The sequence below is a fragment of the Pogona vitticeps genome, chromosome 1 (genome assembly GCF_051106095.1).
Source record: "Pogona vitticeps strain Pit_001003342236 chromosome 1, PviZW2.1, whole genome shotgun sequence".
NCBI classification, from domain to species: Eukaryota; Metazoa; Chordata; class Lepidosauria; order Squamata; family Agamidae; genus Pogona; species Pogona vitticeps.
In genome coordinates, this window is record NC_135783.1 from 162,017,300 (window position 1) to 162,089,388 (window position 72,089).

The 72,089-nt window shown below is 40.6% G+C and overlaps 1 long non-coding RNA gene across 1 annotated transcript; it reads left to right on the forward strand.

Annotated features, from left to right (window-relative positions):
- The first annotated feature begins 20,897 nt into the window (after nucleotides 1–20,897).
- Nucleotides 20,898–50,050, forward strand: LOC144583623 (uncharacterized). The gene is made up of 2 exons (XR_013537527.1): nucleotides 20,898–42,597; nucleotides 45,265–50,050. It is a non-coding gene; the product is annotated as an uncharacterized LOC144583623 (long non-coding RNA).
- The last annotated feature ends 22,039 nt before the right edge of the window (nucleotides 50,051–72,089 follow it).

Genomic DNA, 72,089 nt, shown 5'->3' on the forward strand with positions numbered 1-72,089 from the left:
GGAGAACTTTTTTTAAAAAAAGGAACTGAAATATTTGATATTTTGTCCCCAATTCCTTGGTGTGCTGACATACTACACCAGAATCAAAACAGCCTCACGAAACAAGCAGATTTGTCCTGCAATCAGAGCCACACTGATTAAATCTGCCAACCCCAAAGATGATTATCTGTCCTACCGGCCAGGAATGGCCCTTGGTGCCAAAATTGGCTTTGTTTACTGCTCTGTACTTCACTCTACTTCTGATAACATCTCCCTAATCTTTTGATTCAGGTTATACTACATAGCTACAATGGCTAAGTCCATACGTGCTCCATAAAATCGAATAAGGTGAACAGCTTTTAAGTGCTTGACAGTATATTCATAGTTGCCTAGTCCACTGCAGGTAGGCTCCACTTTTCTGTCAGCCCTGGCAACAGACAGGAATAGAGGGAGAAAAGTGTTCATTGTTTCTGGGTAAAGTTTGCAGGGTTTCAGAATGAATGCCCAGTCCACAGCGAGAGAAAAGCCTCTGGTGAGGCTTCTCCTTAGAGATGTGAAGATGTCATTCATAGCTGGGGAGACTTGCAAGTTCCCATAATCCTCACCTATCAAGGACAGCTCTATGTAACCGAGGATGAGAGACCCCACTAAGCCCTCTCCTCAGACTCTAAGCGATAAGTGATGCATTAAGTACACCACCTTGCATCCCCTTATAGGAAGAAAAGGTGGCCTGTAAAATCACGCACTGCCGTGGTGTTCCAGCAACCTCTGTGGCCTTTCAGACCCAGGAGGCCTAAGGGCATGTTGAGGCACACCCTAAGGCCCTCCCATTTCTAGTCATGCCCTGCCAACCTCTCCCCATTGGCCTACAGGACCACTGGGCTGGCACTGCCCTTCGGGAGCCAATCCTCAGACACTGCTGAGGTCACAGGGGATCCCTACCTCTAGGAAAGCCCCCTATAGATCCACGGTGACTTCAAACAGCCCTTACCTCACCCCCTCAACCCACCCCTTCCAGGGGGGAAGCAGCCTGGGTAAATTCTTGCCCTGCATGTCCCGCCCCGTCCCCCGGAAGGGGCCTGGATCGACCCTTGACCCGTAAGGCCCACCTTAAAGGGTGGGGCACCTGTCAAAATGGCGGTTTGATGAAGGCTACCCTATTCTACTACTACTAATCACCTTAACAAAAGAAAATGAGGATGTATTTCCTCATGGTCTTTCCAAATGATACAAGGCATTATAACAAGTATGAATGTTATATTCTTATTAAGACCATTCCAGAGACTTGTAATGCTGTATTGCAATAACCGGATCAATTTGGGGTGTCTGTATTTCAGAAATCTGTTACACTTTCAGGAAAAGGCAGTTAGACAAGTGTTGTAAAGGAAGAGAGAATGGTCTAAAATATTTATGGTGTTCCAACAGTGTTTCTTATTGGGACCAAACTAGACACAGGAATGAAAGGGGGTTTGTTATCATTTTAACAAGTACACGTTTTAATTATTCCATTTTCATACTTATGTAAATCATAGGGCCATGCACTGCTGCACTGATTTGATCTGCATCTAAACAAAGGTGAACAGATAGAAGACCTACAGTAATTCCTGAACCCTTTTAGGTGTACTCCTAGCTGATCTGTGTCTGTGCTGTTATATGTGTGTTACCATATCTCCAAATTGTAGCCAAATCTTCTGACTGAAGTTAGTTACAAGGGTAGGGTTTTCCTCACTTTTATTCCTTTGAATACATTTATTTGGTGGGATTAGAAGTCATGTTTGGATTTAAAAGCAATAAGAGCTGCTCATGTGTCACCCTGCTGCTCCACAATTTTTCCTTTCAACTTTTACAAGTAAGAAAAAGATTTTGCAAGGGCTGAAGCTATTAATTGAATGAATTGGTACATTTGTAAATTGCACATTAAAAGCATGGATTTTTAATTGGATTCTAATTGGAGCCATTTCCCTTGAAAAAGTTCTTAATGCTGAGGGCATCAGAATGATCACTGTATGCCTCTTGATTGAGGCATTGCATTTGAGATATTTGCTGGTTTTCAGATACATTACATGACAATATAATTATTTTAGAAGCTGGTGATCACGTTCAGGATTCTGGCCTGTTAATTCCAGAGGGGTAGCTGCTGTAGTCTATTGCAGCACAGAAGTCTTGTGGCATTCTTATGGACTAATGGGTTCATTGGGGCATAAATCTCTGTGGCCTGCAGCCCAGTTCATCAGATGCACCAAATACATATACTATGAATACTGAGGAAAATATAGTCCATTTTCAGATAATATCCACTGGTAGCCAAGCAGTATAGGAAGATCAATTACCGTATGTAAACAGTAAAAATTTAAAAGGGTTACTGGTGAATTGACTAGCAAATTTAATGCTGGATTGAGATCCCAACAAATACAAAGGGCCCTGTGGGAATAGAAGAGCAGTTTCTGCTTTCGAACAGTAACTTTATTCCAAAACTATATACAAATGGCTCCTATACCTTCAAGTGTTTTTTTCACTTCATACCCTTAGTCTCCCCTCATTCCATGCATCCAGCCAAGGTGGTTCTCTTTCAGCCCTTGCCTCTTGCATTCTCCCTTCCTGGAAGGTTCGCTTCAATATGCATACTTCAGTTCTTTAATCAGGTGGTTTCCCAGTATGGCCAGTTACAGGCTCCTCAGTTCCTGGACTCTTCCATTGATCCTCCTTAACCCTGTGGACTTTGCTTCAGATAGTGGAGCCACTTGAATTGTTGTTTCCCCATCAACGGGGTAGTTATTGGAGCAGGGTTGGACACCATGTCCCCATGTTGGCTAAACAGTCATGCCCCAGATGTGGGAGGAGGGCACAGATAATCAAGCTCAGTGTGGGGGAAAAAACTCAAAGGTACCTCTGGATGCCAAGGATTCATGGCCCAGTCCTGGGTATCACTCCATTCTTCCCCCACATGCTCATCCTCGGTAATCCCTATCTCCTTCCCCATGGGCTCTGACCCTCCCTCTTTTATTCTCCTCTGTCCCAATCACTGAAGGTTCACCCATCTTCTTTCCTTCCTGCACTACTTCTGCTCTCAACATAGTTGACTCTGTCATTGTTGCCCCACTTGGGAGCTCAGCCAGTCTAGAGTAGAGCCCTGACAAACAGGGTCACAGATCCGCTCCCCTCTTTTGGCACTGGAATCCCGGGGGCCCAGGGGATATGCAAAAATCTGAAATTGACCTTAGCTCTGGTCTGATGTCCACCTGCTCATGGGCATATAGAACTCTTGTGCATCGTTGGCCACTTGTTGTCCATCCTCTCCCTGCTCCTTCTCTTCCTTCAGTATTATCTTAGAATCATAGAATCATGAAGCTGGAAGGGGCCTACAAGGCCATCGAGTCCAACCCCCTGCTCAATGCAGGTATACAAATCAAAGGATATTGGCCAGGTGGTTGTCTAAATTTCTCTTGAATGCCTTGGTCCCAGAACAGCACTGGAGTTCATTATTAAGTTCCTAGAATCTTCAAACCATTGAAGCATGCCTGAATGGGAGATTCCGGGAGTTTTAAGACAAAGCAAAGCAAAACAAAAGCAAAAACAAAACAAAACAAAACAAAAAAACCACCAAAACTTTTCCATGGTCTTGTTTTTGTCCCATCATTTAAAAAAAAAAGTTGATTCCAGAACTGAAAGCTACATAAATAACCCTTTAATACTCCAAAGGAAGAAAGGGAAGGGTTAAGCAAGGAAACTGGATAGGTAAAGAAGGAAATGTTCACTTTTTTCTTAGATGTGTGATGTCTACATGTTCCAGTTTGGGCATATGATGACTTAATTAAAACAATGGAATATTCATTGACCATAACATTTTTTTTAAAAAGATGTCATATAATTTGATTTTAAGCTGAATATCCCTTTGGGCTATCCTTTCTTCAACTTGGTAGCTTGCACTGCTCAGCTGCAAATCAGTCAGCAAGTCACATCATCTTAATGGCACATTTTCTATTCTGTATGCAAAAGATATCCATGAGTATTAACTAAGTTTGCAAGAGGAATTAGGATCAGTAATAAATGCTTTCACACAAAGAGGCTTTGGGGAATAAAAATGTGTCTTTAGGCAAAATTCTCAGAAACCAGACATCATCTTTGATTTACTGTTTATACTGTTTTCTCCACTGTATCCAATATCTTCACCTTTTGCACAGGGTATCATGATTGACTACTGGTGTAGAAGGGCAGATTCACAGGCTTCAGCTACTATAAGTCAAAAGAATTGTGAACTTTAGGAATATAAATGGGTAAGATGAGTATCTGAAAGTTCAGTTAGGGACGGAAGAGAATGTTATTGAACCACAAGATACACCCACAATGCATGTACCTCATTTCGACAACTCACATTCTTTAAAAGCTCAAAGTGCATTTTGAAGAAATAAGGTAGGCACAATGCTAAGTACCTTTTTGAAATATGAACATCTAACTCATACAATTTTTAACACACACAAAGATTCTTTAGTTGATGGCAAAAATTCTGTTGCTTAGCATAGTAATACACTACAGTAGGTGCATTGAATCAGTGGGGGCTTGGAGAGTCAGCTTATGAGTCCATACGTTCCATTGATTCAAATGAGCCTACTCTAGTTGTGATTTACTATGCATGTGTCACAACTAGAGTAGGCCTATTTGAATCAACTGAATTTACAGATGCGTTAACTAGCCCAATCACCACTGAATTAATGGGCCTACTCTAGCACAAATTACTGTGCTCCACTACAGGATTTCAGCCAATGCATATACTAAGTAAAACATGTAAATCCACATTTCAGGAAATATGACAAATGTACACACATTTCAGTGCAGAAAGAAATAAAAAAGCTTCAGAATCTTGTAACATGCAAGAATATAATGTGGCTGATATTTGAAGAAACAAAATGAAATTGAGGTTGAAAGAGTTGAGATACCTCTAGCTTAAGTCACAGTCAGAAATTTCCATAGGGCCTATCTCAACAGGCAAAATCCACTAAGAGATATTGTTTGATATTGTTAACTGTAGCTCAGTAGAAGCAGTCTGTTACGATATCTTGTTATAAATAAGTTGAGGCTGAAATCTTGTTGCCTGGCATAGTAAGTTGCCACTGGAAAAGACCCACTGAATCAATGAGGATTTGGTCATCCGTCTCCTCCATATGTTCCATTGATTCAAATGACCCTTCTCTAGTTGTCACATACTACGCAAAGCAACAGGGTTTCAGCCACTGAGTCATCATTACAATAGAGTCTTATTTATTAGTTTCATTTATATCTGAGCTTTCTCCCAAAACTGAGACTCAAGGCAGCCCACAAGCACTATAAATGAAAAGCACTATCAATGAAAATATGATTTAAAATTTATTTTTATTTATTTATTTATTTATTTATTTATTTATTTATTTATTTATTTATTTATTTATTTATTTATTGTATTTATACCCCACCTATCTAGTCATTTCGACCACTCTAGGCGGTTTACAACAAATGATAACAAGTTCTAAAAAATTTATAACAATTAATTAATTAGATGATTCTATAAGATGGGAAAAATACACAATTAAATTCATTATCTTACTGAGACACAGTCAAATTCAAAGCAAATTAGAAATGCATCAATAAAATGTAGGCCACCCCACTATAAACTCATTCCTTAGCAAGTGGTGAGCTGCCAAGCTGCAACCTGAATAATCTGGAAACGGTGAGGAAGTTCTCTCATATTTGTACCAAAGAATGTAGGGTGTGGGTGGACTAATTTCTTCTAATAATATAATTAATATATATAGTAAAGCCTCTTCAGTATTTGACTCATTCTCACCAGAATTGCACAGCCATTGTTATATATATTTTGTTATATATATTACCTGGAATTACTTTGCTTAGGCCAGGGAAAGAAGCCAGCAGGAAAGCAGCTTTGAAGATACTCTGCTAGTGAACCAAAATGCAGGTTTGTCAACCTAAGTCAACAAGGTCACAGCACCCAATTTGCTGTCCCTGCCAAGTGCTACTGAAGTGCCAAAGAAACCCTCATTGTCTGTTTATCCTTCTCCTGCTTGAGTCTTGGAAGTTTATTACAGCACCTCCTTCTAAAATGCAGGCTATACACAGTACTGCTTATGCTGGCCTTTTGTGACACGTTATCATCCTTCTTTGGTAAAACAGTGCACAGAAATAGCAGACATCAATTTTTCTGCAATCCTTCACACATTTAGACCACTTAAAAGTTAAATCTATTAAGGTTAACTCAAAAAAACTACAAAATCTTGTAGGATTGGAAACTTTGCCTGTATGACAACAGTAAGTAGACTTTTTGTTTATCTTCATTTCTTTCTCAGAGTAAATTGCAATGCATTTTAACAAGCATCAGGGGTTTGACTTGGGTCTTTGAATCATAAATCCAATGTTTATCTCAACACAGTGGTTCTTAAGTATTTCTCACAGCAGCAATAAACCAATTTCTATCCCAATGGATCTCAGAGCACTGTGCTAATGCTATAGAAAGGGAGGTGCTAAGGAATGCAGAAGCAGAGATTAAAATATTACTGCCACCATAAATGATGTTGTCATCATCATCCCTTTTTTAAAATATGATGTCCCAGAAATACATGACTTCACATAGTCACACAGCTCTTACCAGTGTACATTTATTTTAGGGAACATTATAGAGATGGTATCGAGATACAAATTTACTGGTTCTTGCTGCAAAGCTGATAGGAATAAAACCCCTTACAGCAGACATTCACTACCACCTAATGCTGAGAAACAGAAAGACAGTGCTGTACTTAAAAAAAAAAAGGAAAAATGAAAATAGACATGGGAAAAGAGCTAGCAGAAGTTTTTGGTTTTCTTTTAGCTTTAGGCACAGCATTCCCCTCCCCCTTACAGAGTTTGTCCATCTGTAGATTCAGTGCTTATAACAATGTTTGTAATAATCAATTTTTCCCCACTGTAGGGCTTGCTGGAAATTTTGTATTCAATGGAATATCATTTCTCATATTGATCCATGATCTCCCTACATCACCTGTTACGAATGGTATCCAGTGCAAAAATGAAACTAGATTTTCAAACATTTATTTATTACTTTCTGTCTTTGGCACCTTGGATTTCAGGATTTCTGCTTTCAAGGAAGCATCCACACCACACCATCTTGTTTGCCGAGAAGCCCTGTCATGTCTGCTGAGGCTTTTTGTGAATGTTCAGGGTGGACGTCAACTGAAAGACAGTACTTTTTGAGATACTTAATTGCTCTGGGTCAGCTGAGAGTATGCTCAAGAACATGGCTGATTCTGTAATAAGAACAGGGAATATTAGATACAGTACTTTTGAATTTGGCCTTCTCTCTTTCAGAAATGGGAAGAACATCCCTAATATTTTCTTTGAGGAACACCTAAAAAAAATTTAAAGAACCTCAGCTTCATTTGAATTACAATTTTAATATTATGAGAGGGGAAAATGTTTTGTTTTATCTCTTCTCCTCAATTCATTCCTTAGTTTCCTAATATATAATGTTTTCACCCAGTCACCAGATCTTTCAATGAACTATTTTAAGCAGAAAGCACAACTTAATGCATTTCGAACGGAGTGTAAGACCTTCTTTCCAAGAGTTACTGTTAGATGAGAAGTGTACCAGCTTTTCAGGATGTGGTCTTATGATATTACTAAAACATCACAAAAAGGTAAGCCAGAACAAAGGTTCATGATCAGAAAATTTGAATTATAGACTGTCTGTGTGAAGACTTTGTCATATGTATTCATATTAACACAGTCCTTGAAGAATACAGTCCTGAGAATCAATATATGCTTAAATACAAATACTGTAGTAGCATTAGATATCCTACATTAAATATGCTACAAAAAAAACCCACCACTCAGTCTTCTGGAAAGCTTTTACAAAAGTCCCTTGGAATATTTAGGCAATGTTTACCATTAATATTCAAATGCTCTAAAAGGGCGCCTTTGCCATTTGGACTTCTCTCATTGGAATCAGAATAAAGATAAATATGAAAAAGCCACTGCACCATAACACTGTTTTTAAAATACTATGTACTTTACTGTGTGCGTTAGAAACAGCTGTGTACTGCAGTTTAAATTCAAGGGAATTGTTCAGCCCAAGTGAAGCAGTGTACATTTAATACTCGCTGTGCTTAAGGCTATAATCCTATACATGTGTACCTGGGAGAAAGTATTTCTGAATAAATGTGCATAGAATCAGAACCTCCACATCTCACACTCTGATAATACTTAAAAGTGCTTTAAGTTTGGCTAGGCTGTATTCTGTTTGCTGTCACAATGAGAAGATTTGCACTGTTTCATCATGCCCATGTTGGGATACACACAAACACACCCACCCATACACCCATCTGTCTGTCTCCAGCAATGTCATTTGCACAATAGAACAAATGGCTCAATGTTCTCTCACTTTGAATCAGCTGCAGAAACACATGCCACTTGCTTTCTTGTTCCTTATTGTTCTCTGCTGAACCTCAGTGGCCCAAGCGGCAGGAGCGAGGGGACACATGTTGTAACTCTCACCTCTTCGCCCACAAAACACCCTTATTCTCCCAATTTCTTTTTTGAGGTCACACACAAATTCAGACACTCAATGGCAGTGCATCCTGCTACTCAGCTTTGATTTATTTACATTCCAGTCCCATATAAGACTGTTTGCCTGGCTTTCTGATAAATGCTTCTGGGCTGCTCTAATAGTACCTCGGCGGCACATCCTGACACTACAGCACCACAACACATACATCCACTGTTAACTGATAAATGAGCTGTCATGTGTAATAAGAAAAGCTTAAAATTGGGGGTGGGGTGGGGGAACCAATTCACATACTTAGTGAGAGGCTGCATGTGGGTCTCTCAGTTTAGGGCTGCAGTTTACTTATTTGCTTTCCAACACAGAGCTGCCGATGCCACTAATAATTCTAAAGCAGAACCAAGTAGGTTACACCATATGGTAACTTCTTCCATTACCAAATATCTGCTTTGATCATGTCCTCAGGGGAAGGAGAAGCCATGCAGCCCCCTTCCCGAAGGCATAGGTCGATCTGCTATTCCTAGTTTCAACTAGAGATTAGACCACTTGAATCAACTGCTGAATGGTAAGTCAACAGTTACGTAATTCCCATTGAGTCAATGCATCTACACTACTTGGGACTGGCATTGAGATTCTGCTCATAATGTTTTGCTCTTCTTCGTTACCCTGAATAACAGGATGTTTCAAAGGATAAACTTTTACAGGGTCAGTTTTTTTACGAAGTCACTGCATCAGAGGCTACTCTGATTAAATGGTTTTAGGCTGTCCCAAAGTGAAACGATCAGAGCAGCTGCCATTAAGGAAGATAATGCATCATAGTCAAAATCACGTGCAAAGAGTACAGACCAACTTTAAATGTTTAGGGCAAAATGGTAGTACAACAGATAAAAAATTCATGCAGTTAATTGAAATTGCCTATTAAAAGTCCAGGCAATGACCAGGGAACCAAAAATGTATTTGTCCTGGCACCAGACTGCAGATTGCGTAAAAAGTGTCATCTGTGGAGGACAGGTTTAAATAGTAGGAATCCCAAGCTATTCAGGTGTTTATAGACTTTAAATTGTGTTTAGAACTCAACTGGCAGCTGCTGTGCTGGGAAAATATCACTTTCTCCTGTGATACCCCTGTGCACAGTATATCTATCTCCCACTCACTACAAACCCTATCTGCATACAGTGATTACATGAGAAAAGAATTTAAAATCCTTCCTGAATCCTGTATGCTCCTCTCCCACAAATCAGCTCCCCATCCATATGAGGCAATGGTTCCCCTTGGTAGCACGAGACTTTTCTCAAACCAAACTGCAGGGGTGGGAGTCTGAAAGGAGAAGGTGAAGGTGGTACAGTTCTGCCGTGTGAGCAGAAATCCATCCATTGCATTAGCCTTCAGTGCAAATTATTATTATTATTATTATTATTATTATTATTATTATTATTATTATTATTATTATTATTATTATTATTATTATTATTATTATTATTATTATTATTATTATTATTATTAATTTATTTATTTATTTATTTATTTATTTATTTATTTATTTATACCCCGCCTATCTAGTCATTTTGACCACTCTAGGCGGCTTACAACATAAAACATAACAAGTTCAAGAAAAATTTATAACAATTAATTAATTAAATGATTTTGCAATAGGAAAAATACAAAATAAATCAAATAAAGAGAACAAAAAGGAAAGAGGACAGGAATTAACTGGAAGGGAAGGCCTGCCTATACATCCACATTTTTAGTTGGTTCTTAAAAGTACCCAGCGAGGGTGCAGCGCGAATCTCCGGAGGTAGGTTATTCCAGAGGCGAGGAGCCACCGCCGAGAAGGCCCGGTTTCTAGTTCTTTCCTTCCGGGCCTCCCTCGGCATTAGGCTCCTCAGCCTCACCTCCTGGCTCGCACGGGTGACACCGGTAGAGCTAGTTGGGAGTAAGCGTTCCGCCAAGTATCGAGGTCCTAAACCGTTTAGGGCTTTATATGTAAGCATTAACACTTTGAAGTCAATGCTTCAAAGTCAGATTACCTGTGACTTAGAATTATGATAGTTTTAGATTAGCTTTTACCTCCCATATTATGTTCTTATTCATTTTTGTATTCAAAATAATGTTTATGAAATTCTAGCTTTGTTGCTATGCTAAGCTAAGTTTCAAGTGATTAAATAACTAAGTCCTGGAATAAATCCATGTGCAAGATAGTGCAATGCCCTGATTACAAAGAATCCTTCGTTACTGATTTGGTGTAATTCAGCACATTGTAGCGATTCAACAGAAAATACAAAACCCAACAAAGACAAACTAATTATGGTGATCGACATAACAGCAGTTGACTTTAACAGTATATTGGTAAATGTAGAGGATTTTACTACATGGGGCAAATAAAATGGCAAAGACCCAAAAGGCAGAAAAAACAAAGAAAACCCCTTCCCTCATGTGGGTTCCAACAATTTTCCCAACCAATCGCACATAAACTTTAAAAAGGCATAAGAAAAAATGTCATTTTAACATCTAATGACCTCTGGTGGATGAATCTAATTGATTCAGAATACACCATAGAATATCTAAATATTTTGATTCAACTGTTCTACGATTGGATCCTTTGACCAAAAACAAAGCCATCTCTAAAACTTCTTTCCAGTCTTATTCAGCCCAGTTTCTTAGTATTTTTAACAGCAAATTTTATTTTATTTCCTTAAAATATGTATACCCTGCCTTTGAGTCTTAATAACCAAAGCAGCTTACAACATTGTTGGGAATAAACTTGATAATATCTAATATACAATGAAACAAAATGATCAGGCACCAAAAATAAACAAAGAAGCAAGGAGGAAGATGGGCTAAACCAGCAAGGATTTAATGTACAAAATGGCAAAGGTGAAGATAAATACAGCATGTTTTTTTTTAAATGGTAAATAAATGCTGGCAAAAAAATGCCAGCAACAAATGGCAAGGAGTATTATGTGCCCCTGAGAGCCCTATCTTTAGCTGGCCTCTGAAAGCCATCAAAGAGGTCACAAGATAAATGGAGAACAAGAGAAACTTCCACAAGCTCCACATGCCATGATCAAGAAGACTTTGTCACATGTTGCCCCCCACACACACACATTTCCTGTTTTTGCTGGGTTTCTACAAACCACTAACCTAAATCCTGAAAAGGTACTTTTTGGACATTACTAAGCAATATTGTTCCAAAATCTAGTTGGGTGTCATTATGCTTTAAAAAAAAACCTGTTCTTTACTTTCTCCATTTCTCAAAAGTAACTAAGACACATACTTTTTTTAGTGTTTGGAGTTGTTTTTACAAAACCCAAATGCTACAGGCAGCTGGCCTCTTTGCCACGTAGACACCCACATCAGAGCATGAGGGAGCAGCACAAACTCTTGAGCTATGTAATATTCCTCCTCCACTATGTAGTGAGGCTAACCCCATGATTATAAAAGCATTTAAAAGTTGTAGTGACACTGCAAAAGAAGTAAGATTTCCCCTAATTAAATTTCAGTCGTAATGCAATGTACCACACCACATGTTTTGCTTCTCCCACACCGCATGTTGTGCTTCCTTCCCCAATGCTCAGTGACAAAAACACTTTTATGGAAACAAGGGTGAGAAATACTTCTAGAAGCTGAACTGCAACTCTTATATTTCCCCCACCATTGGCTATGCTGGCTGGGAATGATGGGAGTTATGGTCCTGGTTCATCTGAAGGACCACACAATCCCTGGTTCTCAGCTACATAAGTGCTCCTGTATGTGAATTGTATGGGAACAAGAAGAATGCAGCCTGTAAAATAACTGAAGTTTTAAGAAGAAAGGAACATGTCTTAAAGTTCAATGAATGACATGAGGAAATCCTGCTATTCACCACAACTGAATATGTGCTGGTTCAATTTGCACACATACATTTCTATAGAATTCTAATAAGTGTAATGACATGGTAGTTGGAGAGAAGAAAAACCTATGTTTCCCAAGAACAAAAATGTTACCATTTATGTGGAAAATATGATAACTCCATAAGATAAGTGCTGCCTGCAGGAAATACATCTGGATTGCTGTACCATAAATAGTAACAGCTGCACATTTACCCCATCCCTCTCATGTGATCATCTAGAGAGGTCCAATATTTCTCCAGTCGCCAGATGAATATTTGTTTAGGAACATGCTGCTCCTCCCTAGCCCCACAGAACATATGAGAGCAAAGCTGACATCTATGTTGAAGCATCCTTCCTAGGAGCCAAGAAAAATGCAATAATACCATGGAATATTTCCTCCTCCAGACTTACCTAATAACATGGCAATAACCAGAAGTGATCTTTCATCGGTCCTGTCCATTTCCTGCTTCTACCATCCAATGACATGTCTAGGTGGTGCCACAACCACCACATAGTTCTTTTTTTTTTTTCTCCTGGGTGGTCACAGGTTTTCCCGGATTCCTGTCCATTCTGAACTTTAATAAACTAAAATCACTTCTCTGGAAACCACTTTTCTTCCACAGATCTTTGAAATCCTAAATACAGATCCATTTCCCTACTGTGGTAATTAAAACTTCCAGTCTGTAGTTTGCAGCTCAGTGCATTTCTTCCATTTCCTCCTAAAAGCAGCAAGACTGAGGTGTCAAGAGTAGCAATGTGAAATAGCCAGGCCTCCCCCAACCCAATGCCCTCCAAATGTATTGGACAACACCACCCATCATTAGCAGGAAGCATTGCCAATGGTCATTAGGGAGGTGTGTGGCAAAAATGTTCATATTTGCCTTGTTTCAGGGTTGTTGTTTTTTTAAGGGTTGCACCTTTCATTTTTGTGTTGTTCATGCACCATTCCTCTGTTAGTGCATGACAAGGGAAAAGATTCTTTCAGATAATTTTGTTTCATGCTTTCCCATTCATGTTTTCTAGCACTCCCAAAGTTATGAAGGACCCATAAAAACTGCCTGCAAAAAGAGGCAAAGCAACAAAGAATCTTATCCATTCCAACAGTACAGGAGGAAGAAAAATCACCAGCAGAACTAGGCAGGCACTAGCCTATATACATTAACAGCAACAGTCCAGAAACAACCACCCATCAGATCAGGCCATCTGAGCTTGGGGAGCACAATAGAAAAAAGGCAAGGAAGCAGCCAGCCAGCTACATGATCCTCACTGGTCTGCACTCAAAGCAGGCTTTTTAAAAAAACAGATTTAAAATTTCTGCTCTATCAGGACATTCTGATTGGCAGCACTCCTTGTGACTCTATTGGATGAAAAATATCTTGAGCAGTTTAACAATCAAATGGTGAAATAAAGGTTAAATGAAAGAGTGAAACACGAAAAAAAAATCCCTGAAGTTTCAGTTGTCCAGGAGCTTCTTTAATATCAGTCGTTTGTGTTGAAGAGGCTCTTATTCGGTAAGCAATGAAAGAATACAAAAATGAAAAAGAGTGCATTCTTTCATATTTTCCCCTTTCTTTTAAGCACGAAAGGTCCAGCCCTACTTGGACTGCTCTCTGGTTTCCTTCTAGCTGTGGCCCAACCCCTCTAGAGGGCAAGAGAGAAGAGCAAAGTGATGTATTTTGCAGGGTGGCGGGGCTGAAACTTCGTTGTTTCAAGATACCTCTGCTTGTGTGAAATGTGGAGGTTTTTTTGGGTGTGTGTGTGCAACCAAGAATTTTATTTATGTTTGCTGAAGTGGGCTGATGGAGTGGAATGGGATGCCTGTTCCCTCTGAGATGCGTGTGCTTGCTCACAGGCATGTGGCTCTGGCCCCCTCTGCGCAGGACTCCTCCTCCTCTGTGCACCCACAGGGATAGTTTTCATCCCCTTTAATTCCAGTCACAATGGAACCCCAGACAGGGAGGTGGAGGTGTGTGTGCATGAAGTTGTGCACACGAGGGGCAGAGCCCTGCCCAGCAGGGCTGAAAATGTAGAAGGAACACTGTCTGTAATATATGACCAAAATGTTTTGAAGTCTCCTGCTTCATTAGAAACAACTAAGGCATTCTTGCACTTGTGATGAATGCAAGAATGCCTTCCTGCCAACAACTGAAAGACAATAAGAAGAGGATCATGAAAGGCTCAAGGACTGTGTAGTTCTTCTCCCTTTTTCCCATCATAGTTTTATCCTGCTCCTTGCTTAATTCCAGATGTTTTTCTGAACATCAGTGGCATGTCAAGTAGTTTTCTTATGTCCTCCTTATTGTACCAAACATCACAAAAGCATGGGATAGTATGTCTGACCATCTTCTGGATGTTGTACCATAAAGGCCAAAGGGCTGTGCTCAAGTGTCCCATTTAGGTTTGTGTCAATTTCAGGACCAAAATTGCAGGGGTGGGTCATTGTGATGACACAGAGGCCAAGGCCTTTCTGATGTCACGAGAGATGATTTCTTGAGTAGCAATCATATAATAGTACACATGTAGATGTCTCTTTGTACAACAGAAAACACACGAGTCATGGCAATAGTGTCCCACACCCTGCCTTAGTCTAAAGGGCACAAATGGCCCAAGTGTAAGCACCCACCAGTTATCTTTCCAGTCCCCTCCTGCACTCTTGGCTTTTTAGTGCACCCATGTTTTGTTCATACAACAAACATGCAAATACCTTCTAAGTAAATACAGTGGCACCTTGACTTACAAACTTAATCCATTTTGGAATGGCAAGCGCCCAGCCAGCTGACTGCTGCCTCCAATCGCGGTGGTGGGGGACCCCTGGGAGGTCTCCAATGGCAGCAGGGAAGCTCCCAGGCTGTCTCCACTGCCACCAGAGATCTCCCGGGGGTCCCCGCCACTGTGATCAGTGCCTTCGGAGGTCTCAAAGGGCTTTGCCCCGGATATCGGAGGAAGCTGTTTGAGACCTCAGTAGGCACAAAGGCAGGGAGAAAGGGCTGGAAATTTGAATTTCCTGCCCTTTCTCCCTGCCTTTTTGCCTTCGGAGGTCTCAAATTGCTTCCTCCAATGTTGGGGGGAAAGCCCTTTGAGACCTCTGAAGGTGCCGATCGCTCTGTTCGCAAAAAATGGCACTGCCTTGCGAATGGAACCTTGACCTCGTTCATAGGTCGAGGCTCCATTCGCAAGTCGATGCCCATTTTTGTGAATGGAACTGTTCGTAAATCGAAAAGTGCATATGTAGGGACGTTCGTAAGTTGAAGTCCCACTGTATGTGAGTTTTGGTTCTATCTGAGAATAGACAGAGGTGGGTTCTCAACCTACAAAACCATCTCATCAACAAATCGAGCAGTGCTCGCCCTGATATCATTCTGCCCTGCTGCATACAGTTCTGTGAGACTTCTGGTAATCCTAGTCCTGTATTTTCATTATATAATTTTCTCTCTGGCAGTTTGTAGCTGCTCCAACTTCCACACTTCAGTTAAAGCCTCTAGGGGAAGGCATCATGAGGTAACTCCTCCCACAGCACTTAGGGAAAGTACACAGCCAGAGACACTGCAGAGCACTGGGAAGAAGTATAACTAAAAGAAAGAAAAAAACAGCCACTTTAGCCACCTCCCATAAGTCTCAAAAACACAACAGAAAGAAATCCAAAATCAATCAGGGAATGACACAGAAAAAGTAGCTCCTCTTCAGATGGGGAAGAAAACTAGACTGATAGTGGAGAACAGCACAACACTATCCTATTATTCTCAATTCAATTGTTCAAGAAACAAAATAAGCGGTGAGCTGATGAAAAAAAGGAGTTTCCCTTGTGTGGTTTCACTTTATAAATGATAGTGGTGTTAGGGGCACTCCTATTCAGCACCTTGACCATTAGCCTGTGGAGTGTCTCAGGGTTCCTTGATAACCTGCACTATTTCAGATATACATGAAAAACTTTAAAGGGCCTGCCCAGACTTCTATGGTCTAGTACCATGAGATATTATGGCACCACAATAGTGGTGGCATATATTTTGTGAAAGGACAGTAAACAGGATTATACAACCAAAATCAAAAGATGGGGTGGTTGTTTTCCAAACAAACAAAAAAATTAACTATGAAACTTGACCTCAGATCAGCACCAAATTTGGCGCAGATGTAATAGAATGTCTGCTCTTGTTCTGTGCCACATTTTGGGATGTTTGTGTAAAGAGCTTTCAGGTTTTGAAGTTTTTTTTTTTAAAAAAATAACACTTTTACCCTGTGCAGAACCATGCGACTATTTTGGGACAAAAACTTGCATTTTAACCTACATCCGCAGGAATTTGGTCATCTAAGCCAGACCCTTTAATTACTGCTTTTTAACCCCTAAAACTTCTCAAATCACTCCTTTTTTCATAACTTCTGAGAATTTTGAAGGAGTTATTTGCAGATCCTAGAGTTCTGGCCAATCAGAATGTGACTCCAGTCAGCCCACAGGGCCATTCTAAGTGAACATTTGACCTTGCCGTGGCCTTCAATGGGAAAGAAAACAGAGAGGTGTTCCAAGGTAGACTGCCTCTTAACCTTGATGTTCTGTTGAAAAAGGTTGTACCTACTCACACCTTTGCTTCTACATTTCATTAAGTTGAAAACAGCCCTTTAAAATATTTTGGCACAGAGGAACCACAACCACATCTAAGCAGTTCTTGCTTCTGTCTTCTCCCAGTAATCATAGTACAGATCATATGTTCATCTTATGGAATCCTCTTCCACTGGATAGTTCAATGTGAGTAAAATTTTTGATTTAATTTGTGAGTATCATATATATGCTACTATCTAGTTGTTGCGTGTGCTCCCAGAGGCATCTGGTGGGGCCACTGTGAGGTATAGGCAGCTGGACTAGATGGGCCCTTGGCCTGATCCAGTAGGGCTCTTCTTATGTTCTTATGCCTACTGTAGTGTGACTTAATACACCAAACAGCAGGATGTCAGCCACTGAGTCAAGGTGTCAAGAATTGTGCAACTATGTTAGGTGGTTGCTGCAAAACAGTATTCTAGATCTTAACCATAGAATCACAACCGATATATGGAAATCCCTTGCAGATTTGTGTCAAGATGAAATAATTTTAGTAATAGTTTTTCAGAAATGTTAATGAGTCATGGACACATTATGAACACATAATGAGCACATTACAAAACACTGGAGGAGCATCATAATAGACCCTATATGCTACTATGGGAATGCTGATTCAGGCCACCACCATGAGCATAGGTCTTTAGTCTGCAGGGCCTGATTGTCCTTGGCCAAGTTCAACACAGTATACTGACTGGAAAAAGTCTTGTCCTCTTCCAAGTCACAAGACTTTGATGGAGTGCTGAAGGGGGAAGGGGGAGGGGGAGGCATCCAGGAAAATTATGCCAATGTTTTATTTTGCAGACTTCCTTCCTGTACAAAAAATGAGCCCAGGGCAACCTCTCATTTTCCAGTGGGAAGAACACCTGCAAGGCTGAGTCTGTCATCCTGCCAACTCCTCCCATGTTGGATTGTGACTGAGATATGGCACCTCTGTATTAGTTTCTAGGCATACCTGCAAGGAAACAAGAGGGATGTTTGCCAGGTAAGATCTGGTGGGTTGTTGTTGTTGTTTAGTCATTTAGTCATGTCCGACTAAACAAGCATGCCAGGCCCTCCTGTCTTCCACTGCCTCCCGGAGTTGGGTCAAATTCATGTTGGTAGCTTCAATGACACTGCCATCCATCTTGTCCTCTGTCGTCCCCTTCTCCTCCTGCCTTCACACTTTCACACTTCCACCCACTGGTGGGTGGTAGAGGTTGGTAAAAATCAGGGCTTGAGCTACATATAAGACACAATTCAACATTCCTGTCCCAGCGTCTTGTGCATGTTCAGGTGCTCACATCTTTATTATGGAAATGGTCAGTTCATTTGAACAAATGAAACCCTTTCTCTGCAATACAGTCAACCCTCGACTTACAAATGGCTCGAGTTACAAACATTTCGACTTACAAACCACTCTGATAGAAAAATATTGACTCGACTTGCACACTTAGATTCGAGTTACAAACAAAAAAAAAGTGTTTGAGGTGGGGAAAGCATGAAGTTTGAACTTTCAGTTAACCGTTGGCCAGTGAAGAGGGTGCTTATCTGCTTCCTCGCTCTTCCCAGTGTTTTCAGAGTGGATTTGGAGACAGTCTTCAGACTGCCTGGTACTGCCTGGTACTGCTAGTATTGCCTGGTACAGTGCGGTACGGACTGTATTTTTATTTTTTGGCGCTTTTTTAATTTTTGATTTTTGGATTTTTAAAAGGTGTTCCCTCCCTCCTTTGCTGCCCCCCTTTCCCCAAAAGGTGCTTGTATTGGCTTGTCTTGATTGAAAAGGTGCTTTTCAAGGTGATCTGTTGTCTGAAAGGTGCTTGGTTTTTCCCAGAAGGTGCTTGTCTTGGCTGAAAATGTGCTTTTCAGGGTGTTCTGTTGAAAAGGTGTCTGTTCCCTCCTTCTCTCCCTCTTTTCTTTCCTTGTTTTAAAACCCAAGTCATCTTAGGTTAAAAGGAAAAAAAGAAAAAATTCTGCCCCTAGTGGTAGGAGCGGATTAACCGGCTTTGCATTAGTTCCTATGGGAAATGCCCCTCAACCTAAGAACCAAAAACAGCTGGAACAGATTAATTGGTTTTCAGTGCATTCCTATGGGAAATGCTGATTCGACTTACAAACTTTTCGACTTACAAACTGCCTTCCAATACGGATTAAGTTTGTAAGTCGAGACCCCACTGTACTCAATAAGATATTCTGGAGACTTATATTAAATAAGGATCTTTGATTTTATTTTGTTTGCTTTCTTGAATTTTTTTTTTTTAGAAGAAAAGCAGGGTACAAACTAAATAAATCAAACAAAGGCAGTATCCTGATTACAAAAAATTATCTTGTATGAAAATTGTTTGTGTTTAGGGTTTTTTTTTTCTTTGTTTGTTTTGGATATATAAATCCTGAGTGACAAGAAAACTAAATGGTTTAATTCCTGCATGTCATTTTTTTATTTAAAACTAGCTAGATTTTGGAAACTTGTTTGAAAGAAATAAAACTTCTGTCAATGTTCAGAATATGCAAATAGTTATGTAGAGAAAAGTCAAGCTAGAGCTGTAACATTTTGTTATGCTTTTAGTACCAAATTACAAAATCCATTAAATTATTTCTCCTACAGGCGGGCACTGCACATTATGTACAACTGAATATCTTATGAAATCTATGCATGCATTTCCACTGCTGTGATATAAACAGCTTCTTAATTTCATTAGCCTCATATATTTTTTTGCAAAAAAAATTAGAGTTAATTTTTGCATGCAACTCCATTTAAAAATTATCTTCATTACTATGTATCTTTTACCCAATGGGTAGAATATCTGAAATGTACAATTATATAACAATCAAACACATATTCTCATTTGCCTGCATAGAAATGGCCTGGATGGTAATGATATACACAGCTCTATCTGAAAAAGTAGAAGCTGTTGAAAAAGTATTTTTCTTTTTTCCTTTTCTTATTTTCTTTGTAAGGAAAAGCAAAATCCAAATGAGTCATACCTTTTGCCTATTTTTTTCTAATATGTGGGCTTTGGCATAAGCTATAATTCAAACTACTGAATCGTAAAATTAATGTTTTTCCATGAACTAATATTTTAATGCTTCTATGCCCCAACTATTGGAAATCGCTTGACTAGGCTTTAAGGCAGGTCCAGAGATAGCCAGTAACATACCAGAAAAATGTTTTTCTTTTATTTTTGTTCTTCTAGAAGAGACAAAACTATCACTGCAAACAACTGAAATTCATGCATGTGTGGAATTCTATGGCAGATTACACAGGATTTATGTCAAAATATGAATATTCTATTTCAGAAATTAATTCCTTATAGTGAAGAGGGTAAGATCTGTTCCTCCTCGTGTGGCAGTTTACGGCACTCCACAATTAGCAAAACAAAAAGCTAGTTAATATTACATATCTCGTACAACATAGATAACATTAACAAACATAATGTATGCGAAAATAGGAGGACCAGACTTGCTTAGTCATCTTTCAGCTTCAAATGAATGAGTGATAGGATAGGAAAACCCAATGCATGAGTTTCCTTATGACTGTCAGTGTGAACCACCATTTATCATGTCCCCACGCAGACACCAAAAGTTAGGCTATATCTATCTATCTATCTATCTATCTATCTATCTATCTATCTATCTATCTATCTATCTATCTATCTATCTATCTATCTATCTATCTATCTATCTATCTATCTATCTATCTGTCTGTCTGTCTGTCTGTCTGTCTGTCTGTCTGTCTGTCTGTCTGTCTGTCTAGCTATCTAGCTATCTAGCTATCTAGCTATCTATCAATGCCATATTTCTCAATAAAAAGTAACCAGTGAAATACACAATATCAGTGAAATAACGCAATATATAACCTGAATATCTAAAGCCATTATAGTCACCTGCCTCATCCAGTATAAGTTTGCTGAGGAGTAAATTCATTTATGTACACTAGGATATGACATGAAGAAAATAACAGCCTATATGTTTTATAGGAGGCTTTACCTCCATATTTTAATTCATTGTAATTCAGTCACAGGAGTTCATATTTGACTGAAGCAGTGTTTGAAGTTGTGATGGGGTAGGGAGTGCTTATTGCATTCTCCATGTGCCATTTTCTCACCTAAACACCCTCCTTTGATACTGGATCCTAGAGCAAATCAATCCTGAATTTTTTTCTTGAAGCAAAACAAAGCAAAGCAAAACAAAAACTCTCTGGCTGTCGTACTTTGGGCACATCATGAGAATACAAGACTCACTGGGAAAAAAAACGGCAATACTAGGAAAAAATGAAGGCAGCTGAAAAAGAAGAAGACCAAATATGAGATGGTCTGACCCCATAAAGAAACAACAGCCTTGAGTTTGCAAGGCTACTGAGTACAGGACATTCTGGAAGATTGCTCATTCATAGGGTTGCCATAAGATGGAGGTGACCTGATGGAAATACTGCTGCCATCCTTGTGTGGGAACAATACTCAAAGTATGATTTTAATCAGGAAAACCATGTGGAAAACATGGTGTTTTTTCCCCCAAAAATCAAGAACTTAATTTGCTGATATAGGTAAATTCCAAGAAAATATTGAAATGTATGGATGGTATTCCTTCAAAATTGCCCAAGTGGTCAAATCATCTGCCAGAGTATGCTTTGGGTTCTTACTCTGAAATATAGCAGTAAAGTTGTTGCAGCTGTGTAATAAAAATTGGAATATTTCAGAACAGGTTATCTCAATCTCTGTTGAATTTGTAGTGTGCTCCAAATATAAGTGCCATCCTTTTTTTTTCATTATACAGGTCCTATTACTTGGTTTTCAGAAGTGCTTGAAAGCAAGAATGCAGAAAGTATTTGCATTATTGTTGTAAAATGTCAAAAATCATATAATTTTATTTGAAAGAGAAATGGACATCATCTAGCCCACTTTTTCTGAACACATGGTCTACAAAGCATGGTATAGCTGCTATTAGTGACAATTTTAATAGATTGGGGAAGGACAGATTATATCTCTCAATTATTAAAAAATTGTACACTTATTTATGGGCTAAATTATATGGACTAAGTTGATTGTTACTCTCAGTTGGAGTACACCCACTGAATTGATGACACTTGCATTACTATAGACTTAACAAGTTTCATTCATTCAATGGGTCTACTTTAGCTGGGGTTGACAATTTGATTTAGCCCTATATATTTGATACCACTGGTCTAAATGATGAAACAATTTAAAATCATGTATTTACTATAATTGTTTATAAGATATATACTACCATTGTTTCCACAAAGCCAAAGTTTAGCTATTTTCATTCAAGGGAATAGTTGGGCATGAAAGATAACATCACTTCTCTTTCAAGGGTTTTAAAAAACATCCTGCAACAGATCTTAGCTTTTTTTTTCCTTCCATGCAAAGGGTTAACCAGGCAAAATGTTGAAAGGAGCAGGGGGTAGAGAAGGAGTAGAATAAAAGGTTAGTGTTTTCTGTCCATTAAAGAAAGCTTTCTTTGCTGAAACCCAATTGGTCATGCATTCCTGCTGTGTTTCCTGGCTGAGAGAAGCCTAGCTAAAGCACCTGCCCTACCCTATTGTGAGGAGAACTTGGGCCACCAATGTGACCTAGGCGTTCCTTTCATGATTAGTTGGAGTCTGTAATTTATTACACAGTTTGCTCATAGGCCCAAAGATGTGGAGAAGCTGAGGGGGATGTGTTTCTTTAGCCCCATAGGAAATTTTCCTTTTAGCATAACTGAAAAGGATTGTTTCAGTCTCTTTGACCAAGAATCTAGTCAGTTTCTCCAAAGTCTTACAGTTCGTCCAGACAGCAGCTCGACTCCCCTACACATCCTCTCTGGTAGCTTTGCAGGACTTCTACCAGCTTTGCACAGTGCTGTAACTGCTGTGAATTATATGTCCATACCTGGCAGATAGTGTGAGGTGAACTCTGGCGGTGAGAGATTTCAAAAGAAGCAAAAGAAACTAAGGCAGCTCAGCAAACATACTTTCATGACCAAATATTAGCTGGACCAGAAGTGTATGGTTTATTTGTTTTCAAATTTATGCTAAGTTTGGCCCCGGTTAGGGGAAAAAAACGCTTAGAAGACTGCTAAGTCTTCACTCATTACTTGGCTGTTAATGTGAAGTCAGAACTCAGAAGGCAGTCTACAGAGCACATTTTTTTTAAAAAAATATGAAATAATTTTACAGTCCTGACCCACAGCACTGATACCTTCAGGAAAGATCTGGTTGTCAGACAATATCATATATTCATTTGGGTGGATGTATATCTTAGTAATTTGCCTTTACTCTACTTCAGGTTGCAAATGTTTGTGCTATAAATTATAGTGTGTACTGACAAATCTTCACCTCAAATCACCTCAAAAAACTCTTATCTCAGAATCTTCTATGGCAAAAAAAGTCCATAACCAGTTGTGCTCCAGGCATCCTGCAGTATGTTTGTGTGACAAGGTCAGCATTGCCTATCCTCCAGTGTAAGGATCTCTCTCCACGTAAAGACATGTAGTTAGGCTTTGTGAGATCATATTCCATAATTTAAGGAATAGCCATTGCAGATGGATACTACTAGATTCCCCCCCTGAAGTCACCTCACTTCTTACAGAATGAAACTGAGAATGCACGGGGTGAATTTCCCAAGAGTTGCTGTTATAAGCCAATATTATAATGAGTTTGTGCCCATAGGACAATGTGCACAAACATTTGTTGTTGTGCAAATGATTTCAACAAAATGCACCATTTGCTTGTTCAGTGGCAATCCTTGCAGAAGCTGCATGATCCTGCAATAACTATGCTGGTGACAGTTTTTACTCAACAAGATTCCAGAACAGAAAGCTAAATAATTTTTGAACTGGTGCTTAGAGCTTCGTCAAAGCTAAGAAAAATTCCCTCCCTCAACAAACATGAATGAAATACAGTAGTTGTTTTCATCACCTTTTGATAGACATATCTGATAGAATTATCCCTAACTTGGGAATCTGGATCTAAAAATCTAAAACTTGAATTCAGCATGAGTTCATGGTTTCTCACTTATAATTTTAACATTGTAACTGCATCAACATTTATCAGATTGCTTTGCAGTTTGGTACTAAGCAGACCCACAGTGGATCCACCAAGTAGATCCTGGTGACCAGTTTTGAAGTGATTAGTTCAACAGGTATGATTTTTCAAAAAGGCTAGAAACCTGAAACTTATAATGATATATATTCTCTCTCCCTCCCTCCCTCCCTCTCTCACTCTCCCTGTGTGTGTGTGTGAGTGAGAGAGAGAAAGAGACAGAGACAGAGAGAGAGACAGAGAGAGAGACAGAGATAGAGCGAGAGCTCTAAAATCCTTAAATACTCAAGGTCCGTTGATTAAAATATACATTTTGAATTAGAAATCCCTCATCATTCAAAAATAAAGTTCTTTAGTTTTATTGATAAAAATCTTAACTGTTTTGATTTTGGAAGGCAGCCCCAGTAAAATGCCATAAACCATGAACTGTGAAATACAATCAAATCAAACTAAACACCATTACATTATGTTCCCAGTGCTACCAGTTAGTAAATATATCACCAACAGGAAGATACCAAATGTTGCTACACATGAGGTTTCAAATATGGCCAAACAATAAATACAGCTACATAGCAAATATTTTAAATTGCAAAATAATATTACATGTTACCTAATGAATACTATTGAATACAATACTATCAAACATTGAAGACAGGAGGGCGTGCTCTGGTCCATAGGGTCACGAAGAGTCGGACAGGACTAAACGACTAAACAACAACAATTGAACACTATCAAATATGACTGACCAAGTATCAAATACAGAACTCATATCCCAGATTCATATGTTAGAATACTTGATGAAAACAAATACTTGATTTTTCATAGAGTATCTGAAAATGCTTTAAAATCAGAATTACAAAGAGGAATGAAGAATGCAAATAAATCACAGCTGTAAATAGTCGTTAACAGCTTGAACATCACAAACCATGTTTGGAAGACACAAATGTAATTTGTAAGGGTGATACCTTTTATTGGACCACTAAGCGATCAAACAACATTGCAAGCTTTCATGGAGGTGATTCTACTTCATCACCACTTCATGGATTGTCCAGAAAAAAAATGTAAACAAGAGTCTAAAACTGATGGTAGATGTCTGTGCCAATCCTGTTTGGGGTGGAGTTCCTTAGAGGTTTGATGGACTGTCTTGTCTCACAACCAGCTGGGCATTATTTGTGAAACTCCTCATGCAACTGGCTGCATGCAGGATTACCGATCAAATGGGGGAGCCACTTGTGCAAGTGCTGTTGCATGTGTTCCCCCCCCCCCAACAATCTTCTGGCCATTGCCACGTAGGCAAAAAAATAAAAATAAAAGTAAATGATTTGGCACTTGATTATTTCCAAGAATATACAGTATTTCAAATCTTTGTATACCTCATGATCAGATACAGATGCATTCTGGGGGAGGGGGGGATGCGCCTAGATTCTCATTACTATTTAAATCACATCACAAGAAGTGTGTGTTTGTGTGTATTTCACACCATGCTTGCCACTCAGTGCTCTCCCTCTCAATATGAATAATACTGAATAAGGACAACATTGACACTGTACATTGGAATTTCCCTAAAGGGTCTCATCTTTGACTGAAGTGCAAACACACACATAATACCAACTCAATCAACACGGTGTGGCATCCAAAAACTCACCTTCGCAGTTCTGTTTACTTACTTCCTGATTCTGATAGAAAGGATAGCAAATTATCATTTCCATTGAGGCTCAAGTTATTATGTTGGCCTTTCCACTGATGAAATCCAGTTGTTTCAATATGTGTGTGGCTTACTAGTATACACCCCTGGCTATCTGTTTGATTAATGAAACGTGTTCTTTGTCACTGAGTCTTCTTTTCTTTTGGTAGGGGAGGGAAGGACGGCATATATACAGCATCTTATAGCAATGGTACTAATCCTTAAATATCTCAACCATTGCATTTCAAATTGATTGCTATAAACAGATGGTAATGGTAAGAAGAACAATAGGAGGAATGTATTTAATATGGAAAATATTCAGATATTAACAGTGTGGTTATTATTTTAAACACTCAAAATACCAGTTTGCATTTGTTGAAATGCTGGGCCTTAATGGATGGAGAGAGAGAGAGAGAGAGAATTACATATATATATATAAGGCCCCAGCATTTCAACAAATGCATACTGGCATTATGAATATACATAGATGCATAGCAAGACTTTTTATATAGAACACCCCTACCCCCTTGTGGCAAGATGACACTTCTGGAATGGAAAAAGCAGTTATAAGAGTTGTAATTAAAACATCCGTACCAGAGCTAAAACAGCTCAGCTCTCAGTCTTATTACATCTTTTATAATAATCTGAATAAAGGGTGTAAGCGGAATTGTGTCTGTGGCACTACCACAGTATAAAACCTGAGAACTCAGTACAGACATACTATCTGCTATCATTATTGATTTTTAATTCTCTTCAACTGGAAGTAAAATAGAGAGGAAAACATAAATTTACTCAAATGCATTAAAAAGTATGCATTTGTCTGGCTCTACATCTGTTAGTAATACAGGTTCAAATACGCACACAGCCATAAAAACTCATCTCTCACACCTATTTTGGTTGCCATAAATCAGAAGCAACTTGGCTTCAAAGAGCAGCAAGAAGAATATAACATACCAATTCATATGCATTACTGCTGTTTCTTGAACTCAGAAATTTCCAATACGGAACGCACACCTGGCATGCTCAGAACGCAGGCTAGTATGCTGAAATAGGCACTAGCTGCTTCTGCAGTTCTTTTCCATTTTGCACTACAATCTAAAGCTATATATATTTTCCTCCTTTCGCCCTGCCTTACACCTTCAGTTGCCTATTTAATCGTTCTGTTTCGAATCTTCATGGTAACCTCACGCTGCATTTGTCCAAGGCTGGACTTCTCATATTTCCTCATAGATTCTCTTGTTACCACTGATAAAGTCACCATGTGCCCTGTTGATAGGGATGAAGCTCTAATGTTACCCATCAATGTATAGTGTAGCTTTGGCCAATGCAATCTTCTCTTCTGGTCTCATTGTTCTCTCATATCTGTCTGGAAGCTTGCTGTCAAGACAATTGATCCATCTTGTCCCTTTGACCATTTAAGATCCTTTTAAAAATACCCACACTGGCCTGTCATCTACACTTCCAGATCCTGCGCAAGCTTTCCCATTGTGCCATCCTGCTTTCTGCTCTATTGTTGCACATCCATTCCCACTACACTCAGCTATTTCAGCATCTTTGCTGCTCTCTAAACAATTCTGCTCTTTCTCCTCTGCTGCTCCTTACACAAAAATAAAATAAAATAAATGGTTTCCTATAATATTTCCATGCATTCACTTCCTTCAAGTCCCTCCATATGAAATCTATTTTCAGACTATAGACATCCAATTTCATATCCACAAAATGTTCCATACAGCTTCGTCCTGTGCTGTCTAACAGCAGTTATGGTTGTCACTAAAACCATCAGGAATGGGCAGGAAAGGTAATATATCTGCTGAAAAGGCAATGCACCTGCACTGGAGGCAATGGTTTCATTGGGCTTACTCATATGCAGCTCATGACTATAGAAGGAATGCAGAGATATACCCCCTCCAGGTGATGCTTAGGATGAACAAAGACATCCACACCGTGAGGTAGTTTCAGGGGCCTCTATTCTCAGAAAAGCTATTCAGAATCAGTGCAAATAATTGCTCTTTTATGAATACAGGATTGTTATTATTTATTTCTCTCTTCATGGACAAACATCATATGACAGCCACGTCATACCCATCCTTTGAAAACACACATCACATCATTTTGAGGGGAAATCATATGTAATAAAGCCAGTAATAAAAATAACAACATCAAAGGATTCAAATATCTATCCTACCCTACCATAAAGAGGAGTTTAAAATTAAAATGTTAGCCATTTCCCCAGTTATATTACAGAGGAATAAGCCATCCTGGAGGTGGTGTGAAACAAATCTAATATTTCTGGCTTTTGTTGAGAACATGCCTTCAATTGATTTTAAAACCTCTCTAGGGGTGGTTACTTCAATTAAACTTAAGTGATGCCAGGCATCAATTGAGATCTGTCAAACAGATTTGGAAGAAAAAATGTAATAAATGACAGTGCTTTCTCTCCCTTACATTTGTTTTATTTTAGTAAATTCAGTTTGCAGAGAATCTTTAATGTGATATTTTGACCTCCTTTCCTTCATTCATAATAAGTCACTTCCTCTTCCCCATCCCCCAACTGCATTTAATGATCTGTTTTAAAAAACTTTTAAAAGCTCTGCTACTGCGGGACCTCTGATGACTTAGGCTTGATCCAGTTTGTAAAACTCAGCTGGCAGAAACAGATTTCCCTGTACTGTTCACTCCACAGCCGACCCTACAGACCCAGAACTGTCCTCCCCATACCAAAGTTCATTCAGTCCCCTGAAAAATGCAACAGAGACAGTTCGACGTGCTGGGATTTATGTCTGCAGTAAGTAGCAGCCTGAGCCTGCTAAATAGCTAAGAGGGGAAGCTTACTGTTTTATTAACTCAGGAAATCCATTTGTTGACAGTGCAAGAGGAAAAAAAGTTTCTAAACTTTTTAAAAAACCAACTGAATCAGGTTCAATGCTTGTACCTCTTGCTCTCTAATTAATATAGGCAAACTAATATAGGCAAATAAGAAGTAGGATGTGGCCTTAGAGAACACAAAATCTAGGAGTACCAACCTACATCTAGCTTTATTCCACCCTGTTCAAGGATTATTTGCACAGATTTTATCCCTTACATGAGCAGCCTCTCTCTTCTGACTTATTGTTTTCCCCTCACAAACAGGGGCACATGTATAGAAGTGTCCATGTCTACACTCTACATGTGAACAAGAACCCTGGATGCAAACTCAGGAATATTGCTTGCACGGAATGCCTGTACATGAGCAGGAAACTCTCCTCTGCAGACATTATCATTTTTCAAGTGAAGAAAATAACGGCAGAGCAAGAAGGGGCCAGGCACTCCTCTGGTCCTATGATGCATAAAACCAGGGTAAGCAATGTTTAGAGCTTTGGAAAGAACAAGAAAACACCTGGGCTGTCTCTCTACTTATTGTTCCCCTCCCTGTTGCAAATTACATGTTGCGTGCATTGATACTCTGTTCCAACAAAGGGACCCTGCTGCATGGTTTGAGTTCTGGTGCAGATGGGTGGGGAAATCCTTCAAATGAAATAGATTAAGTCCCTTCCTGCCCACAGCAGGCCAGAACTTGGACCCAACGCACAGGCTTGCTATTTAAATAGCATCTAAGTTACTAATTCCAAATGCCCTGCCATTATATCACGTTGTGCTCTGGAGCAGAAAGGTATGAAATCAAAATATGCTAGGTAAGTTTACTCATGCAGCAAATGAAGCAAAACTGCTGTGAACGAGGGATAACCACTTCAGATCGAATATGGCGGTGTGCATGTTTTCCCTTGAAGTTTTAAAAATTGTGTCTCCGCAAGTAGAAACCTGGCACCTGGGGTGGAAGGAGAACTGAAGTTGACTGTTTCTCAGTAAGGATCTCGTTCTCCCTCTGCAATCTTAAATATTACCATCTGTTCTAACATAAGAAATCTGTCACCACAGAGCCACTGTCTGTTGAACTAGCTGGAGCATGCTGATTCTTAAAAATGGGGTCCCACTAGTGAGCTGCATCCCTTTCCCACTGATCCCAGATTCATCAAGAGATAATTTTGTGAATTAAACTAGGTCAGATCCTGGTCTACTACATCACAGAAGAGCAACAAACAGCACTCCCCATCTGCTCAATTCAAGGTGCAGAATACTAAGGCCCAGCCATATTATTTCGGCACATAAGGCAGAAAATCTCATAAGCACTTCTCCTCATTCAGATGTTTTAAAAAACACAATGAAAAATTAAAAAATCTAGTCATCTGCTGCCCTTTCAATATACCCCAAATGTGCTGTCTGAAGCAGTCAGCTCACCTTCCCATTTAGTCCTGTATTGGTCCTGAATTAAATCTTTCATATGGTCCAGCTTGATGATAGCCACAAAAAAGTGTTTGAAAAATCATGAGGGATCCATGAGACATTAAGCCAAAAGCAGGGGATTTGACCATCTTGTGTGGTAGGGAGTGCAGAACCCTTCTATTTTTTATCTTCCTTTCCAAACTAAGTTGGTCCTTCAATAAATGATTATTCTGGTCATATAGTTTCTCAGGAACATTTGCATGCAAAATGGTGTTGCTCCCGTCTGATATTTTCTCATAAATACGTGGCCTGCTTTTTATCTTGGTTATTGGAACCCGTTATTTTCTCTCATTAGGTATAATGTGATACCTGCACACCCCCCATCAAGCCTGCATCTTCATCTTGAGACCTCCTTTGTTAAAACATCTAGTCAAATTTCTGGACTTCTTTACTCTCCCCTCTGCATTCACTGTCTAATCAGATTAAGATTTTTAGACAATTTGAAAGCTTGCACACCTTTCTGAAGTTCTGATTGGCCCTAAGAAAGGCATTGCCGTCCTACAGCTTTTGCATTTTATTTTGTTCTTATATGTAGATCAGCAGGGCACTTTTTGTGTTTGTACTATGTAGATACACTGTGGTGCCAAAGTAATTTGATCCTGTCATCTTCTACTGCTAAATTGTATATTGATTGATGAATTTAGCCAATTTTAATAATATTTTTGTGGATCTCAAGGTTTCTCTGAATTTCTGACAGACATTAAGCTTTTTCCATTCCACTGCTGGTTTCCTTGATTATGACTTCCATTGCCAGCTTCATAAATTTTCTGCCGTGAAATATCATCACATTCCATGCAAGGAGAATAGGAATAGAATAATTATTAATTATGTTATTATTAATCTTAATTATTAAATATTAAGTAGGGTATTATTGCCAAATTCCTGCCATCCCTGAAAGGGGGGAGGGAAGGCTCAAGAAGCTGAGGATAGTAGCAGAGTTATCTCAGATGAGAGAAAACAGCAGGATAAGATGTTGCCACATTAGTTAGGACCCAAATGAGCAACTTTGTTGTTGACTCCAATGTTCTACCCATTTCCTGGCATATCAAACAGGACCTTATCAAAAGCTTTAAAGGAATCTGGGCTCCTGGATTTCTGTTTGGATGAGCCAGTGACTTGTTCTTAGGTGTCCCGTGTAGGGATGTGAAAGGATCCTGCTCTGACAAGATATATTTTTTTAAAAAAGCAAAGTCTGCTGCTTATATATCACCCCATACTGCTTAAAGCACTCTCTGAGTGCTTTACAATTTAATTATGCAGGCTACATATTATACATCCAGGCTGGACTTGAGAGTATGGCATCTTCCAGTGTGGTGATTTCAGTGGGATTACTGTTACCTGCTGGCTCACCATGAACCCTGAATGTGTCAGGACAAACAATAACATATGGCCAGCAAAATAAGGGGAAAAATAAAAGCTTCTTTAAATATGTTAGAAGCAGGAAACCTGCCAGAGAAGCGGCTGGCCCTCTGGATGGTGAGGGAGGGAAAGGGGGACTTGGAGATTGCAGAGACATTCAATGTGTTCTTCATGTCCGTCTTCACAACAGAAAACCTTGGGCAGATTTGGCTGCCTAAACGGCCCCTCTTGACTAATGAATTAAATCAGATGCAGTATCAGTTAAGAGGATATTTTAGACCTAATTGATAAATTGAAAATCAGCATGTCACTGGGCCCAGATGGCATCCACCCAAGGGTTATTAAGGAACTGAGAAGTACTGATCTCTTAACTAAAATATACAGCTTGCCCTTTAAAACAGCCACAGTGCCAGAGGACTGGAAGACAGCACATGTCACACCTATTTTTAAAAAAGGAAGGAGGGGGGACCTGGGAGACTACATTCTGGTTAGCCTAACATCTGTTTCAGGGAAGATAGTGGAAAGCCTCATCCAAGATAAAATTTTAAAACATATACAGTACCGTATTTTTCCAAAAATAGCACAGCGTCTTATATTAATTTTTGCTCCAAAAATGCATTAGGGCTTATTTTCAGGGGATGTTTTATTTTACAGTAATATCTTCTGGTTGTTGCATAATGCTGCATAAGGGTGGAGGGCGGGGTTTCACTTAACTAGGGCTTATTTTTGGGGTAAGGCTTATATTACAAGCATCCTGAAAAATCATACTAGGGCTTATTTTCAGGTTAGGTCTTATTTTCAGGGAAACAGGGTAGAAGAACAAGCCTTGCTGAGGGAAAATCAGCACGGCTACTGTAAGGGGAAGTATTGCCTCACAAACCTTTTAGAATTCTTTGAAAAGATCAACAGGAATCTGGATGCAGGCAAACCAGTGGACATTGTCTATCTGGATTTTCAGAAGGCATTTGACACGGTCCCTTGTCAAAGGCTGCTGAGAAAACTCCACAATCATAGGATAAGAGGGCAGGTCCTCTTATGGAGTGAGAACTGGTTGAGAAACAGGAAACAGAGAATAGCTATCAATGGGCAATTTTTCCAATGGAGAGATGTGAAGAGTGGTGTGCCCCAGGGATCTGTCCTGGGGCACACCTGCATGTAGCGCTATGGGGCGGTATATAAGTCCAATAAATAAATAAATAAATAAATAAATAAATAAATAAATAAATAAATAAATAAATAAATAAAATAAATAAAATAAAATAAAATAAAATAAAATAAAATAAAATAAAATAAAATAAAATAAAATAAAATAAATGACCTGGAGACAGGGTTGAACAGTGAGGTGGCCAAGTTTGCAGATAACATGAAACATTTCTGGGTGAAGACCAGAAGGGATTGTGAAGACCTCCAGAAGGATCTCTCCAAACTTGGAGAATAGGCAGCAAAATGGCACATGTGTTTCAATATAAGAAAATATAAAGTAATGCACATTGGAGCAAAAAACACTTTAGTTATCAGCTAATGGGTTCTGAGCTGTCTGTGATGGATCAGGAAAGAGATCTTGGTGTGCTGGTGGACAGCTCAATGAAAGTGTCAACTCAGTGTGCGGTGGCAGTGAAGAAGGCCAATTCCATGCTAGGTATCATTAAAAAGGGGGTTGAAAAAACAGCCAACATTATAAGGTCATTGTACAAAATGCTGGTAAGCCCTCACGTGGAGTATTGCATATAGTTCTGGTTGCCATACCACAAAAAAGACATTGTGGAACTGGAAAAGGTGCAGAAGAGAGTGACTAAAATGATGACTGGGCTGGGACACCTCCCTTATGAGGAAAGGCTACACTGTTTGGTGCTCTTTAGTCTAGAAAAAAGGCACCTGAGATGCGACATGATTGAGACGTATAAAATTATGCAGGGGATGGAGCAAGTGGATGGAGAACTCTTTTCCCTCTCACACAATACCAGAACCAGGGGACATCCATTCCAGTTGAGTGTTGGGAGAGTGAGAACAGGCCAAATAAAATATTTATTTACCCAGTGTGTTGTTAGTCTGTTGAACTCCTTGCCACAGGATGTGGTGATGCCTTTAAAAGGGGATTGGACAGGTTCCTGGAGGAAAAGTCCATCACAGGTTACAAGCCATGATGGGGATTTATAATCTCCAGACTTAAAAGGAAGATACCTCCAAATGCCAGATGCAGGGGAGGGGTATCAGGAGACAGGTATCTAGTTGTCGCGTGTGCACCCAGAGGCATCTGGTGGGGCCACTGTTAGGTACAAGAAGCCGGACTAAATGGGCCCTTGGCCTGATCCAGTAGGGCTCTTCTTAGGTTCTTATGTTGATAAATGCCTCATCTTTCTCCAAGGTCCTGCCTGGTGGCTAGTGCACAGCAATGAGGTGCTGTTTTGCACTTTGTAAGTTAAGAAGAAGAAGAAGAAGAAGAAGAAGAAGAAGAAGAAGAAGAAGAAGAAGAAGAAGAAGAAGAAGAAGAAGAAGAAGAAGAAGAAGAAGAAGAAGAAGAAGAAGAAGAATTCAAATGAACTTGTATCCTCTTACAGGAGGTTTTACTAATCAGATAATTCAAAAACTGAAGATGATGGTAGCGTCTCCTTCCAGAATATAAATATCCCCAAGGTTTTCTGATCTTGGCAGACAATACTGAATTCAGGTGTAACTGAAGCCAGCTGTACGTCAGGTCATTTCAAAGCCAAAACACCTTTTTGAAATAATTAACCCCACTATTAGCTAATATTTTCAGTTAGTATTGTAGAAAAATCAGACACCAGATTTCTGAAATACCCAGGGAAAAAATGCTGCTCAAACAAGTTCCTTTATCTTTCCTGAATGATAAAATCTTTCCTTTGTTGGCATATAGACTAAACAAAATAACAGACAAACATAAAGACCAAATATTTTAATATTGGCGAATACAATTGCCTACCCATACCGGATTCACTTTATGCAACATTGCAAAGAGACTATACAAAGAAAGCATTAGGACAGAATAGGATGACAACTTAGAAAAAGTAAATATAATGACCACATCCTCAGATCCATTAAAACTGATTAAACCAGTTGCTATGTTATTCCATGACGGCTGGAGTGGGCCTATGTTAGGACAGAGAAGTAGTCCAATAGTAGGACACCACTACTATTGGAAATTGGGGAGCAGAACACAGACTTCCCAGGTTTATCCTCAGGAAATGTGAAATTAGCAGTACTACAAACATCTTCATCAGCTTCATAGCTATCTCCCATGAAGCTTGCACATGCTTGCACGTTATGCCCATGCACTCAAACAAATAGTGCTTGAGAAAGGAACATAACTCTACAGGCAAAATAGATCTGCAAGAGGTCTCCGCCTGCTGTCCATCACTCCCCTGTTGCTTTTGGACTGGGCATCAGGATACATAAAATCTTAGGGATGAGTAAGCAACTTGTGAAGTGTTTTTAGAAAAGCTTTGGCAAAACAGTGTCATAATTTGTTGCAAGTGGGTATGATGTAAGATACAAAGATAATTCACTGAGGATAGTTGCACACATTCAGAAAAGTACATGACCTTTTGGTCCTGTAACAATCTTAATGGGTTCAGTAGGCTAGGAAACAGTAGTATAAGCAAGATGGAGGCCAATGCTCTTCAGTAAATATCAGGAAACTAGGGTGAGTGGAGGCTACTTTGTAAACAAGCATCCTATGTGAGACTTGGAACATGTGCAATGTCCACATGACACGGAAGTTAACTCTAGCTGCTATCTCTTATACTTTTTTTGATTAAAACCAGCCCAAGACTTATCGAAGGGCTGCACTGTGGCCGGCACGGTGACACAGCCTCCTCCGCACTCCAACGGGGCTGAGTGAAGATGGCGGCGACCACGTGGGAATGCTGCGCAGCCCCCTGGGAGTTGCCCAACCAACTGCAATGCTGGCACTCCTGGCTTGGCTTGCTTGGGCAGCTTGCAGGGCCAGCAGCTGGCCAGCAGACCTGTGAGGAGGGGTTTCCAATCTGGACCAGCGTACAACAGGAGCTTCAGCTGCCCCCCCCGCCCCCTTTGACTCTGGACAGAATTTTCCCAGTCCCATTCACCCTAAGGTCTCTTGGGCTCATGGGACTGCTTTGACTGGATGGTAGTACTACTTGTTTTTTTTCCATTTGGGGGTTTTCCATTTCTCAGTGATTTTTCTTCTTTTTTAAATATTCTCATACTGTAGCCTTTTTACCTCCAGTTATGTATTTGTTGTGTTTTAATTTGGGAAAGGGCGGGCCTGCCTAGCAGTAGGCCCACAAACATGGTTACTTTGAAACGTCTTGTTTTCCCAGATTTAAAATTCTTACTGCATCTGTAATTTGGCAGTAATTTCCACTAAACTCCTGTGTTCCTCATCTAATATTATCATGTGAAATAAATTTACTCTTGCTACAAGGAAGCCCACAGTATGCACCCATGGCCTTTTGTGAAGGGAGACAAATAAGGCAGAAGGCATTAACTGACCCAGAACTTCTAATTAGCTTTAAAGGGGGGAACTTTAAACACAGGTCCCAGATGCTTAATCCATGCTGTTCAGAGAATTATTGATTCCTCACATGTGGTTGCTAGTGAATTCAGTTAAGGCTTCCCTGAACCCCTTGAACATGGGCTCTAAAAGTTGGAAGCTCAACCCTGATTATATTGATTCTTGTCAATATAAAATTTACTGAAACATGTTGATTTTTTCTAAACTGGCATTGCTTGAAACAATTTTATAAGTTTCATAAATCTCCCCAAATGCACCCTCATGTTATTTCTATCCAGTAATGTTCTGGGAAATGCAGGATAGAGAAGCAGAAGGAATCAAGAGAGACATGACGCATACATGGAACATACACTGCATCTCACCAGGTTTTTATACTGCAAAGGTTTGTGTGTTATTTACTGGCAGTTGGTTTTATGCTCATAAGCCACTTTCAATGTAACCTGTCAAGTTACTGCAGACTATAAATTATAAATAATAATAAATCAAGAACATTCACCTTTCATATTGAATTAAATGGAAATAAATTTAAGAAATACTCATAAAGAACACCCACAGTTTAAGTAAGTTACTTTGAATTGCCTGTTCTTCACAGATCTGTCTTGTTCTTCAAGTACAATTAGAAAACAACACCCCAAAATGTAAGAGTTTCAAATTTTAATTCCTTCCTCCCTAAAATACATAGTGACCAAATTATATTTTTCCTGAAGGAGAAAAATAACAATGCTTGGGAGAGCTAGAACATGAAACTCTTCTTTACATTAGGGAAAATCTTCCTGAGAAGCTCAAAGTGCTGTGCAGTAGTTACCCACAAAGAAACCAAATTAGCACTAATTGTATTGTGGCTTGCTGTTGTGCAATCAATGTGACTTCACCAAAGGAAACCGGCGTTGGTGTCACTAGGTGGCATAGTTCTGACACATTTACAGATCATTACCTAATGCTAATAACATTTCACAGCGAGATTGGCTAGGGAAGGAGGGGGGTCCCCTTTAACATCATTCAGCTGTATGGGATTGGCAAGAGTGAGCTGCCTATCAGCTCCCAATAGGCATAAACTGGAAGCTAAGTTTTGTCATCAGGCCTTGAAATTAAACCACAATGAATGGCCCTGCACTAGCCAAAGAAGCATTTCAAAAGCAGTATGATAGCTGGGGTGGGGGCGGGGGCGCTAAGGTCTTGATCCTTAAACTAATAATCCAGAAGTCTAACAAATTCTTCTGAAGGTAACATTTTAATTGAGGGGCAGCAATATCTGTTGTGTCTTGTGGCACATTAAAGATGAATGGGTTTTCTGTGGCATCAATTCCTGTGGACCCATTCCAGATGCAAGAAGATGCCGAATAACCTCAAGTGTGAACACTGGAAACATAGCTTACATTCAGCTAGAACCTTTGTTCAACTGTTAACTGAACAGGGTCACGATAGTCAAAACTGGAGTTATCAAAACTGAAGATGGGCATGAATTTAAAAATAAATTGCAAAATTTGTCAAGAATATCTAATTCATCAATTCATATTCATCCAAATCTATGCCCTAACAAATACAAATCCATGAATTTTTAGCAATTTTTATTTTGTCAATTCATTGAGCTACAAAAAGCATCCCCCAGCACTTAGAGACACCAAAATCACAACAAAGCTTTCCCTGACTCTCCTCTACAACCCCTCCAGGTTTGGTGAAGATTGGGTTTCCCCAAGCCAGCTGCTAAGGGGCATTTTTTTGGGGGGCTCTTTGTGAGTATATACCTCACATATCCAAACCCCAAATTGCACAAAACTTCTAGGGCTTGTAGAGGAGATTCTGGGAAAGTTTCTTGGTAATTTTGGTGTCTCTAGCTGCGGGGGGGGCATTTTATAGAGTTTTAAATGCAAAAATGAATTAAATTGATTATTCAGAAAAAAATTCATTATTCATCAAACTTGATGAATCGTGAATCAAAATGAATTGCCATTTTTCCAGTTTGGGCTCATCTCTATTCAAAATCTTGGCAGTTTGATAAGTGTAATAAAATGAAACTTTATAGAATCATAGAATCATAGAAAAGTGAAGATGGAATGGGCCTACAAGGCCATCAAATCCAACCCCCTGCTCAATGCAGGAATACAATCAAAGCATATCTGCCAGGTGATTGTCTAAGTTTTTCTTGAATGCCTCCAGTGTTGGAGTATTCACCAACTCCCGAGGTAACTGGTTCCAATGTCATAGTGCTCTAACAGGAAGTTTTTCCTGATATTCATCCAATATCTGGCTTCCTTTAACTTGAGCCCATTGTTATGTGTCCTGCACTCTGGGATGATCAAGAACAGATCTTGCCTCTCCTCTGTATGACCACCTTTCAAATATTTGAAAAGTGCTATCATATCGCTCCCTCTGTCTTCTTTTCTCAAGGCTAAACATGCCCAATTCTTTCAGCCTTTCCTCATAAGGCTTGGTTTCCAGTCCCCTGATTACCTTTGTCACCCTCCTCTGAATTTGTTCCAATTTGTTAGCATCCTTCTTGAAGTGTGGTGTCTAGAGCTGGACACAATACTCAAGGGGAGGCCTAACCAGTGCTGAATAGAGGGGGAGTCACACCCCACAGGATTTGCAAACTATACTTCTATTAATGCAGCCTAAAATAGCATTTGCCTTTTTTATAACCACATCACACAGTTGGCTCACATTTAGCTTTTGTGATCTACGACAATTCCAAGATCCTTCTCACTCGTAGTTTTGCTGAGCCCCATCTTGTAACTGTGCAATTGGTTTCTATTTCCAAGGTGCTGTGCTTTGCACTTATCCCTGCTGAATTTCATTCTGTTGCTTTCGGCTCAATGCTCCATCCTATCAACGTCATTTTTTATTTTGTTTCTGTCTTATAGGGTATTAGCTATTCTGCCCAATTTTGTATTATCTGCAAATTTGACAAACATTCCTGGCACTTCCTCATCCAAGTCATTAATAAAAATATTGAAGAGCACCGGACCCAGGACTGAGCCTTGTTCTTGACTTCTACTTGCTTGGCTTTTAGTTACTACTGCATTGTTTTCTAGGTTCTTGCACAATTACTGCTTTACAATCTGTTCCAGAATTTTGCCTGGGATTTATGTCAGACTGACTGGCCTGTAGTTCCCAGGTTTCTGTTTTTTGCCCTTTTTGAAGATAGGAACAACATTAGTTCTCCTCCAATTCTCTGGCACCTCACCCGTTTCCCATGATTTCAAGAAAATAATGGATAGTGTTTCTGAGAGTTCTTCAGTCAGTTCCTTCAGTACTCTCGGATGCAGTTCATCCGGCCCTGGAGATTTGAACTCGTTCAAGGTGGTAAGGTATTCCTTGAGTATTTGTTTATCAGTTCCCAGCTGCAATCCTATCCCCCCCCCCTTGCATTTCCAATTTGTTTGGAAATTCATAATCTGTCTTATGGGAAAAGACTGAACTAAAATAGGAAGGAATTCAGCATCTCTGCCTTTTCTTTATCCTCTATTATCCTTTTTCCATTTCCAATGTGGAGCTGTGCTGCTATGTCTTTTGTTTGTCTTTTGCCACTCACATACCTGAAGAATGCTTTTTTAATTGCTTTTAGTGTTTCTAGCTAACCACAGCTCATTCTCAGCTTTTGCCCTCTTAATGCCATCCCTGCATTTCCTTACTACTTGTATGTACTTATCCTTGGCAGCCTGGCCTTCTTTCCACTTCCTGTGCATGTCTTGTTTGGTTTTTAGGTCCTCACGGAGCTTTTTGTGAAGCCACTCTGGCCTTTTTTGCTGCCTCCCCCCTTTTCTTTCTTGTTGGAATTGGTTGTAGTTTTCTTTTTAAAGAAGCTCCCATCCTTCCTGGACTCCTTTTCTTGTTAGGATCTCTTGCCTTGAGACCTCACTTATCCTTGTTCTGAGATTATTAAAACTGGCTTTTTTAAAGTTCAGTTCCCCTTACTGCCACTTCCTCCACCAAGTCATTTTTCTTGGTCAGAATCAAGTCAAAGATAGCAAATCCTCTAGTTCCTTTCTCCACTTTTTGTAGGAGAAAATTATCAGCCACACAAGCCACACAAACCAGGAATTTCTTGGAAGGGCCATACTTGGTAGAATTTGCCTCCCAACATATATCTGGATAATTGAAATCTCCCATCACTACTACATCGTGTCTCTTGGAAAACCCTGCAATTTGTTTTTCAAAAGTTTCATCCGGCAGTAGACTCTAACTACCAAGTTCCTTTTGTTTTTTGTCCCAACTAGATTGATCCAGATGCTCTCAATGGGACAGCCAATCTCCTCCTCCTGTATTTCTGTGGAGGAATGTGTATTTTTGACATATATTGCAACTCCATATCCATTTTTATTTTCTCTGCTCTTTTTTATCAGTTTATATCTCTCAATTGCTGTATTCCAGTCATAGGAGTCATCCTACCAAGGTTTAGTTATTCCTTTCAAGTCATACTTACCTTCCCGAATTAAAATTCCCAGTTCTTCTTGTTTGTTTCACACACTCCTGGCATTCATATACAGACACTTCTCAAGTGTTCTATCAATGTAGGCTTTATCTTCCCTTATAGCCTTAAGTGTGGCTCATCGTTGCTCCAGGTCTCTGACCTTCTCTTCTAGCAGTGCCACCAGATTACACTTGTTACATGTGTACAGAGTTTTGCACTCAGGAACAAAGACAAACATAAACTTGGCAGGTAACTATTATCTCTTCTATTTTTTTAAAAAAACTTTCTTACTGTTTGTTTAGGATACCTGTCCCTCTTGTTTTGTTAGTTTAAATGTGGTTGTACATATACCCAAAGGAACCCGCCCAAAAATTGTTAGTGGCCTCCCCCGGTGAACTCCCGCAGCAAACTCCCTGTTTGCTCTCCTGTTCACGAGCTCTGGTCATGAGCTCCCTGGGTCTGCCTTTAGCTTTATTTGTCAGCTGTGCTCTGCCCGGAGTCAGGAATTAAAAGGCCCTCCCAGAACTCACAGCTGCTACTTATAGCCCTCAGCAGTAATCAGGACATTCCCCTTTTTGTTAGGACAATCACCCAGCTCTTCATGGTAAGGACACACCCTTTCCTGTTCTACTAAGCACACGGCTCTTTAAGCAGAGTATGTGGTGCTTGTGTCTGGGCAATTCCTAGGGGTTACTAGTGTTGAATGTGTTCTATGCACGATACCACCAAGACAAGCATCATCAAACTAGCTCTGAAATAAAAACATGGTTCTTCTTTGGCATAAAAAGAACAAATTTTGTAATGCATCAAAAATCAACAGTGGAGAAAATGTAAACATAAAAACTGCATATATTTATTTTGTCAGTTTTAAACAATGATAAGGAAATGTAAAAGCTTCAGCACTACTTCCAACACCCTGTTAATACATTAGGTGTTTATAGTAGGTGTTTATGGCACTAACGCAAAACAATTGATGGCACAGATCAACAGGATCTTAGGAGTGGTTATCCTTTGTTATAATGATGTTCCCAGATATATCACTGTGTACTAGCTGTCTTTTAGTTCTTTCTGGAACCCCAAGTATCATGCACGTGTCTAACGGAGGCTTGTTTTTGCTCATCTGGCACTATGTTAGTAAGTCTGGATGCTAATTTGAAAGCCTTTTTGTTAAAATTATTACAAAGGTGGTCACCTATTACTTTTTCAAATATTTCTTATGGTTTTTGCATTGGCCATTTTGCTCCAAGACTCACCAAGGCAATACATTTGGGCTACCGTCACAAACTGTTTCTCTATGCAAATAATAGCAGCAATAATTCCTCCATATAAAAAAAAGTAGAAGACCTTCTTTGTGACATCTTAATTTTCTGTGTGCTGGGTTTGTTTTCATATGGGAGCATTCAATATTCTGAGTCATGGATGAGCACTGTCTTTGGGGAGGTGGTAAACACAGACTTATGGTGATCGCCCCAGTGCAAATCAGGCCAGGTCACACCAAAAGCAAGAGAGCTGCTGAGCCTGTGCTGAATGTGCTAAACCAATAGTTTGAATTTTGGAATGGTGGCAGGAAAAGGTTGCAAATCACTCACCCTCATGGTGAGATTTTGCCCCTGCCATTGAGGACCTTAAATAGGAGGCTCAAACACATCCTCCATGGAAATTCAACTCAGTGAATGAGACTCCAGGTTTGACACAAGAATCTGGTCCTGTCTCATCCTCCATTTTGGGAGGCCTCCTTTCTGGTTATTTGTTTCCCTTTAATAGAAATTAAAGAGAGAGACAGCAGAAGAGAGGAGAGATGGCTAAAAATAGTTATCCTAACCAGGACATATTACAGCAAGCTCCTTTCGCCTCTAGTGGTTAGTTGAGCTTCCTTTGTTGTCTTCTTTGATTATTTCATTTATGTGGCAGGTTAGACAGCAACAGACTTCTATTATTGCCTTTTCTCAGTGGTAGATTTTCTATGCACCTCCCCCTTCCCAGCCTGGAGCCCCCTCAGGGCAGTCACTCCCCAGCTACAGCTGGTGGCAGGAAGATCTCTCTCCCTCCCTCTCTCTCTCTCTCTCTGTTCAAGAGCTGAGTGGCAAGAAGATTATCAGCCACAGTATTAAGTGGGCAACAGTCTGAATTTTTAAATTGTTTGGGCCTTTAATAAAAGAAAGAGAGAGAGAGAAAGAGAGAGAGAGAGAGAGAGAGAGAAATGGAGGAAAGGAATCTGAAAGTGTGACATCTTCTGGAGGCTCACATTTTATTTCACCGGATGCTAAATTGCTTTCTCCCCACGCACCCCCGCCAACCCCCTCACACTTTCCGTTCCTCTGTAAGTACATTCTGCTGCTTAATGCTATCTCTCTGTGCTCAGAAAGAGTCCTTTAATCAAATTGCAATGGTAGTCCGTTAAAGGGGGAAGATTAGTGGGCTCAGAGTTCTGCAGCACAGTGTGCTTCTGTGAATCAGAAATTCTCCATCCTAGGGCTGTTTTAAGAAAGTTATTCCAGGAAACTTTTTATATCATTTGTTACTTCCTTGCACTTTCCATTAGTCTTTTCACTAATGCTGTTGAGAAGGGAAGAAAAACAGATTTATAACATGAAGATGTGACCTCCTCATTGGAGCTCATTAAATCAGCACAAACACATGGTGGCACAGAGAGTGTCTATAGGATGGAAGTAACATGTTCCAAGTAATGATATTACCCCACAGTGTTTGACTTTGGGGGGATAGTGAGAGTGCACCAATTTTTGTTTTCGAAATAATGTAACAAGTCCCATATAAACATTGATTTATTGTTTACTTTTAATTTTAATTTGGCAGAGATTAAACCGCTTTCTTGAAACATTTAGAAGGATTTCCTCCAAAATTTTCAGCCACTTTCTTACTTTCAACAACAACAACAAAAGGACCAAAAGAGCAGCACAAAAGCATGCATCAGTGCAAATAATAATATAATGAATTGCCTTTTTTGTTTGCAATATTGTTTGCAACATGTTACTTTCCTAGGCTCTTCAACAATTTACAAAAAAAAATTGTTTTGTATTGCATATTACAGCTAACATAGAGCATAAACTATGTTATCCTGATTGGCCGATTCACAACAAATCATCTGGTGATAACTTTAAATTTGAAACATTCTTTAAATAATGCAGCTGAGTACACTCACTCCTGAGATGCTTTCCTAGTCTTAAATATTATGTTCACTCATTCAACATTATAATGGAAGCAGGTTATGCTTTCTTGCTCCATCCTAAATTTTTCCATTCACAGAACTATTTGCACAGGGCAGAACCTGCCAAGGGTCTTTTTTGTGATACAACCCAGAAGGTCCATGTGTAAGCAGGCCTGCATATATAGCTTTAAATATTGTATTTTAATAATGTAAACCAGTGGTTCTTAACCTTTGTTACTCGGATGCTTTTGAACTGCAACTCCCAGAAACCCCAGTCAGGACAGCTGGTGGTGAAGGCTTCTGGGAGTTGCAGTCCCAAACTCCTGAGTAACCCAAGGTTAAGAACCAGTGATGTAAACCACCATTGTATACTCATTGTTTTCAGCTTTAAATGTTGTCTTTCAATGATGTAAGCTGCCTTGGGTCCTTTTTAAGGAGAAAGGTGGGGTAAAAATATTTTAAATAAATAAATAAATAAATAAATAAATAAATTTGATACAAACAGTTAATATTCTTCTTTTTGTAATTCTATAATAGTAATAATTCTAATTTATTAATATTTCACTATTAACAATTATCCTTCTGGGGTTCAGTAGCTGAAATCTAGTAGTAAGTCACCACTACAGTAGGCCCCTTGGATGAGTGGGGATTTGGTAAGTCAACTCTTCAATAGGTTCCTTTGAATTAATGAGCCTAGTCTAATGCAGCTCACTACTGGATTTCAGCCAGTGTTAATCCAACTGCATGGTAGATTTAAAAATAAATAATACAACCACACGCCCAAACCCATTCTACTGCATGAAGTATTGAAAACATTTTTGTTCCAACGGCCTTTTAGTGTTTAATATTTAACTTCAACGCAGCTAGTTTCCGTACACAGGCCAAAATATCCTTTTTAATGTGCTTTTAGAATGCTTTTTTACTTAATCTTTTTAATATGATGATTTTAATATTTTCATGTTTGATGATTTTAATGCTTCGTGTAGGCTTTCTTAATTCCTCTCTCTTTTAATGACCGGAGAGCTGCCTTGAGCCCCTTTGCCAGGAGAAAGTGCCATAGAAATGCCATAAGTAAAAATAACAATAAATTGTGTTAAACGTTGACTTCCCTCTCACATCAATATGTCAAAAAATCTCCTAAAGGTAGATTGAGAAGGAGACCCAGCTTGATCTGTTTTGAAAGGCAGAAAGTTGCAAGGGGTAAATATCAAGAAGAACCCATCTAGATACTATTTTTCACCCAGGCTGGAGCCAGCCCCTCTCACTGCAGAGCTTTTGTCCTCTTGGCCAGAAGCCTGCCTGCGGGCAATATCCAGTTTTCTAATAAAGCAACCCCTTTGTCAATGACAGTAATGATTATCTCCTGCAGCTGCCCATGGAGTTGCATTTTGTAACACAATTTGGCCTCCTTCGGCCCCTGCTTAGTCCCATTTGAAGTCCTGCAGGGGTCCTCTATTTGATCTCTAATTGATATAATTGACTGGGAATAATCAGGGTGGCTTTATAGATTTTTATTGATAGTTAATTTTCCTTCCACCATTGTTTCATCCAGAAGAGTATAACCTAATTTAGTGTTTCCCAATAGGGATCTATCATTATCCTTTTTGGAAAATGCTGTTGGCAGCTACTTGTCACCAAGGATCAAAAGAGCTGTTAAACCTTTGGTGCCTATCCTTATTTAGCCGTAGTTTAGGAAGCTAATGAGCATTATAAATTACAATCAATAAGTACATACAAAATACAGTTGTTCAGCAAGGCATTGCCATGTCATTAAACAAACATACGCTGTTTTGTTTTGTTTTTCTCACAATATACACACAGGGAAATTCTGAATGAACTTCAGAGCCTGATAGGACCAGCTGATTAGTAAAAGAAAGAGCTTCCTGCCTCAACTGGATTGTAAGACAAATTCCTAATGGAGCCTGAGAAGAGAAAAAAAGAAGCCAACAATGTTTTATTTTGCTGTATAAGCAACCCGAGGCCTCCAAATACACTAGCAGGAAAACAACACCCCTTGTGCCACTGCGTGTTTGATCTACTCCAGCAGTGCTTCCAAAAAGCATAACAAAACTATTCAGCAAAAAGGAGACGTGCCTAGATTTATACCAAGAATAAAGAAAAGTAAACACAAAATTTCTTTCATGGGTTTTGTCTTATTTCCTCTGAAGGTCCAGTACTGAGCAATGCTTTCTCGTTTCAGATTATTTCAGTAACTAGGTCACAAACAGATTCCAAGCACTGGTACAGCTTAGCAGGTAAGCTCACTGAATAACAGGAACCTGGAATTGGAAGGAGAATCTTGGGTCATGTCATCCTGCCAGTAAAGGAATGGTAACTAGAACTTAAAAATGATGCTCTGTCATCTCTGCTTATGCAACTGAAAATGAACTGAAGACCTTTGATTATCAGTCCTCTTCTGTTGGAACTTGAATCCAAACTAGAAGGTTGTCTTTTTGAACTACAACTCCTAGAATTGTTCACAACCCTACTCAGATAACTGATTTCATATGAAAGAGCCACTTGCAGAGGGGGTTGTCTGCAGTGGTATCCATGCATGTTGGCTACTATACACACTTCAGCAACCATTCTGCTGAATCAGATATCACTACAAGATCTTCTCCTTGTTGGCATACAATGTTGACAGAAGTATGCTGAGGTGGGCTATGGAGACAAATTCTGCAGTGGCAATCAAAAGCACTAACAATTGCTGCCAGAAGTGTCATATATGTTGGCTCCTTCATGTTCAACAAAACTTTACCAGAAATGTCTATTATACTTCCAGACAATGTATTTCAGTACCTCATCACCTTTACTTTGATATCTAAAGATATCTACATGGAAGAGAAGCTCACTTCATCACTGACTGGTCTTTCACCAGGCTCTGTGGGCACAGCCCTCACTGTCTAGCAATAAATAGATTTGGCCAGGTAGAATGGATACTGGAGCTTCAGGGCAGCAACTGGACCATTATTCCTGATCCCTGGCAAAGTTCTTGTAATGGAAGTGCCACTAAATATCAGGAACTTGTTTAGTACTTCACAATGCCAGTGAGTAACTTTTACCATAAGAATAAAAGGTCCAAACTGGATGTCCAATTTGGACATTTTAAGCTAAAGGTCTTGGCACTAACAGGGAAAACAAAAAGGAAATTCACACAAAGGATAAACATAAACAGCCAGTACATGAGGGAAAATGTTTTTTTTTCAAGTGTATATCACCAATAATATTAAGACCAGAAGTTAAAAAAAAAATTAAATACATCAGAATCAGGAAACCCAAGGTCTGATATTTGGATGACACGGGCATTAAATAAGTACCTAATGAGGATAGGGAACAGCTGAGAAGCTGAGTGAGTAAAAAGTTAAACATGTGAGCCAGTATCCTGTTCAATGTTTATGAGTGTGAGGCTCCAACAGAAGAAGCTACCAGCCAAATCTCATGAGTTGCCAGACACATGTGGTCATGTATCTGGTTGCTTGACCAGATATGTTTGATGTATGCCACCCAGAGTAGTCGAAATGACTATATGGGCGGGATAGAAATTTAATAAATAAATAAATAAATAAATAAATAAATAAATAAATAAATAAATAAATAAATAAATAAATAAATAAATAAATAAATTGAGCAGTCAGACCACGGTGGCATCTTCTGCAGTTAGAGCTCCACATATGGGAATATGGAACAAGATGGCTTTTTAATTAATTAAAATATCTCTATGTTATTCTTAGTTAAAAACTGGTCACAGTACAACAACATCTGTGGGCAAACTTGTGGGTTTTTATTTTTGTTTGGTTCTTATTTGGCCCAGACTTTGTTTTTCTGAAGGCAATCTCTTTTTTTCCCCCCTAATAGTTCTCTTGATTCTGCTCACTAAGAATGTTGGTGAGCTCTTGGATTTGGCAGTTAGTAAACGTGACCAGGAAATCTGATCTCAGGTGCAGACTAGCCTTCTTGCACCCAAAACCAAATTTGGACAACTGCAATTTACACATATGCCTTTTGCTTCTAAGAGGTCAAGCTCTCTTGACTTCATGGAAAGTGACAGAGCTGGCAAGTGCCTGCATCTTTTTTTAAACTGAGAAAGATGTTAGAGGGTATACATGGGTGTGTAACAGCGTGAAGAGCTATATGGGCCTTAAAAAGTCTTTTATTACCCAAGCTATGGAGTTCTTTTGGCTTCCTCTGGGCAATGACATAATACAATAAAACAGAAGTAGGACATGAAAAAAGAGGAAAGGACAACCAGAGACACCAACTTAGCTAAGAAAAAATTGAGGGAGATTACAAGAAACATGTACAATTCTCTACAGTCTCTAAACTCTCTTGCGAAAAGGTGGAAATGAACTAATTTATTAGTGAAATCACATCAGGGGCAGTAATTTCATGTTAGTGAATTTACATGTAATAACATTAGGCTTCCATCCCTGCATATCATCACAGCATGGCCCTCCCAGATGATGAATGAACTGCCTAAAGAAAGATGATGGTTTGATTGTTTTCACAGCAAACAGAGCAGCATTTTAATTTCTTGCTTCTGTGTTTATTGCTTATTTGGCCCCTTGCTCAGCTTGTAAAAACTCAGCTAAGTGGAAATGAATAAATGTAATTACTGTGGGTGACAGTGGTAATCTGTGTGGGTTTTTCATATTGGCTTTGCCAGTGCTAATCTAATCACTGGAGAATATGTGTCACTGCACCAATGCATTGACATAAAGCAGAAGCCCTCAGCCAGTCGGGGGCTGGAAACAGGAACCTTTATGCTGGAAATCAAAGAGAAAACACTAACTTAAATGCACCTTATGCACTGTGCCAGGAACTGCTAATCTGATCCATCACCACCCATAAAATAATGTGAAATTGGAGTTTTAAAAAGCCATTTATGAGGCAAAAGAATCTTCACAACATGACTCCCCATGCCCACCTCACTACTCAGAACAATGGAGTCAATAAATTACTATGCGAGGGACCTTTTCATGAGGTAACGCAACCACATCAGAAAGCTAACCTTCTGAAAATTATTATTAGAATAGCATTTTTCACAAGGCCATTTCACTCTTGAGGGGAGGAAATATCGCAAGTTTTCCACTTCACCAGTGGCCATGGGAAATGCTTCTAGATCTTACGGTTGTTGTAGGTTTTTTGGGCTGTTTGGCCATGTTCTGGAGGTTTTTCTTCCTAATGTTTCAACAGTCTCTGTGGCTAGCATCTTCAGATGACAGGAGTTAAAAGGGTCTCTTGTCTCTCCTTGCTATTCTTTGGAAGTCTGCATTCAATTTTCTGTAACTTTCCCTATCTCCCTTGCATTTTGTTTCCCTTTTCTTCTCTGCTGTTTGGAAGGCTTTGTTGGACAGCCACTTTGCTTTCTTGTATTTCCTTTTCTTTGGGATGGTTTTTGTTGCTGCCTCCTGTATGTTACGAGCCTTCATCCATAGTTCTTCAGGCACTCTGCCCACCAAATCTAGTTCTTTAAATCTGTTCTTCCACTGTGTATTCATAAGGGATTTGGTTTAGCTTATACCTGACCAACCCAGTGGTTTTTCCTACTTTCTTCAGTTTAAACTTGAGTTTTGCTATAAGGAGCTGATGATCAGAGCCACAATCAGCTCCAGGTCTTGTTTTTGCTGACTGTATAGAGCTTCTCCATCTTTGGCTCCAGAGAACATAATCAATCTGATTTCAGTATTGCCTATCTGCCGATGCCCATGTGTAGAATCGCCTCTTTTGTTGTTGGAAAAGAGTGTTAGTGATAATCAGCTTGTTCTCTTGACAAAACTCTATCAGCCTTTGTTTTGAACTCCAAGGCCAAATTTACCTGTTGTTCCTCTTATCTCTTGACTCCTTACTTTAGCACTCCAGTCCCCTATAATGAGAACATCTTAATTTGGTGTCAGGTCTAGAAGGTGTTGTAATTCTTCATAGAATTAGCCAATTTCAGCCTCTTCAGCATTGGTGGTTGGTCCATAAACTTGGATTACTGTGATGTTGAAAGTTGTGCCTTGGATTCGTATTGAAATCATTCTATCATTTTTGAGATTGTATCCCAGTACAGCTTTTCCCACTCTTTTTTCTTTTTTTCTTTTTCTTTTACTATGAGGGCTACTCCATTTCTTCTACGGGATTCTTGCCCACAATAGTAGATATGATAATTATCTGAACTGAATTCACACCATTTTAGTTCACTGACACCTAGGATGTCAATGTTTATTCTTGCCCTCCTGTTTGACCACATCCAGCTTGTCAAGGTTCATAGATTTTACATTCCAGGTTCCTATGTAGTATTTTTCTTTGCAGCATTGGACTTTCCTTTCACTTTCAGGCATGTCCACAGCTGAGTGTCCTTTCAGTTTTGACCCAACCACTTCATTAGCTCTGGAGCTACTAGTCCTTGTCCTCCTCTCTTCCTCAGTAGCATGTCAGACACCTTCCAACCTGAGGGGCTCATCTTCCAGTGTCATCTCTTTTAGCCTTGTGTTTTTGTCCATGGAGTTTTCTTGGCAAAGATACTGGAGTGGCTTGCCAGTTCCTGCTCCAAGTGGATCATGTTTAGTCAGAACTCTCCACTATGACCTGTCTGTCTTGGGTGTCCCTGCATGGCATAGCCCATTGCTTCTCTGAATTACTCAAGCCCCTTCGCCACAAGGCAGCAATCCATGAAGGGGAAAAGATATACAACATAGGAAAGCATTACGATATTTGGCTAACGCTTTCTCTGTAGCATTCTCAACCTGCAACAAATTTATTATTGCACAATTTTTAAATTCATTCCCTACCTCTTAAAAACTATTATTTTCAAAGCAACATGTTTAAGGGGAAGGGGTATAAACAGAAGACCACATATAGGCAGAAAATGCCAGATAATTTTCCATGATCTCCAGGTAAACTAAAGAAAAACGCCTATCTTCAGCCCTTGAGAACTGCTGCTAGTTATTGCATTGTGGGGTAGATGGACCTCTGTATAAACCAGCTTCCTATGCTCCTGTGTCTGCCTTCTCACTGCCTCTCCACGTATACTTGTTTTATAATGGGGTGGGCAAACTACATGGATTACATGGGGCACTGAGGGGCATTTGTGCAGTTGTCTCAACTCTTAATTAAAAATATTATTTATTGAAAATGATAAATTGAGAATTTCTGCTTCCAGACCTCCAGGAACAGCATTTTGTTCATTGAGAGATGGGGGTGGAGGAGTCCCCTAAAGCCCCACAAGTAAAATATTTTTTGAACCAGAAGTGTCCATTGTGGCACTTCCTGCTTACTTTAAAAAATAGCAGAAAATCGCCACTTTTAGATTTGGTGAAGACTTCAAAGGAAGTGAGGGACACAGACTTGGTTCTCAAGTGCCTTTTGCATGTTCATCCCTATTTCAGAAGAAACAGAATGGTACCCAAATTAGAGTAGTGGACAGAACAATCTATTAGGACTCAAGAGGCTTGGGTTCACGTCCCAGCTTGGCCATGGAAACTCTTGAAGGGGGATATGGTACAGGTAAAATTACTCCTTAAATATCTTGTTTATCTTGAAAACCCCATTAGGATCACTGCAAGACATTTCTGACTTGGTACAAAATTCACACACACATTAAAAGAATAGGTATCACAAAATGTAAGATGTCTCTAGTATTTCCACACCCACTCCAAGATACGCACAGACACATGGTTATTAATTCTATAGCGGTCTGCTTTGATAAAGCCTTCTGCTCAGAGAAACATTAAGTCTCAGAATAACAGATACTGAGATGTAGTTTTTAAGGTATGCATAGTATCTTCCTGACATAGCAAGGCATAGAATGAGAGAGCACTGCCAAGCATCCACATACAGCCATATCGGCTCCCCAGTGACAGTTCATTGGTATTTTGCCAGCTAGCCAGGCTTGCTGTTCTTCAAGACACAAGCAAGTCTGGGGGTTTGATCAGACACCTAAGCCAGCTGAATTGAGGGCTTATTAGAACTTTACTCCAAATCAGCCCGATCTGTATTTTAAAAAATAAAAATTCTGATACCTATTCAGTTATTATTAATTCATTATCTATTCCCCAGTCAACTTGTTTTATGGAAGAGAAAGGAATTCGCCCTCACACCATATCTATATTTTAAAAGGGTAGAGAAAACTTTCTGATTCTTTTTTATTCTTTGCTTTTTACCTGGTTTAGAAAGTTTGTGCACAATGCTTGTCAGAAAATGACTGCATTGCAAGCAAAATGCTTAAAGGTGCAATATGCACCAGATCATTTTCCCAAGAATGCAGTGGGGCTTTTATTGTGACACATAATCAGTATTAACCAAGAGTCTGTAAAACCAGGAGAAGCATAGAAAGTAAACGGGTTTGTTGGAAGAATATTGAGTTCCATTCAGGAAGACCTGAAGCCCTTTTCTTCTCTGTGATTTGGACTTAATGCATATTCTCCATTATTGTGAGAGGTGCTCCAGTCCATGACATTTGTCAAATGCTACCAAAGGGTTTGTCTTTAGACTACAGGAGGGAGACAACTTATCACAAGAGGCACTGAACCTTGCATATGGGAGGGGATCATCATAAAGTTGTAGGAAGTGGGGGTGGAAACAAGGAGGGAACACACATAAGGATGAAGATGGCTAGATGATGTAACATTCTGAAATCAATGCTCAGGCTGGGAAAGAGATACTTCTGGCTGGCAGGAACAGCAAGGTAAAGGGCATTGAGGGAGTGATGTGGGAGTACATAGCCCAGAAGCTTTTTCTGTGGACACCAGTAAGGAGAAGGGCTGCTTTGTCAGAAATGGCACATGGGTTTCTGACAGTCCTTGATTTAAGCCTGTGTAGTGATTCTTGCCACATAACTCATTATATCAGCAGTCTGTAAATCTCCCATATAACTTACTTATTTAAGTATAATTTATATATGTAGGCATATGAAGAGCAAAGAGAACTAGGATAACAGAGAGAGACAGAGACGGCACCTCAGGGACACAATAAGAAGGCACAGATTGAGGGGATACCTACCAAAGCACAATTTATTAATCCATGTGGTGACAGAACTGGTGAGAAATTGAGCATGAGGAATTCAGTAGGCTTCTTTAGTTAAAATAAACAACAATCCCATACTCGTGATATACAAATGCAAACCCTTCTAGTTCCCAAGTTTTTGGAAAAGCCACTTGCAATAGAGGTGGCTTACAATAAAAATATAAGCTACAGCAAAATTAAAAACAAAACTAACAATCAGCTGTAAAATAGGATCATGAAGACCAGATTTGCAGGTACAGACAGAAACAGGAGCAGACCTCCAATGCAGCAGGCCCCTACTGTAAAGTCAGTAATGATACACCCCTGAGGACTCTTCAAAAAGGGTAAGACCTTGGACTCTCCATCTCTCCAAACAAATCTCTTTTGCCCTCAGCCATAGTGCAGGATGTGGGTCATATCATCCTGTGTGTTGCTCTGAAATGAACCAGTGGTAGAGAGAAAGATGCTGAAGCAGGACTGAGCATTAGAATCTCAGTAAAAGGGAGTCCCAGGGGCATGGCAGCCAAAGAAAAGGATAGAGTGAGTCAAGAGCTGAAAGTAAGGATGGGCAAATTGGTTCATTTTTGTTTTTCTTTCTTGTCAAATTTCAGGTTCAGTTTTCCTCAACATTGATCAAAATTAGAGATGGGGATGAATCAAAAATGGTGATTCATTTTAATCCATTATTCATCAAGGTTAACATATCAACGAATACGAATATTCTTTGACGAATTCATGAATCGATCCATCAATTCATCTGCACTTTAAACTGCTATAACACTGGCCCCTGATGACCTAGAGACACCATATTTGCAGGGAAGCATCCTCACATCCTATTCTACATCTTCTGAAATTTTGGTGAATATTGGACCATGGACCCCTGAGTTACATAGTCACAAAGAGGACCCCCCAGAAAAGCTCCCCCCAGGTACTTAGAGAACCCAAAATCACAATCGAGCTTCCTATGTCTTTCTCCAACATGACTGCCACGTATGGTGAAGATTGGATATCAGAACTCCAAGTTATTCCCCCACAAATTGGGGGAGAGTTTACCACACGGCACAGAAGCCCAGGAGAGTTTACCACACAGCATGAAGCCCATGGTATTGCGGGAATTATATTAAGTCCCAGCAGAATGAGGGGTCCCTTTGGCAGATGCATGCATGAGGCACTGAGTTTGTCTTCAGCTCAGCACAACATTACATTTGCCAGTGAAGTAGTTTGCCCTCAGGAGGACTGGAGGCAAGAGGTATTTGGCAGCATAGCAGGCTTTTTGGCTCTGTTGGGCACTGAGGAAGTTGGCAGCAGGAAAACAGACTCTTTTGGCCCCATCGGGACACTGAGGCAAGAGGCAGCAGAACAGACCCTGGTCTTCTTCAGCAACATCAGATTTGCCTGATGGGGCGATGGGGTGACAAAGATGTTCATTTAGAACTGGAAGGCTGTGGATTGCTTGCAACTTGGCTGCTGAGACCACCCGGATATGATAAAGCTAGCCCTTGGAAGTTTTGGGGGGCTTAGACAGGCCGCCCCCCTTGGCACAGGATGAAAACCAGATGAGCTCTGCAGTCTGAAGCTGGGTGATGGGGTGATGGGATGACACCTGGACAGGCTTTGGTTGGGGCTGAGCAGGCCCTCTTTGGTACGGGGGATGCCCAGAGAGGCTTTGGGTGGCCTAGGAGACTCACCAGTCCATCAACAACTAACTAGACTTGCTGACAACCTTCAAAGAAACAAAAATGCTCGTTTAGAACTAGAAAGCTGGGGATTGCAACTTGGCTGCTGAGACCACCCGGATATGATAAAGATAGCCCTTGGAGGTTTTGGGAGGCTGAGACAGGCTGGCCCTCTTGGTATGTTTGGGATGCCAGGACCAGCTTTGGGTGTGCCAACTGCCAAGAGGCCTGGCTGGCCCTCTTGCCACATTTGGGGATAGGGACAGGATTTGTGTGTGCCAAGAGAGGGTTGTCTGGCCCTCTTGTCACGTTCAGGGGTGCCAGGACAGGCTCTGGGTGTGCCAAGAGAGAGTTTAGGCTTGGATGCCAAGAGGGCCAGCCTGGGTCTGCCCCACCCAAAGGCTGTTTGCATGTCACCCCATCACCATTTCACCTGGCTTCAGATTGCAGAGCTGATGTGGTTTAACCCATGCCAGGCAGGAGTTCCACAAAACGTAGCCCGCCGGGTCTACGTAACCCAGCAGGGAGGCAGGGAGGCAGGGAGGCAGAAGGTGGAACAAACTTACCCTGCTGGGACTACGTAGGCAGGCAAGCAGGAGTTCAACAGTTCTCGGCCTGCTGGTCTGACTTGATCTATTAGGCAGGCAGGCAGGCAGGCAGGCAGGCAGGAGTTCAACAGTTCTTGGCCTGCTGGTCTGACTTGATCCAGCAGGCAGGCAGGCAGGCAGGAGTTCAGCAGTTCTTGGCCTGCTGGTCTGACTTGATCCAGCAGGCAGGCAGGCAGGCACGACTTGGTTGGAACTTGGCCCGAGGAGGTGACTGGAATCAGCAACTGGAGTTCTGACTGAGGGGCAGGTTTACAGGCTGTCAGGTCTTTTTTTTTCAGGAGGGCAGGGAGGTGGGCACAGGCAGGCAGGCAGGCAGTGTGTTAAGGGAGAGACTGTCATTGGAACCCTACTTCTTTGGGTTCAGTGAGGGGAAGCCCAACAAGGAAAGGTTCACCTTGATGAATGACAGTCTCTCCACAGTAATGAGATCCAAACACGAGCGGCGTGGTTGGAGTATGTCTCTGAGATGGGAAAACATGCTCGCTCTGGATGCCGGGGGGGGGGGAATGAAAAGGAGGTCCATGGCCACATTGGACAACTCCAGCCATATGACTAGTTTCCTAGATGAGTAATGGAGGTGATCTGACTGGTGGGGCTGAGGGGGCTCAGCCAAATATTCCCACACCATTATCTCTGCCAAATCTTCCTCAGCTGGCTGGCTTACCTCTGAGGCAAGTGCCAAGGTCACCACAGAGCTCCAGTAATGTTGGTGGTGAATGGAACCTTCACCAAGTGAAGTCCTTCCCTGTGGTTTGGGCAAACCACCCTGCCCCTCGTGGCCTGCTGTATTCAATGCTGCCAGCACGTTTCCCCCAGCATCTGTGACCACGTGGCCATGGGTCACCTCCCCTTCCAGTGCCCACTCCTGTAGCGCAGACGTTCCTCCCCATTGCCTGAGCTTCTATGTGCCACTCCTGCAGCAGAAAGGACCTGTAGCCTGGGGGCAGGGCAAGGGCCTCCCCCTGCGGCCCTGTTGCTGATGCCCTGCCACTACTCAAGTCCTCTGGCTGCCACCAGTGGGCTGTGAGCAAGAGGTAGTCATGCTGACCTCCGCTCCACAGGTCCACTGTGAAGTGCAACTTGCACCCTTGTAGCTGTGAAAAATGTTCACAGTCCACCTTTCTCACAGAGTCATATAGCAAGGGCAGCACTCTAGAACTGAGAGTTCTCCGTGAGGGGAGGTCCGAGCAGGGGGCAAAAAAATGCAGCAACCGATGGAAGGCTTGGGATTCCACGATGGACAGTGGAAGTCCGAGAAGGGCAATCATCTCAGTGATGAGATGAGTAGCCGCATGCTGAGTCTTGCCCGTTGACTGCCAGCTGAGGGTCATGGGGGACTCAATGAGTGCCACTTCATGAAGTGTGGCCTGCCTCATGCTCACAGCCCCAGAAACCCCTGTGGCTGCCTTTTTGAAAGGAGGTGCTTCCACCTCCCTCCCTTCTGCCTCCCCTGGAGCTGCTCTTTTCCCTCTCCCAGAATGAAGTGCCTTCCCTGGACAGGAGCCTTGGGTGGTGCCTCTCCAGATGTTGGTGGAGGGTGGTGGAGGACAGATGCCTGGAGTCTGACCCCCTCCGGACCACCCCAAGGCAGGTATTGCAGTGTGCCAGCCATGGGTCATCACTGAGCACTGTGAAATGATCCCACATGGCCCCTCTGCCATGTTTGCCCAACCAAGGACCCACTGCCCACCCCTAACTGCTGGCCTGGGAAGAACTCTGTGTCCCAGGGTGCTGCTGGTCTGGGAGGAGGGGAGTGGGGGTGGGGGCTGTTAAGCCTGCCCTGCCGTTACTCATTCCAAATCAGACTGGGGATCTTTGGAAACCAGTAACTCCTCAGATTGCTCTAGGAAGAGGAGCAGCAGTTCTTTTGGCACCTCTGGAAGCTTTGGTTCCATGCCTGCTTACAAGGCCACCGGAGGGAAGGACAGTGGCAGTGGTTATTGTAAACATGGTTGTGCACATGGTGATCATAATGACGGTGCTGCTACCTAGCCTGCGTAACTTCACAGCCTTCTTCCCCTTGGATTGCCCCTGAAGAAATCCCTTCATTTTCTACTGCCTGCCTAACAAACCAACTAAACAAATAAAGCAATGGAGATTGAGGAAGGAAACCAATAGAGGGTCAGAGTGTGTGTAAATTATATTTTTAGAATGATAGCGGTGTAATTCTTTTACTAAAATGTAACCTGCCTGTCTAAACAAAGCCCCTCCTCAGTATAATGTAATTAGGAAAATTTCCCCCCCAACCCACTGTGGCCGAGATTCCAAAAAAAGTCTAAACAGAAAAGCCCTGCCAGCTAAGTCTCAGTCACACACACACGCACACGCACACGCACACGCACATGCACACGCACACGCGCACACACACACACACACACACACACACACACACACACACACACACACACAAATAAGTTTTAGAAGAAAAAGGAATGATGGATCCAGCCACCCACCAAATTCCCTGAGAGACACAAGCCTCCCTAAAATGAACTTTTGAAAACTGAATAATCCTCACACTTAGACATGCACACACAATCAATTTAGGGAAAGGAAAAAATGATTCTCCTAAAATAAACTTTTGAAAAATGATTATAAAGGAAAAGGGATTCCACAGTCACACAATGACAGTCCACCCCACCAGATCTCACACACACACACACACACATACACACACACAAACACACACACACACAACCCTCCAGGGGAAAAAAAAGGTTTGATTGATTTGAATTTGAAATAAAATTAAGCCTTTCCAAAGAAGTAGTCTAAGCTACCTGAAATCCCTCCCAAATTCCCAGTAAAGTTGATGATGATTGATGAATGATAATGAAAAAGAAAAATATAAGTCTTTGCTTTGCTGCCACAAAAGCGAAACCACGAAAGCACCAGGAAGCCAGCGAGCAGCAACTGTTCTCTGGAGAACACAAACAGAAGTGGGGAATGGCTGGATGGGAAAAGCTGTAAAAGTAGATGCACCTTTCAGCAGTGCTATTGGCTGCCGGACATGCCAATCCAGGATCTCTGTCCTGATTGGCCAGAGCTTCGAATTGGCGCCAGCAAGCTCAAAAGGGGTAACGAATATAGACGAATATGAACGGATCAACAAATAAAACTGAGGAAATATATGTCAAGCCATATTCGTCCTGATCTAAAATTTTACAAATCCAGATCGACAAATATATGAAGAACTGGCTATACTCATCAGAAAAACTGATCCGTTTTTATATTCTTCCCCATCTCTAATAAAAATTATATTCTGTGAAAGTTGAGATTAGCGAACCTTAGAAGATATGGTTCCAAAAGGTGAAATGTGGTAAGTGCATCTTAAGATGTGGTACATAACAACTTTCTTACGTTTTGCTAACTGAAAAGTAGAGAAAGAAAAGGAAGATTCAGTGGAGGATGCCATAATGTCAGAAGCAAAGAAAATGTTTATAGGCACACAATTAGCATGTGCTAAAGATCTGATAAGAACAATTGAATCCTCCAACCATGCTGTCCACAGTATACCCATCTGTATTTGCGGACCTGCATTTTTTTCATTACTCTTCATGGAGGCATAGGTGGCAAATTTGCCTGCCACACATGGGGACTCACATTCATTTCCATCACTGTTGCACCAATTGCAGTAGCAGCCCAGCCGGCCCTTCCCTGCCTCCCCATGCAGCTGACCACTGCGGCATGGAGGGGGGACAGGGAGTCTCCCCACTCATCCAATGTGTGGTTTGCTGTGTAAGGAGGTGGAAAAGAGCCAGCCAGGCTGCTTCCACAATTGGCACAAAAATGGAGCGAGAGCCGCAGGGAGCCCTGTAAGCGACCCGGCCAGTTCGGGGGGGGGGGGATTGGGAAACTAATACAAAGTGCTGTGTCAATTCTGGGTCTCTGAAGTGCAAACTCTGTTTGCAGCATTGTATCACAGGTATGTGCTTGTAACATAACATAATCTAAAATAAAATAACAAAGGATAGAAGCAGGGGGCAGGTGGGCAACCTCAAAGTTATCTCTGTCTTCAAAACAAAACTGTGTAGGGAAATCTTCATTCCAACCCTAAGTAAGACCCGACTGTTTAATCTGTTGAAGTTGCCCCCATGACCTCCACCTCTTACAAAGTTTTAATTATTTCCAAAAGGACAAATCAAAAGAAAATGCTCATTTTTATGGATCATCCTTTTGGTGGCAGCAGTGAAATGGAACTTAGATAGCTTTCACATCAGGTAAGCACTATGCAACACAGCACGTGCTATTTAGTAGAGATTCTGTTTGTCTCTGGTGGAAAGCCACAGGCTGGCCTGAGTTTCAGCAGGTAAACAAATTAGAAAATGAACCAGCAGCGTGCCTTAAAAGCCCTATGAACCAGCAAATGGAGAAAGTGAAAATGTCTTGTTTCAGCACTTTGTTCTAAATAGCGTTCAAAATATTTTCATATTTTGTTTCAGTCACACTCATGGTCAGGACCAGTAATGCACCATAACAGCATTAAGACACGGCTCTTTCTGAAATTTAAAATATACATTTCAAATATGCCTACGTTGAAAAAGCACATTCTATGGACAGCTAGAAATTTGGGCACCTGGGGCAAGTGATGCAACTTCCCACTCATTCCACTCTGAGGCAAACACATGGACCACCACCACCCCAAAAGAAAAAGGAGGAGGAGAATGTGGTATCCTTCAAAAGAGAGAGAAAACTTATGCTTGCAAATAAAGGAAAGTGAACCAAGCTAGGAAGTGCTGCCATTTATTTTCCTAACACTCTGAAGTAGGTGTACCTCTAAATTTTAGTGGCCTCTAGATTTTGGTGCCCTGGGGCAAAGCTTGGTTGCCCCATGCCAGTTACAGCCCTAGAAATCAAGATGACTTACCTCCAAATAAGGACTAGAACATTAGAGTTGTTTTTATGTTCATGCATCTGCCTCAGCACAGGCTTAAAGCCTCCCATTCAGACAAATAAATGAACAGCCAATATGGTTCCTCAATTATATCCACTGCTTTCACTAAAGAGGGTTGATACAGAATGGCTAGAACTGCCCGAGGCTTTGATGAAATACAAGTCAAGATTGGGAGTCATTTATAAAGTTTCTTCAGTACAGCAATAAACACTTAGCTGAAAGAGAAAATGGTGTCAATAGCAACCTTGTTTTCAAAAAAGCTGGAATACACATGACTCACCTGCAACCACACAAATCACCCCACAGAGAAATCTGGAATTAACATCCCATACCAAATGGAGTATGATTCCATTAAACTTACGAGTTCAAAACAACTGGAATACTATGAGAATGCTGAACTACGACTTGTGAGACCACTGAATCGGGAAGATCACTGGGTAACCAAGTGCCATCCCCAATGTTTCATCCCAATGTATCCTCACAAGGTTGTGTGGAAAAAAGGAGAAAGAGGAGAGCCAAGCACAGCAACCTAAGCTATATGACTTTTCTATCCTGCATTTTCATGTATATATTTCATATATATGTTAGTATAGGTTTAACCCAGTGTGGTACAGTGAATAGAGTGGTAGACTAGGACTCTGGAGAAAACAGTCCGAATGTCCACTCAGCCATGGAAACTAACTGGGGGAGTGGAACTGGTAAAACCACCTCCTAAATACCACACTTACGTTGAAAGCCCTGTCAGGGTCGCTATAAGTGGATTTTGACTTGACGGCACATAAAAACAACTTAGGCTTCATGTATATATTTAATGTGACACACATACGCACACAGAAAATGACAGGCATTCCTCTGGGCAGCTTAACAATGCTAGCCTCCAGGGGGAGTTGTCAGGTAGAAATTCCATTCTTCCCAGAATTCCCCATTGAAATGTTTGCTATTATGAAGATAGAAAGGTTGACAGACAGATGTGAAGTAATGGAAGAAATTTGAACTGAACACAAATTCTCTGCCCTGGATGGAATTTTGGACTTTTAAAATACAGGCAGACTTATGGGGCTTTTGTCGAGTGCTGGGCATCCTAGCCTGTCCCATTTCTTGCACAAGCAAATGTGCTTTAGGAAGGTCACCCACATGGACATCTTCCTGCCTTCCTCACACATGACTGGAGGGATCTGTAGAGAGCAATCCTATTTTAAAACCACATCCATGGTTGTCTCAAAGCCAGACATCAAAAAGCTAAGCAATCAAAGCCCTCAACTAGAGCAGATGGCTCTAACAATTTTATTTTCTTCTGTTTTCAAATTTTGAAAAGTCTGCGCAACTATCTCTCTTGGATTCAATCATAAATAAATAAATAAATAAATAAATAAATAAATAAATAAATAAATAAATAAATAAATAAATATTATTCATTAAGTTTCTCATTGTTTTAAAAAACAGAAGTTTAACATAGATTCTAATTGTTGTGTTTCTCATATTTGGTTTACATAATTGTGCAACAAGCTGGAAACATTTATTTATTTGTTGGTTGGTTGGTTGGTGGGTTGGTTCATTTGTTCATCCTGCCTTTTTCCTTAAAAGGGCCCAAGCACCTTACATCATTAAAAGACAATATTAAAGCTAACAATAGTGAGTAAACAAATTGCAAAAATGATCAGACAAATATCATATAAAAACATAATGTATTCAAAGCAGCAAGGTACAACAATCCATTTAAAGTCAAGTTGCCAGTCTAGCACTTTATATAGATTTAGTGATACTTTTCACTGACCTGTTGTCTGATTAGGACAGTTGTCTACAAAAATGAATATGCTGATTTAGGTCTGGAAGTAGAAAATATTCATAGCATCCTTCCCCAAACAAAATATCCAGCTATAAGAAAGAGAGAGAAATGATACTGCTGAAAATCACCATGAAAGTATGCACCTCAAGCTGTGTAAACTCATATTACCAACAAAGATAAAAATGGTTGAGTGTTTTTGATTTTTAGCACATTTGAAAGGGAGACCAGAAATTCCATAAGTAAGTGGCATGTCCTTCAGCTGTAGAAATTCCTAAGGGAGAGAATGGAAAACATGGTTCTTAAAAAAAACAGAGGAAAAAGAAAACTCAAAAGACAGCACTAATCTTGGTGTGCAAATCTCGGTATTCTTTGACTTCCTAAAGAGCAGCATAGACTAAGGGCTGAATCAGATGGGCATTTGTTCTGCTGTTTGGTCAACTTCGAGGACAATTTGGTTCATCCTTTTGTCTGGCAATCACACGATGTAACTGCTTCAGTGAACCAAATTACCTCAAGAGCAGTCCTACCTGCACCTTTTTGTCAGCGGCATCTTTTTTTTTTTTTTTTTTTGTACAAGAAGGATCTCTCTGTTTTGATCCATTTTTAGCAAGTGTAATCATTAGAAATGGACCAAAAGCAAGCTTTCCTGGCTATCATGTCTCCTTTGATTGGAATTTCATGGTGTCAGCAAAATATCCTCTGCTCCACCTGCCAAGGAGCAGAGGAAGTAATATTTTTTAAAAAATTCTGATAGACTATCATTGAGGCATTGTATCAGTTTACAAGAAAGAAAAAATAATATTTGCTTTGTTTTCTCTTAAAATACCAGTCAAGAAACTCCCACAGCCAATTTCACAGATTGAGTGGTTCACTTATCAAGCATTTCATAATATCAGAAGAAGCCAGACCAAATAGGGTCAATTGAACACCAAATTACCATTTGGATGTGAAGATTGCACTAAATAGTATATTACACCTCCACCTGACCCCATGCAATCCTATTTAGTCCACACCAGCCTGCTCCAAAAGAGCCAGTGTAGGTGAGGCCTAAAGGGAAGGACAGGTTATATCTTCTTCAACACTTATGCCCTCTTTATGCATTGCTATATCCCTGAGTAAAGTCGCTAATGATGCAACTAGATTAAAACTGAAAGGACATCTGGTGTCTAGTGTGCACAGGAGTGAAAGGAAAGTCTGAAGCTGTAGAACTCATACAATTGGAACATGGAACATGGTAAGTATGAATCAAGATAAACTGGAAACCGTAAAGCAAGAAATGGAATGTTTAAACATTCCAATGCTTGATTTCAGTGAACTAAAGTGGAATGGTACATTTTCAGCCAAATAACTATAAAGTGTTTTACTCTTGAAATGACAAACTCAGAAGAAATAGAATACAGAGAAAAAGTATAGCACATGCAGTTAAAGTCTGACCAAATAATATCCATCAGACCCCATGGAAAAACCAGCAAGACAACCACAATTCAAGTCTATGTTTCAACTACAGATGCTGAGGAAGATGAAATTGAAAGCTTTTAATCAGGCATCCAAGGGAAAATTGATCACACACCAAAAAAAGAAGACTATAATCATAGATGATTGGAATGCAAAAGTAGGAATAATGCAGAACCTAATGTTGGGAAATTTTGTCTAGTGATCAGAAATGAAGCAGGAGAATAACTTATAGAGTTTTGTGAAGCCAACACTCTGCTTATTGCAAATGCATGCTTCAGACAACAGTTTGTCTATTTGAGGATATAATCAGATGCTCATTACAGCAATCAGATTACATAACTTGAAACATGAGATGGAGAAGCTGTATTCTCTCCGCCATATAAGACAAGGAGTAGATTGTACAACTGATCATGAACTCCTATGATCAAATATTAAAATTAAGCTAAGGAAGAGTGATAAATGAATCCTAGTGTCAACATATAATTTAAATAATATTTCTGATGAATTTAAAGTCCACTTTAAAAAGATTCAATTGACTGAGAACTAGAAGAACTATAGAATGTAACCACAGATATTATTAGGGAAGAATGGAAAAATCATTTCTGTAGTAAAAATAAAAGAAAAATCTAGATGTATCAGGTAAGATAAACTAATGCTTCATCTTTCCTAAAAGTCCTACAGACCTTTATATACCTCCCAGGAAAAATCAGAAGCCTGTGTATGTCACAACTGTCATTCTTCCCATTAAAGAGTTAACTCCAGAATGCAACCAAATAACCGTTAACAATTATATCAGAATTCATCTGAGTATTGAAGTATGTCTTTTCATTGTTGCAATAATTCTAGGCAACATCAGCTTGTCTACTTCTACAGGCTTTATTCATCTACAATGCTTCTATGTTCCACATACACAAAATACTTCAAAATTTGGAAAACCTCCAAAGTCTTACACCTATGCAAAAGGTATAAGCACAAATGCTTAAACAAAATCCTTCTGAAATACAGGTGTATATCTTTTAAGTGTAAAAGAGAACAATGAGAATATTTCAGTTATATTCAAAAATTGCAAGATATTATAGCCTAGTAAGAAACATTTGAAAAGAAAAGACAGAGGATACATCTCCTAAAATATTAAAGAAGAGCCTGAAAGTTAAGCTGAATTCTGAAAAGGGGGGCACTTGGGATCATATTGAAAATATCTACTGGCTACTGGAGCACACTAAAGAATTTCAGAAGATCAGTCTGTATTTTATAGATCACAACAAAGCTTTTGACTATGTGGTTTATGAGAAGCTATAGATATTTCTGAGAGCAATGTGTATGCCTCAGCACCGGATTGTCCTGATGCATAAGCTGCATTGTGGACAAAAGGATACAATATGTAGAGAAAGCATGATTTCCTATATGCAGAGGTGTCAGACAATGGTGCATTTTATTTCCCTATATGTTCAGAATATATACAGAAAGCTGGGCTAGATTAGTAGGAAGGAGGAGTGAAAAGTGGTGGAAGAAACATCAATAATTTAAGATAACTAGATGACACCATCTTACTGGCAGAAAGCATCAATGACTTGAAATAACTTAGGGAAAGTGAAAGGGAAAAAAGCTGGGCTGCAGTTGATCATTAAGAAGAAAAAAATCATGACTACAGAAGATCTATGTAATTTTAATGTTGGCATTGAAGAAACTGAAATTGTTAAATGTTTTGTATACCTTGGCTCTATCATCAATCCAAATGGAGACTGCAGCCTAGAAATTAGAATAGAACTGAGCCTCAGAAGGTCAGCAATGAAATAATTAGAAAAAATCATCAAGTGTAAGGGTGTGTCACTAGAGACCAAGGTCAAGATCACCCACACTCTTGTATTCCTGATCACTATGTATGAGTGTGAAAGCTGGGCAATAAATAAGTTGACAGAAAAAAAGTTAATTTGTTTGAAATGTGGTGCTGGAGGAGAGCTTTGCTAATACCCTGAGCTGCCAGAAAACTGCACAAGTTTTCAATTCCTGTTGCAGGCTCCTAGAGCAAATCAAGCCTGAACTATCTCTGGAGGAAAATATGATGAAACTGACACTGTTCTAGTCTGGGCACGTAATGAGAAGGTAAGATTATCCAGAAAAGCCAATAATGCTGGGAAAAGTAAGAAAAGAGGAAGACCAAGTATGAAGTGGAATTACTCCCTAAAGGAAACCAGCTTTACAAAAGCTGAGCAGGGATGCTGTGGACATGACATTTAGCAGATTTCTCATTCATAGGGTCACCATAGGTCAGAGGCAAATTGACAACCAATAACAACAACAATATCCCTGAAAGCACAGATGTGCCTCTTCTAATCCCAAATCTGTAATTCCAAACGGTTCTCTTAGTAGCTGAAATGCAATAGTCGGTCACCGGTAGAACAGATCCATTGGAACTTAAATAGGTGTTGACTCACCAAATTCTCACTGATTAAATGGGCCTACTCTAGTTGTAACTTACTTTTGGATGTCAGGTACTGTTTCCACTCAACTGCTCTTGAGTGTAATGAACCTCCATACTAATCTAGACTGGATCCTCCCACATGTCAACAGCAGTAAGAAGTCACAGTTTATTAAGCATCATATGCTGATCTTCTCAGTAAAAGCAGTCACCCTTAGATACAGAGCTAAAATCCTGCCAGCTTTCATACCCAGAACTCAAACAATATAATTCAGTCATTCCCAAACTTGGAGTCCCAGATATTCCTTGACTAAAATTTGCAGAACCCAAGTGGATCATTGCCCTATTGCATGACCCAGTTTTGGACAGGTGGCCTCACATCTGACTCTAGAATACTTTGGTATACAGATGGGTTCATAGTTGACTCAGTGACTGCAAGGTGCCCAAGTCCTGTAGCTGCAAAACAAGCCTAAATCATCATGCCTCCACCATACGCTTGACTGTTGGTATGAAGTGTTTGTGCTGATGTTTGGTTTTTTTGGCAAATGTGGCACTGTGCATTATGGCCCCCTTTGGTCTCATCTGTCCAAAGGACATCACTCCAGAAGTCTTGTGGTTTGTCCAGATGCAACTTTGCATACTCAAGCTACACTGCGATCTTCTTTTTAGAGAGAAGAGCTTTCTCCTGGCAACCCTTCAAAACAAATCATAATTGTTCATTCTTTTTCTAATTGTACTGTCATGAACTTCAACATTTAACATGCTGAGGTCTGTAGAATCTGAGATATAAATCTTGGGGTTTTTGTAATTTCTCTGAGTATTTTATGGTCTGACCTCTGAGTAAATTTGCTTGGAGATCCACTCCTGGGAAGATTGACAGCTGTCTTGGATGTTTTCCACTTTTGAATATTTTTTCTCACTGTAGAATGATGGACTTTAAATTGCTTTTAAATGGCCTTATACTCCTTCCCAGATTGATGGGCAGCAACAATAGCTTATCTACTATCATTGCTATTAAAGACTTGGATGTTTCGGCAGGCCTTCTCACCAGACAGCTTTTGATTTTCTTCTCTCCTTTATTGTTTCCCTACTTTTAATTGTTGTTGTAATTATGTTGTTTTATGTTATTGTATTTTATCTCTGCTGTTGGCCGCCTAGAGTAGTCCACCGCGACTAGATAGGCGGGATATAAATTAAATAAATAATAATAACTGCTGATGTGTTTCCTTCTTGGCACACACCTGAGTACTCCAGACCAGCAAATTGCTAAAACCTTGGCTTTTATAGAAGTGGTTACAGTTGCTGATGATAAATTACTCAAGGGTATTTGATCAGCAGCACCTGGCTACTACTTAGCCTCTTAATTCCTAAGGAAGCAGTAAGGGTTTACTTAGTTTTTCATACATGGCTTCTTTATTTTGGCTTGATTTTTTTAAAATAATCATGACACTGTAATATGTCATACAGTATATTGTTGTTCATCTGAGGTTGTATTTACTTAATTTTCAGACCAGCTAAGGACCAGGTGATTTTTATTATGACTTGATATGTAAAACCATGGAATTCAAAAAGGGTGTACTTTCTTTTTCACATAACTATACATCAAAATCCCCCTGCAGGCTGTTAAGAGTTATAAACTTTCAGCAGCACACATCCATGTAACAAAATCCTCTATGTAGAATATGTATGTGCCAATATAACAAAGAGGTTTCAGATAGAGAGCAGCACAAACCTTGGTTCAGAGATCCATGCCAGTTCACAGACATGGCACCATAGGTACTATGTGTCCCCTGTGTCCCTGGCTAGATCCCCCACTCACCAGCCTGCACATGTTCCTCTTCTCCTCCTCTTTGGCTGTTCAACCCGTCCTTGGCAGGAGCATGGACCTCTCTGCCCAAGTTGGCTGATTGGCAACTCCAACGAGGAGGCAGGACAGGCAAACCCATGCTCCTGCTGGTCAAAAATCAAACAGCTGAAGAGGGGGAGAGGCCTGTGCATCAGCTGGTGAGTGGATCATTGGCTAGAGAAGAGAATTTGTGGCACCTGTGGCGCTGTTAGTATGAACCCGCACGAACGTCTGAACCAAGGTTGCTGCCCATCTCTAGCTTCAGAAGAAAATACCTACATGGAAATGAACTGTCTGTGTAAATATGCTATTTATTAGTAATGCCATCCGGATACAGTAATTGCAGGAATATCCAGTACTCTTCTCTGAATTTGATGTGCATGTTTTCCCCTTCTAGACCCTCTGCCATATGAAGGTAAGGCTGACAGAAATTGTTGATTGTGTCAATTTTAACTTGGCTAACTGGAAAGAATTCTATTCAGCAGCAGGGAATTCTTATTAGTGGGCTGTTGCACTGGGCCTGAGCTAATTTCCCCCATCAGTTGATGCTAAGTAAAGACATGATGTATTATGCAGGTCCTCGCCAGCCTTTATACATTAGGAAATGCCATGTAAACGTAAATGTGAAGCATTTTAGCAGTGGCTCAGCTAAAATTCCCACTTGCCTTATTTGGAGCGGTGAAGAATTTTTCCAAAGAAAAAGAATGAGCCCCTGCAGAAAAAAAACATTGCTGGAATTAAGTTGTCTCTTTTGCTTCTAGCAGTCTTTTGCCATGATCATTTGTTTATTTCTTTAAGAAATCTAGTGTAGAAAGAGGTGCTGGATTGACAGCAGTTCTGTATTTATCCAAAAGAGCAGGCCAGGACAGGCAGTGGTGCTGCAGGCATTCCCCATGCTGTGTAACCTGCATGCTTCACCTCCTGACCCACCAGGACCACCTCCTTGGGTGAGAAGGCAGTTCTGATTCTAGGCCTTACCTTCAGGGACTGCCAATATGTAGAAAGGGGTGAGTGTTGATTATTTATATTAGTCAGGACCAAGCCTTTTTTAGACTTGGAAATCCAGCTCTACAATCTTATTGGCCTCGAAATTTTATGATAGATTCTCTCTTGAGAATGCTGTTCGTTCTTGCTTTCTTTTCTGGCAGAAATGCATTCCCTTTCAGAGCAACCCTCCTGCCATCAAAAGGGTTTGCTTAGGCAGCTGTCCAATGCAGACAGCCAAGTCTCAGGATGCGGCTCAAGCCTTAGAGGACAGCTGTGCCTCCCTGGATCCCCTGGAGGGGAAACAAATTTCAGGCCAAGGAATGCTGGAGGAGAAGAAAGCTTGATTTCAGACTGAGGTGGGCTAAAGCAGAGGAGGGGTATCAGGAGATAGGTATCTAGTTGCCTCATGTATTCCCAGGGGCATCTGGTGGGGCCATTGTGAGATACAGGGAGATGGACTAGATGGGCCCTTGGCTTGATCCAGCAGGGCTCTTATGTTCTTATGTTCTAAACAGCATCAAGGATAAAGTGTCCCTTGTGGGCAATATATAGCACATCAGGGGCATTTTTGGAGCACCAGATCAACCCAGGGCTCCTCATCCCCAAGGGCAAAATACACCTTTTTGGCATAAGCATGGCAATTTGTACTCCACCAGTCTAGGAAAAATGGGATTTACTTAGAATCTGGGGAGGTCTCCCAAGCGCTCTCAAGCCTTCCAAAGCCATAAAAGTAGCTATCTGAACATTTCTTGTTTCCTTTCCCCTCCTCTCTCTCTCTCTTTTTTTTTTTTTTTTTTTTTTGCCTTTTCCCGCTATTTCTGAGTCTCAGTTGGCCCATTTCCCAGGATATATTTGTGTCCTACACCCATTTCATTTTATTAAAGCAATTTATTAGTGCTTTAATAAATAAAAATGCATAATTTGCCCACCCCTGCTTTAAAAACCGGGCACTCATGACCACCCATTATTCTTAGCTGACACTAGGGCTTACAGTCTCATGAAAATTTTTGTATATGTGTTGGGCTTGTGTGGTAGCAGCACATAAAAAATCCAGGAACAAGGAGAAGCAACTGGGGAGAGAGCTGAAGGGTACAAGAATTTGAGCCCATTATGCTGTTTGAACCAATGCAGAGAATGTAATACTAGTATCATAATTAATGACCTTCCTTTTTTCACAAACCCTGGTAGCAGACCATTAATTGGATGGCTGCAGCCTCACTGCATTTGATAATAAAAAAGCAAAACAAAGCAAAACAAAATGTGTTGTTTATATACTGCCCCATAGCACATCAAGCTCTCCCTGGGCAGTCTCCAATTTTATAATGCAGGATACAGCTTTGTGACGGACACCTCTCAGGTCAGTCAGGTCAGAGCTCTGGTGTGGGAGCCTATGACATGACAGGAGGGGCGGAACCAAGAGAATAAAAGGAGACAAAAAGACAGTTACTGACAGTTTTTAGGCAGTTAGGGCCATTGATGTGTTAGAGAGAAGATAGTCATAGATATACAGAGGGATTGAAAGAGTCAGTAATAGTACAAGATCTTGGGAAGTTGGTTTAGTTAAGAATTGAAGGAATAAATAAATAAATAAATAAAAATAAAAGAAACTGTTTGAATATGGTAATACTGTGATTAAAGTAAATCTAAACAAGCAAACATCTCAAGTCAAAAGCATTATTAATGAATGAATAAAATAAGACCATCCTTGATTTACATACGTGATTGAACTATTATCTTATGAATAAATATTGTTACACTTTACAACAGAGAGTTATTATTCCTATTTGGTACATTGAGGAGATTCTCCTCTGGTGGCAGTGTATAAAAGGTGAAAATTGTAAGTAGCACCCAAAGGCAAATCTGGGAGTTAAGGAAAACAAACAGAGGAGCTGGAGGGTTGCTAGAAGCTTGCTCCCCCACCCCTGCCCAGTGAGTTGAGTATACAATTTATTGACCTCAGAAACATGGAAGTCTGAATCAACTCTGAGCCAGCTCCCAGAAGGAGTGAACTCAGATTATGACAGAGACTTGACTGCAATACTACAGTTTAACTACTGCCCCACGAGGCTCTGTAAAAAGAGATAAAGTTGGTGTCATCAGAATTTTGGGGACATTTCAAATTGAATCTCTAGATGATCTCTTCCAAAGTTTTCATGTAATTATTAAACATTGTGGGAAAAGCCAAGGGATCTGCTAAGGCCGGGGTCCACCAACCCCAGGCCTCCAGATGTTCTTAGACTTCAGCTCCCAGAAATCCTAGCCAGCAGATATGGTAGTGAAGGCTTCTGGGAGTTGTAGTCCAAGAACATGTGGAGGCCCGAGGTTGGGGACCACTGTGCTAAGGGATCAGGCAGTAATCTTGCATCAATTTCTGGTAGTGGCTATCCAAATACTGTAGGAGCAGAACACTGCTACATGGCACTACTTGCAGTCAACCAGGACAATCTACCTAGAATTATTTAATGAGTGACACAAGACAATAGAAACAAAGTTCTGGCTTGAGTGAAGCCTTTGCTGCAGCACTAAAAAGTTAAAAACTGTGCCTCCTTGGCAGGAGCTGGATCTGCAATTCTAAGATTATGGTGATGATGATGTTGAAGAGAACCAAAAAGCTCACACTCACCCTGTCTCCCTGACACAAAGGCACACTTGTTCTCAAATCACATCAGGCATTTTATTTGAAACAACACATTGGTTTCATCCAAGATCTACTGAAGCTGCATAGTGACTATTGTCTTTGTTACATTGCCCACGAAACACGTTATCCTCAGGCCTGTTTAATATCATTAATAACATTTACAATGTTAAAATCATGGGGGTTCACACCACACTACTGGAGTGATCAAATTATAGCTCCTTTTGTACTATGCCTGTACTTTTTCCTTTCTTTTATTTTTTCCTCGTGTGATCAAGCCCCAAATTTGAGCCTCAATATTTGAGGGCCTGATCACACAGGGCAAATGTTCCCTAGTTATACCCCAATTGTATCATTGTACAGTAGTGCCTCGCATTGTGACATTAATTTGTTCCAGCAAAATCACTGCTAAACGAAAACGTTGCAATGCGAAAATAAAAAGCTCATAGAAACGCATTAAAATGCGATTAATGCATTCCTAGGGGCTTCAAACTCACAGTTCAGCAAAGATCCTCCATAGCACGGCCATTTTCGCTGCCTGTTAAGCGAGGAATCCATCCCAGAAAACAGCAGGTGGCCATTTTGAAACCTCCAATCAGTTGTTAAAAAAGCATTGCTTTGTGATGATCGGTTCCCCAAGCAGGGAACCGATCATGGCAAAGCGAAATTCCACCGGGGCACAGATGGGCGGGCCGGAGGGGCGGGACGCATCGGGCCACTGCCTGGGCAGCTGCCGGGCAAACCCAGCAAGCCTTTCCAGGGCCGACCCCGCAGACAGGGCATCGGCTGCCCAAGGCGCTGGGCTCCGGCCTTTGCCTCCGACCCCCTCCTGCCTACGGCGCCCTGCCGCAAGGAAGGCCTCCGGGGTTTGTCTACCTTGGACAGTGAGTGGCGGGACGAGGGCTCGGAGGCAGGCAGCCGCCCGGGACGGGAAGAGGCACACCACCCACTGCCAGCGAGCCAAACCCGGATGCCCGGTCTCCTTGGTGGGGCTCTCCTGGGGCACAGATGGGGCAAGGAGGGGGTCTGTGGCGTGCCACCCCCCCTTCCTGATCCCGGTCCCGAGGGAGAGGACCGAGGGAGAGGGGGAGGGAGCACCGCTTTCTCTGGTGAGCGAGGGCTTGGAAGCAGCTGCCCAGGGCAGGAAGGGGTGCGCCACCCACTCACCGACCGCCAGCAGGCCAGCCAGCCCGGGATGACGCCCGGCCTCCTTGGCGGGGCTCTCCCGGGCCACAGACGGGGCGAGGAGGGGGTCTCTGGTGCGCTGCCCCCCCATCCAGCCGCTGCCACCCTGATCCTGGTCCCGGGTGGGCACCTCCTCCTTCCCTCCTCCTCCAAGCAGGGAACTGATCATGGCAAAG